Source organism: Silene latifolia, chromosome 3 (assembly GCF_048544455.1).
Source record: "Silene latifolia isolate original U9 population chromosome 3, ASM4854445v1, whole genome shotgun sequence".
Lineage (NCBI taxonomy): Eukaryota > Viridiplantae > Streptophyta > Magnoliopsida > Caryophyllales > Caryophyllaceae > Silene > Silene latifolia.
Genome location: NC_133528.1, coordinates 29,682,925 through 29,755,013, shown reverse-complemented (window position 1 = coordinate 29,755,013; position 72,089 = coordinate 29,682,925). Strand labels below are relative to the sequence as shown.

General features: G+C 36.3%; 4 protein-coding genes across 10 annotated transcripts; 1 reads left to right on the top strand and 3 right to left on the bottom strand.

The window, feature by feature from the left end:
- Positions 1–13,737: 13,737 nt before the first annotated feature.
- LOC141647478 (uncharacterized) lies at positions 13,738–17,219 on the top strand. 2 transcript variants are annotated; one of them, XM_074455688.1, is made up of 5 exons: positions 13,738–14,133; positions 14,979–15,320; positions 15,706–15,810; positions 15,908–15,955; positions 16,767–17,219. In XM_074455688.1, exons 2-5 carry the CDS (start codon positions 15,048–15,050, stop codon positions 17,004–17,006), a joined length of 666 nt encoding a protein of 221 aa, XP_074311789.1. In that variant the 5' UTR covers positions 13,738–14,133; positions 14,979–15,047; the 3' UTR covers positions 17,007–17,219. The 2 variants fall into 2 exon arrangements, with proteins under 2 accessions (XP_074311789.1, XP_074311788.1); XM_074455687.1 differs by lacking the exon at positions 13,738–14,133 and adding an exon at positions 14,660–14,867.
- Positions 17,220–18,744: 1,525 nt separating this feature from the next.
- Positions 18,745–21,736, bottom strand: LOC141647477 (polygalacturonase At1g48100-like). Of its 2 annotated transcripts, none has more exons than XM_074455686.1 (6): positions 21,026–21,736; positions 20,586–20,768; positions 20,430–20,477; positions 20,066–20,273; positions 19,886–19,967; positions 18,745–19,440 (listed from the first exon to the last, which is right to left on the bottom strand). In XM_074455686.1, the coding sequence occupies exons 1-6, from the start codon at positions 21,539–21,541 to the stop codon at positions 18,906–18,908; spliced, it is 1,572 nt and encodes a 523-aa protein (XP_074311787.1). In that variant the 5' UTR covers positions 21,542–21,736; the 3' UTR covers positions 18,745–18,905. The 2 variants fall into 2 exon arrangements, with proteins under 2 accessions (XP_074311787.1, XP_074311786.1); XM_074455685.1 differs by having other exon boundaries at positions 20,601–20,768; positions 21,026–21,652.
- Positions 21,737–26,715: 4,979 nt separating this feature from the next.
- LOC141647476 (zinc finger CCCH domain-containing protein 3) lies at positions 26,716–35,852 on the bottom strand. Of its 5 annotated transcripts, XR_012545744.1 has the most exons (7): positions 35,664–35,848; positions 35,473–35,543; positions 32,106–32,187; positions 31,485–31,529; positions 31,252–31,373; positions 29,393–29,519; positions 26,716–27,075 (listed from the first exon to the last, which is right to left on the bottom strand). XR_012545744.1 is itself a non-coding variant. In XM_074455680.1 (6 exons), the coding sequence occupies exons 1-5, from the start codon at positions 35,800–35,802 to the stop codon at positions 31,264–31,266; spliced, it is 465 nt and encodes a 154-aa protein (XP_074311781.1). In that variant the 5' UTR covers positions 35,803–35,850; the 3' UTR covers positions 29,097–29,519; positions 31,252–31,263. The 5 variants fall into 5 exon arrangements, 4 of the variants coding, with proteins under 4 accessions (XP_074311781.1, XP_074311784.1, XP_074311783.1 ...); XM_074455680.1 differs by lacking the exon at positions 26,716–27,075 and having other exon boundaries at positions 29,097–29,519; positions 31,252–31,391; positions 35,664–35,850; XM_074455683.1 differs by lacking the exon at positions 26,716–27,075 and having other exon boundaries at positions 29,097–29,519; positions 31,256–31,373; positions 35,664–35,850.
- A 1,467-nt stretch (positions 35,853–37,319) lies between these two features.
- On the bottom strand, positions 37,320–43,154 carry LOC141647474 (shaggy-related protein kinase alpha-like). The gene is made up of 13 exons (XM_074455679.1): positions 42,933–43,154; positions 41,945–42,095; positions 41,743–41,862; positions 41,589–41,648; positions 41,226–41,498; positions 41,021–41,095; positions 40,312–40,368; positions 40,071–40,211; positions 39,913–39,963; positions 39,228–39,323; positions 39,063–39,146; positions 37,769–37,871; positions 37,320–37,682 (listed from the first exon to the last, which is right to left on the bottom strand). Exons 2-13 carry the CDS (start codon positions 42,050–42,052, stop codon positions 37,600–37,602), a joined length of 1,251 nt encoding a protein of 416 aa, XP_074311780.1. The 5' UTR covers positions 42,053–42,095; positions 42,933–43,154; the 3' UTR covers positions 37,320–37,599.
- Between the last annotated feature and the right edge of the window lie 28,935 nt (positions 43,155–72,089).

Genomic DNA, 72,089 nt, shown 5'->3' with positions numbered 1-72,089 from the left:
CCACCACTGCTCGTATATCAAACCTCTTACACTCATATCAAAATAACACGGTTTTTCTCCTATCTTTGGTTATCATTCGAATAACGAACATCAGACCCATCCACAAAATTACCTCAACATTATTCCCAATACTATCTTATTTGTGTTGTCCTCCAACTCTCCACCAAATACCTCGTATCGTGCCAATACTCCACCAACTTCTTGCTCCCTTAATTCCTCGAAACTCCTTATCAATCATGTTGTCCTGAAACTCCTATATAACCTTTAGCTAACATCCTCGTGACGCTATCACACATTTCAATGATTCCTTACCTTTATATCACATAACTCCGGTGAATATTTTCCTCAGCTTACTTTTATCCTTCTTTTCTCTTTACACTCAATAATACCAATTAATAGTTCAACTCCTTGTTCCTTCTAGCTAACTCTTTAGAAATCCAGTTACCCCTTCGTTGCTCCAAAACTCAAATTCCCTTATTTTCTACCGACATCATCTCACTCTTTCTTACCATGGATCTTCTCTTATTATGCTATCACTCACAATTGCCACTAATCTATCCATAGAATCAACGTTTAATGTTCAAACAATTGCATCTCCCTTTTTACATCTCTAGAAATCAGAATTCATTTAATACCGTTAATTACCCAAGGAAATCACACAGTAGTTTCGTCTCTCGATAACACAAATTTCCAAACTCGGTCACTACACCGCAAATCCACGTCGCGACATGTCCCATTAAGTTCGCTATATACCACTATTTCCAAACGACCTTTCATTACATATGTTCTTACTCAACACTATTTCTAGCCATCTCCCTCCATAATTTATTATACATCTCAGGTTGCTACTATCCACATCCTTTCTTTCAATCTTTTCATTCTCACGTTCCTTAAACTTACATCATGCCTTGCCCACATTCACTTACATTTTCATTACTCAACATACAATCATGTCACTCATCTCGTCTCACACAACATGCTCTATGCCTCAATTAAGCCTTACCAATCCCAACACATATAAATCATGTCCTCCCCACCGAACTCATACTCATCATAGGCGCCACTCTTTACACCACAAAATTGGGTAACTTACGCGTCAAGACCAACATACATGTAAAACAATGCATAAAGAAGCAAAATAACGCCTTTGAATTAAACATAATATGCAACGAAGTCAAAAGATAAGCATATGACCCAAAATAGGGGTCACTAGATCGAGTACAGGCCACTCGATCAAGTAAGGGACTTACTCGATCGAGTAGGTGAAGATCAGAAGCACGTAAAACAAATTACCAGGGACACTCGATCGAGTAACTGACGTACTCGATCGAGTACCCCCCTACTCGATCGAGTACCAAGGCTACTCGATCGAGTACCTACGCATTTCTCAAAGACTGTCCGTTTTTAGTAAAAAGCCATAACTCACTCATTTCTTGGTCGCTTTGGGCGTGTGACCTATCGTTAGAATCGTAAAAGAACAAGCTATCACCTCCAATTGGAATCACATTAAAATCATTTACGCATCTCAAGTTATAACAGTTTAAAGACAACTTTGCTGTAATCAGACGACATAACTATTCGATTTTCTCTTTCAAACAACTTAAACATCAACAAAGCGAATAAAAGCGACTCAATACTTGTAAAACCACTATCCCTAACCACATGTTACGACCTACAAAAGCCAAACAATAACATTTATCATGCACATAATTCATTTAACTTGCCAATCATGGCTTCCCACGTGCTTTTATTCTATCACGTTTCGTAAACAAAATCACCAATACATGACATCAAGTCCCCTATTCACATGTTACTAGCATAATAACATTATAAAATAACTTTCATTATATAACATGCTTAATCATAAATCATATTATCATACAACGATTATTCATCTTTTTCCACTAATTCATCCATCATGCCACATATTTATCCACCACATTCGTTCAACATATTCACCCAACACATGTTCAATTCACACTCCCAACTTTCTGTACTCTTACTCAAAACGACAACAACAACATGTATACTTACGCATCGCTTTATATATATATATATATAAATGTAACACTTTTCCTTACATAATTATAACATGTCAAATTACATGTATCAATCATTATACTTTCATGCTTTACAATCAACCAACATACAATTCACGCCATCATCATCAATTCATGCAACATACTACTACATAAATACACACAACACACAATATGCACATAACGATCCCGACACATATCCCATGGTGACCGGTTCAAAATTGTAGGGCGAGTTCGCGACTTTAGGACGTCTCCCAAGTCTTTGCATTAGCTCCTACAACTTTTACCCCGGGTTCATTTTAATTGACTCCCTATATTCATTGGATTTATTGGTTACAGGTTTCAGGATCGTCGCTCTGATACCATTTGTAACACCCCCATACTCCAAGTGCCTTACCAGGACCACTTAAGGCATGGAAATGCTACCATCTCGGTTACCCGAGGCAATGATTATCATAAGACAATAAAGAAACATATTTAAATAATAATTAACGTTTAAAGTGATTACATGCCAAAAACCAAAACCGATAAAGAGATACAAGTTCTCCAAAACTATCTACTATCAAAAGACTATAAAACTATCAAACACAAATGGAAGACTTCTAAATCGCATCGTCTCCTCCCGCTTATCCCATACGCATCGCTCATACATACCTTTCAATAATCTCTCACCACCCCCGAATGGATCACCACAGTTTTTAAAACATTTAAACGGGGTCGGTACTAATCACACAATTCAATATATCAACAATAAGATAAACAGACGAAATTAACCGTCAACACACACACAACCACCAATTCCAATCATCTCAATCACGACGTCCACTTTGGACCCGCCACGCCAGATGGGGGACCGCAGCCGTTCCCACCTAAGCCCCGCTCATCATACCGAGCGATAACCCCGTCCATTAATGTGCACATCCCCTTCCGTGGCGGGTTCCACGAAGGGCGAAACTAGGGCGTGAAGCCACTCCCGCAAGTGACTCCACTCGGTAGAGAACGCATCTCGAGAACCAGAGACAACAATCACAATCACAACCGTCACAACACAATTACGATATTAATCAATAATCACAATCAACCACCGTCACAACACAATTACGATATTAAACAATCAATCTCAACACATCAACAATCATCCCATTATGGGACTAATACTGAGTAGGAAATCCTACCTGGAAAGCACAACACGCAGACGGTATCTACAGCTGTATCAAAACGGCTCCTCTACGAATTCTCATCCTACCATACATAACACATAAAGACTACCAATTACTTACTACTCATAAAACCCCCAAACCCTAAATTAGGGTTTGACCAAAACTAGCAAAACATTATAAAAATTATGCTAGAAGCTTACCCTCGACGCAAGGAATCCAACGACACGAAAAACAACAAGAACCGACCGTCTGAACTCCGGGAATTGTTAAGGATGCGATTAGGAAGAAGAACTGACTGCTTTCTCTCTTAAACAGTTTTAGGTTTTGGTAAAAGTGTTTTAAAACAATGACGATTATGTTTAAATACCTTAATCGCATAATTAACAAAACCCGCGAAAAACACCCCGTAAACCGGACACTCGATCGAGTACCCAAGGTACTCGATCGAGTACCCCCTTACTCGATCGAGTACCCCAGCTACTCGATCGAGTACCCAACAGGTCAGAAACTATTTTATTTCGCAACTTACCCTTACTCGACAGAGTAAGGGCTACTCGATAGAGTACCCCAAGACTCATAAATACGGAGTATTACATTTATGACTAAATTGACAAGATCTCTCACATAACTAAAATTGAGATTAGCCTTACCAATTAGTAACACCTATGAATCTCTTGTTCATTAGAGTCACGCTCGCCCAAGCGGGGTGTTCTCTTTTTATCTTGGGTAAGTAGGGTGGTAAACGGTTATCACACGCTAAAATTGGTTGGACTCAACGGGATATAAGACGGTCTTGTGTTCCGGGGCTAGTAGATGAATTTGAGGAAATTCGTCGACCAAGAGTTCTAGAGGTAGAATTAGTCAACGTGACTTACCGAATTTACGCAATTATGGGATGTTTCGCCCAAGCGATGCTCATTTTTGTTTAATATTTGGGTCTTGGAATCATTTATATAATTTAGTGGGAGGTCATTATATAAATGCTAAAACTTGCTAAACATGTTTTTACAAGTGTTTTTACAAGTAATTTTATAAAACAATGAATGTTAATTTTTCCTTTTTGTTGTAGCATTTTAATTCGCAATGGCAACTTCATCAACTCCATCGACTACTTCACTAGGCAAAGATTCATGGCTAAGGTCTGTAATGGACAAATGTATTTTAAAAGATGACGGTAGTAACTTTCTTGAGTGGGAATTCAACATCAAAAGTGTCGCGTTGTCCGACAATGTGCTCACTTACTTGACCGATGCTCCTCCAATCGAGCCTGGTGCAAGGGCTTCATCGGCGGTGCGGACCGCCTATGATGACCATGTAAGGATGTCGAATGATATCAAGAATGTGTTGATATGGTCGATGTCGCCAAAGCTCAAGCTATCATGCATTTCTTTAAATGCGTACGAGATATTCACTCGTATCACTATGTTTTCACAAACACCTAAAGTCCGTCAATACGATGCGGCGACACGCTTCTTTGAAGCTAAGCTTGAGAGGGGCCAAACAGTCATTTAGGTAGCATCAAAACAGACACGGACACGACATAGACACGTGACACGGTATCTCATGAAATTTAGGACACGGAACACATTATTTAAATTTAGCAAAATATATATTTTATAGTTATAAATAATGTATGATTTCATTTTTGTAAATATATTTGATATTAAATTTAAATAATTGAAGGTAAATTTTGAATTTGACTTTACACTCATAACCCATGTTCTAATCATTCTCTTTCACTTTTTCGACACGTTTAGGTGTGTGTCCGACAAGTGTCGCTGTCGGGCACGGGCCGACTGATTAGGAGGAGTGTCTGTGCTACCTATCCGGTCATATCATATCAGAGGCGGATCCAAGGGTAGGCTACTCGGGCTATAGCCCGAGTAGTTTCTGAAGAAAACAAAAATATATAGATTATGAAGTACTATAGAATCACATGGTTGCTTGTAGACTGTTGGTTTGTTGTTTGGTTTCCATTAAAGGTACCCGGGTTCGACTCTCACTAATGAATTGTTTTCCCTCCATGTATTATGCGCTGAACTGTTATACTATAGGCTTAAGATTCACTTTATTTTACAATTTTACATTGTTCGGCTTACACCATTAGCCTATATTTATATAGATACAATATTTGGTGATTATTTCTTCTCATTATATATGAACTACTAGTTATTTTCTCTCTTTATTTATTTACAAACTTATACCCTTTTTCCTATTTGTTGTAGACTTATAGCTATTTCTTTTTATCTTTCTTTATAATCATTCAATCAATTATCAATCATTTTACTATTAACGACTAAAATATGATACTCCGGGAGAAAAAAATTATATAATATTACTACCATTATAATTATAATAAATTGTATACTCTCTATGTCTTAAACATTTGTCCACTGGTTAAAACACCGCCTTACAAATATTAAAAATTGAGAAAATATTGGAAAGGAGAGAGTATCATTTTTTAAAATTACCTTGTATACCTTGTAATTTAAAAGAAAAATCTACATTCTTATCGAATGCACTATGAGTACAAGTCAATTGAAATAAATTTTGCTAAGCTTCGTTGAAAAAAAAAGTTGAAATAATTATAAATTAGCTTCATTCGTTATCCAACCAGAAAAGTATCTTACCGATAAAAAGTAATAAATAATACTTAGTAATTTTTATATTTGGTTCAAATACTACATAAATAAATGACAAATAAATCTAATGTCCTTACAAATTTTTAAAAGATATCGACTTACAAGGCTTATATTGAGAAAAAAATCACTTTGTATAGTTTTAAAATTTAGCCCCAGATAGACGGAATTCTTGGATCCGCCCCTGTATCATATCTAACCGTTGTTCTTGTTTAGGCCCTGTTCTTTTGGACTTAAAGTCACTTAATTTAAGTTCACTTCAGATCATATAAGTTCAGTTCAGTTCAGATCAGATCCTATAAGTTCAGTTCAGATCTTATAAGTTTAGTTCAGTTCAGATGCTATAAGTTCAGTGCAGATCCTCTAAGTTCAGTTCAGTTCAGATTCTATAAGTTCAGTTCAGTTCAGATCCTATAAATTCAGTTTAGAAAAGTTATACACAGAGTATTATTTTTAAAAACCGACGCAAAAATATTTGACATTATTAATTATTCGATACATATATACATTATTATTTTTAAAATAAAATTATCACTCTTCTCATTATTTTTTATCATAATGTAACCGTAGTATAATGTATGAACAAACCAATGTATATAAAGCGTATTATTTTACCTTGTGTTTTAGACTATATTTTCTTATCAGTGTTCTCTCTTGACTGCCCACTAATTTCATGTAAAAATTTTGTTTAGTCTCAATAAAAGTTTGCGTTTTTATAATAATAATAATAATAATAATAATAATAATAATAATAATAATAATAATAATAATAATAATAATAATAATAATAATAATAATAATAATAATAATAATAATAATAATAATAAAAAGTTGCGGTTTTATAAAAAAAGTTAATAATAATAATAATAATAATAATAATAATAATAATAATAATAATAATAAAATAATAATAATAATAATAACAATAATAATAATAATAATAATAATAATAATAATAATAATAATAATAATAACAATAATACCTCAGAGTCTGTTTTCTCTTTGACACCACGCCAGCTTGCTTTGTGGCAGTCTCAGCAGGGTTCCCACTCCTCTGATTGGTTGCGTGCGGTTCCTATCTCGGGGTTGGATCAGACTATGAACGGGAGGACTTACCGTAGTGTGCTTGGGTATCGTCTGGGTGTTCCGTTATTCACGGTATCTAGGCCTTGTCCTGCTTGCTCTCGGGTTTTTGCTGATGATGTTTTTGGGGACCGCGCTATTTCTTGTACTAGTACTGTGGGCATTAAACATCGGCATAACCTCGTCTGTGACACTCTTTTCGACATCTGCTATAGATCTGGTATTTCCGCGGGAAAGGTGGTTGATATCGGTTTGTTTGACGGGCATGGTGGCTCTCTTCGTCCTGCGGATTTGCTGCTTTATTCTTGGGACAGAGGGCGTGACGTGTGCGTTGACTTGACAGGGTCTTCTTTGACTCAGACCGGGATGCCGGATTTTGTGCCTGGCCATGTTGTTGCTGATGCTGCTCAGCGTAAGTGTGCTAAGTACGGGGATTTGTGCGCGACAGCGGGTTATGGTTTCCTTCCCTTCTCTTTCTCATCACTTGGGGAGCTGGGTTCGGATGTTGTTGCCTTGCTCAAACGGATCCAGAAATTCTCGGTATCTCAGGATGCGGGGGCTCGGGTGTCCGCTTACATTTTTACTAGACTTAGCTTTACTGTTGCTAAGGGTGTGGGAGCCCAGATTGTCTCTCGGCTCCCCACCAACTTCATGTAAACTTTTATTTTTCTTTTAATGAAAGCTGCGCGCATCATTTCATGTAAACTTTTATTTTTATTTTAATGAAAGCATAGCAATAATAATAATAATAATAATAATAATAATAATAATAATAATAATAATAATAATAATAATAATAATAATAATAATAATAATAATAATAATAATAATAATAATAATAATAACAATAACAATAATAATAATAAGTTAGATTAATTTAAGTTAATTTAAATTCGGATCGTGTAAGTTCATTTCAGATTCTATAAGTTCAGTTTAGTTCAGATCCTATAAGTTCAGTTCAGATCCAATAAGTTCAGTTCAGTTCAGATCCTAAAATTTCAGTTCAGTTCAAATCCTATAAGTTCAGTTCAGATCCAATAAGTTCAGTTCAGATCCAATAAGTTCAGTTCAGATCCTATAAGTTCAGTTCAGTTCAGATCAGATCCGTCTTAATTTAAAACTTCTCAGCTCTCAGAATCTCCTTTTATTTAGGGTCATGCTCATTCATGGACTAAACTTCTACTATAATCGGATATGAGATAACTTAAATTATGACGGTCTTAAATAAGAATCTCATATTAACATGGTCACAAAATTTCATTTGTGACGGATACCGTTTTCCCTCAGAAATGACCCAAATAGAGGAGAGAGGGAAGCATATGGGGGTGCCCCCACCTTGTCCCCCTATCCGTTTTGTGAGTGACATTACTCGTCACTTACTCCGACCCGTCTTCAGCAAGACTAACTGTAACATGGTAGTACACGAGTAACCAGAGAAGACATACTCCGTAAGTAGGAAGACAACCGAATAAAATTGGGGATGACCGATTGAAGACGTGATCCAGATAACAAAGATAATGTTGAACAACTCCACCGAATATAAGATACTTCCAAATCATGCAAAATTTCATTATTCGTCTATAATTAAAGACGGGTCAAATACAATACTACATTCCTAATAGGACAAATAACAAGTGGGATGATGAGGGCTAAAAATATCACTACTTTCAAGCTATTTGACCCGTCTTTAACTATAGAGGGATATATCCGCTGATTAATAATACTCCGTACTATATAAAGTATAAACAACTCGTCTGTCGTTGTTTCTTTTATCGGTCATGTTTGATTATTCTCCTTATTAATTTTCACAACTGTTGTCATGAAAATTGAATAGTGGCCGATTCATTGATTGACTGATTGTGATGCGTGTCATCATCCATCAATGTAATGTGTATACATCATTAAATTTGGAATATTTACAGACATTGCTTAAATATGTGTAACTTGTAAACGGTCTAACTAGAGGTGGACAATATAACGTGCCAATCCGGCCCCGTTCAGTTGGCTCGGGCCCGACCCGCTATTATGTGGGCTATGCTCGGGCTGGACAAAACCAACCCAGCACTGGCCCGGCCCAGCCCGATCCCTCACCCGTGCCGTGCTAGTGCTCCAATCCCTTAGCCTGGCCCGCACCCAGTCCAGCCCAGTGAGCACCTCTAGGTCTAAGTCGTCTAACGTTATATGGTTTTATAATGTATGTAAAATTGTTTTATAGAAGACTTGCTTTTTAGCCTATTCGATCTGTATGATAACAAACTCGTCATTTGAGTTATCAATATGGGTTATAAAAGGCCGTGCTACTCGTTTTATACAGAGTATAACACTTGATTAGATTTCATAGACTCGATCAAATCAAAACGGACAATTTACATGTTCATCATTGAAATGACAGAGCAGCTAATATATTTCAATGCCATCACTAATTTGTCTCAAAATTCAAATAATAATCAATTGTTTATAGTTGGAAGTTTATAGATGACCATTTTCTCATTTGTCTTATTTTAAACCCTAAAAAATTCACACTACACTTTATGTAGGAAAGCTCAATATTTTTTATTTTTAGTTTTTGATAAGGTAAAGAAATTAGGATGATTATAAATCACCCTATAACATCCTTACGGATGAGAAAGATAAACGAAAATTAAAGAATTTTCATTTACCACGAAGTAACCAAAAGATAAAAGAGTACAAAGAACGACTCTCCTCGAAAAAGAACATCACTTTAATATCCCCATAGAGGACATTACCAACAAACTTAGTTAAAACCAATTCTACAAATAAAAAATATCAAATATTAGCTCAAACCTGTAACAGAGAAACATAAACTCATTCGAACATGCTCATAATCAGATGAGTTGAGTTTAACTCTAACCTCATGGGATGAGCTTACTTCAATTTTCAACAACTCAATGCAAATAGACAATTAAAATGATAGAAGATAATGAAGACTACCAAATTAAACTGTCAAATTTGCAGCAAAAGCATAAAGGAAAGATGTACATCACCATGGGATGCAATACTCCATTTCCCAAGTCCCAGAACTATAGAAACACAATTCCAAAGGAAACAAAGAGAGATCTAGACCCAAAATTAATTTCAGATTTCAATGTATCCAAAAGGATTAGAAGGTCCAAACACAAACTCAAATACTTTAAGACCCCGTTTGGATACTTGAATTTCATTTTAAATGACCAATTTGAAATTAGGAATGTGAAATCATGATTCTCAAATTCAAATTCTTTGTTTGGGAAACAAAGAATTTGAAATTTAGAATTTGAAATCCAATTTCTATGTTTGGCAATACAAAGAATTTGAAAATCCAAATTTGATACAAACTCAATTTCCAAGTAGTTAACTCATATTGCAAGGTTTTAGGCTAAAATTTTTCGCAACACAAAATAATCATTCGACATAGATTTTAATTACAACCGTGTTATTGCAACAAATTGTCCAACTATAATCAAAATCGATCTATGGTTCCAACTAGAATGCTCTACTACGCTCATCAAGACAAAGCAAAACCCAATCTAATTTTTGATCACTCGGAAGGTCTTTGAGAACTTGAAATGAGAACTTGAAATTTCATCGGTGCCTCCACGAACATATTTACAGCTTGTAGAACTTGAGGACGGAGGATGCCAACAACTTTGGAAACCTCATCAAATATCTCTTTTCCTCCCAAAGTTGGAATTGCTTTAAGTCTAGCTTCAACATAACATTTGAGTGTGTCAGCAACCTGAGTAACCGCATCCGCTAGACTGTCACTTTTTCGCTTCTTTTTGGAGCTTGTTGAAGTAGTATCAATGCTAGAAGTTGAACCATCACATGCTTCCTCATCCATCGATCATAGTAGCACCTTCTTCATAGTGCTCCCCTCCTTCACCAACAGCTCTATCGGGTCCAAGTAATATCAATATATTATCCCAATGCTCGATATATTTATTGGCATAAGATGAAGCAGCTGGGTTGGCCTACAAAAAATACAAGTTTACACGGGATAAAAATACAAGAAATATGCAAAGTAACAAGAACTCTCATGATCTCAGAAATTGCTGCAAGGCCATTTACCACTACTTCAACAAAATCACCCGTCTTTATTATTTTACCGGGTTTCACAAGAGAATTTGTCTTTTTGAACTCTCATGATCTCAGAAATTACTGCAAACTGTGTATTAGTATTGCATTCACCAGTCACATTAATCCGCCACAGGAGACAGTCACTCAGTCAGTACTCTCAGTACTCCTGAGTCCTGTCACAACTCTCGGGTACTCGCTCATCTCTACTCTTTACTTCTTATTCATCAACCCTTTTAATCTTCAACACATTTGTTAATTTTCTCATTTTCATTCATTTGTTCATTGGAGTCGTCTACAGGTTAGCATCATATGCTGTTTTTCAAATTGTGAGCAAGGGTGTGGAGAAAAAATGCGACAACTTCTTCATTAGTCACGTTTCTAGAGGTAATTAACCCACCCTTTGATCTCAGAATCCTACATAATTTCTCAAAACAACGCCTATCGAAACGCAATTTCTCTTGACATTTTCTATTGTTTCTTAATGTATCTAACCACATTGCTCTTTTTTGTGAACGTTCGTGTTCGTTCCAAGCCAAATTCCTAATCTTATACCTTTTGTAACTCAACGCTCCTACTATAACAACAACACAACCCACAACTAGCGTGAAAAGCTCCATATCATCATCTTCTTCTTCTTCTATTCTGACACGTTTCAGTTATTCCCTTTCATTATTACCCGCCATATTACTCAATACTCGCAAATCTGAAAAATTATAATGAGTTTATATCATGTAAATAGTTCATTTTTTTTGTTTAGTTTTTTTTTACTCATTCCATCAGCATTCAATTATCAATTCACTGGCAAATAAGGCGCACATTTACGACAAATTGAAGCAAATCAGAAGCATAGAACAGTTCAAAAACAACTAATAATACGATACATTTCAACACAAAATCAAGCTGCAGCTATTCAATGAACAAAATAACAAATGAAACGATAAATTTGCAGAAAGATCCAGAGAGTTTATCCAACATATTTGCAGAAAAATAACCTGTCACTCTTGGCCTACTAATTATTATTCACCTCAATTATGTTTTACGACAAATTAATTCAGAAACACAAGTATAGAACAATTCAGAAAATTACAGAAGCATAGAACAATTCAGAAAATTACTACATCGAAAAATTAATTGAACTCACAAAAATTGAAAATCAACTAATCATACGATACATTTCAACCCACAAAAATCGAATATCAACAATTCAATCAACTAATCAAACTATAAACTTCAATACACAAAAAAAAATCGAATATCAGCTATTCAATGAACAATGAAACGATAAATTTCAACACACAAATTATAATTTAGCAAAGAGTAATTAGAAATTTAAACCTAGAAAAATTGAAAGAGGCGTAAACATACTTGGATTGCTCTGATGGATGTTGATGAGAAGAAAAACGATGATTATAAACCCAAGAAAAATCGCACGAACCCTAGAAATTGGAGATGAACTTTGTCGATGAAATTGATGTTGATGAATCGAGATGAGGGAGATGTGGACTGTGGAGTGGAGTTGTAATTTGGAATACGGGGGGTAAGGGTGTGGATTTGGAATGGGCCGTTTTATTAGTCTTTGAATTTGATAGGATTTCAACCAAATCCAAATCCAAATCCAAATTATGCAATCAGCCCAAACACCATATTTGGGCCAAATCCGGAATTGCAAATGAAATACCTGTTTCCAAACAGGCCATAATTGTAATATCAACAATGATTTGATATAATCAATTTGAAGATGAATTCTTAAAATTTTGCTCTTTAATCCTTGATTTAAACCATCTTTAACTAAGACATGTGACTAAAAAAACTCTCCTATGCTAGAATTGAGAGTAAAATATAGTCTAGTCTTCAAGATGGTGAAAATCAAAAAAGAAAACTGGTTTATTTTTCAATTAAAGGACTAAAAAAAGACCAAAAATCTACATAACCATATCCATAATGAAGAAAGAATATGATTATGAAGAAAGGGACTTAAAGAAGTCGGCAAAAAAACTTCCAGATCTCCCCAAATTTCTAAGAAAACACAAAATCTCATTGAAGACGGCACGTATCCGTCACTTTGGAGTGACGGATACCATTTCCTCTCACAAATGATCCAAATAGAGGAGAGAGGGAAGTACATGGGGGTGCTCCCACCTTGTCCTCCCTATCCGTTTTGTGAGTGACATTACCCGTCGCTTACTCCAACTCGTTTTCAGCAAGACTAACTGCTAAGAAAAAGAGAGTTGTATAGGATAAATCACCTTATAAAATCATCATTCATATAGGAAAGCTCAATATGAACACAACAATCTTAACATGATGCGTGCATGACATGATCACAATTTGCTAGAGTGATCAACAAAATATCAACTTACCATCCTCCCTTTAACAAGTGCTAAGTCCACTTGTAATATTAATGTGGTTAGTTGGCCATCTAATAGTTTAAGGGTCTCTAATTTTCCTACATTTGTATTGTAATTGATTTGTTTTCTTCATCATTTTGTTAAAAAAAAAAAAAAAACAAAATATCAACAATCATCAATCATCTACTTTCATTTTGCAAAACTATCATCAATAAACATTATTAATAGATAAATATATTTTTGCGAAAATTAAAGTTACAAATTTAATTTTAAATACAAACACGTCATATATTAAAGCACGAAGGCAATAATAAAACGATAATTAACATTTCAAAATTTTACTACGCGTAGAATTAGAAAAACCTACTCCGTCACTAAACTCAAGAATTAGTAAACAAATGACATTTCATATTGAAAATGACATACCATTACTACTTCTCCATCATCAGATTCATCCAATTTTACTCACGTTTTCCAATCACTTTATTAAATTATACTATTTCCTTGGTTGTATTTGGAATCTTGGATCATTTTAAATTTTTAATCAATCAAACAACTTGTTAACAGATAAAATTATTGGTTGTTTTTATTTAAAACTAATCCCATTTCACTAATTAATTATTACTATTATAATTTAATAATTTGTGATATTATATTGATAAATCAAGTCAACAAAAAAAATTAAATTGATCAATCATTATCTTCATCATTTATGCTATAAACAGCTAATCAAAGTTCATATCTTTTGTAATCTATTTTTTCTTCCAAAGTTGAGGTCTTTTTGCAGGTATCATTCCTGGGTTTTTCATTATTATTACTTGAATTATTTCATGTGTTTGTTATTACACTTGGTCTCCCTTAAGACGGTCATGACCATCTTAAGAGTAAATTAATCTCTTGCCGGATTTAACTTAATTGGGTTAGTTTAATTTTAAGTAATAAGTTTTGGGTTTGGAAACTTCCTTACTGTGATGATTACTATTACTATTACTGTATGTATTGAATCCTGATCAAAATTCTAATGATTTGTTTCTTAACTTAAAGAAGGGATTTGACAATTACGAATATTTGTGTAAGACTGTCTTTATATATTGTAAAATGGACCCTTTGAACATTTTTGTGTTATGTTTCATGTTGAGAGGATCCATTTTACATAATAGTAGTAATGTAAAACCGTCTTACAGAATACTGTACTAGTTATTTATTGTGGATATCAGTGTTTAGAGAAGTTAATTTTGTCGGTTTGTAGGAATTAGTTTCTAATAAATCATGATTATTTTGCTTAAGAAACATGATTATGGGTTTGTTTAACTACCCTTGTAAAATGTCACATTTCTTACACTTTGTATTGAGTTTTTCCTGCTCACGCAAAAGCTCAGGAACTTCTGAACCTTTCATACATAATACATTTGTACTCCATCTAGCTATAGTATTGTGATCATATGTATTTGAATTTTGAACATTGCGACCGCTTTACGCTGTCTGTCGAATAATTTGTTTGTTTCTCCCAAGCCTGCATTTGTAAGCTCTATGTAGACCTGCATCTTGTGTGCTGTTTAGTAGATGGTCACTTGTTTTGGGTTATGTTGCGAATTAATCGTGCTTAAGATTGAGTTTTGTGTTCTGATGCAGGCTATTGATAATCAGATTCGATTCTGGTTATTGATAAAGTTTAGCAAGTAATATCTCAATTGCGGAATTATGGGGTCAGAAGGGCCTGCAACATCACCAGTAACAGTTCATGTAACCGGCTTTAAGAAATTTCATGGAGTTTCGGAGAATCCAACAGAGACAATTGTTGGGGATCTTTTTGAGTACATGGAGGAAAAGGGCTTACCCCAAGGTATAATTCTTGGGAGCTGCAATATTCTTGAGACGGCGGGACATGGAGCAGTTGTTCCCCTTCACCAAACACTGCAATCTGCCATTACCAATAAGTTTTCTGGATTCCCAAATACGGGGAGAGTTATTTGGGTAAGTTGCTTTATGTTAGTCGTATTTTTCGTGTAGTTTGTCACGCTTTCTTTAATGCAGATTAGTTGCTTGGATCTGTCTTAGTTTCTCTTTTAGTTCTATATATGTGAAATGGTTACGAGTTGTCAACAACGTTACTCAAATGCGTCTAAAGCTTTCGTAAGAAGAAGCATTTTTACTTAATTCAGTCACATTCCGAAGTCTTGTATAATGCATCATCAAACCACCAAATTGCTTCTTAAAGGAATGGATGCTAGTGTTGTTTACTACGGAGTATATGATATGATCTGTAGAGGAAGCAACTTTGCTAAAGGAAACTTGTGTGAAAAAAGTTACTAGTATGAAATCCTATACGGTAATTAAAATATTTTGATGATTTCTACAGTTGCATTTAGGAGTAAATAGTGGTGCCACACAATTTGCCGTTGAGAATCAAGCTGTCAATGAGGCCACTTTCCGTTGCCCTGATGAAATGGGTTGGAAACCTCAGGTTGTCTTTCCTGTGAATCTTCTGTTATCTATATCTGTCCCTTTAGCTTACTTTCTATTTTCCCTAAGTGCCTAAAATCTCCTGTTAACACACGCAGAGAGTCCCGATTATTCCCACGGATGGAGAGATCTCGAAAATACGACAGGTAGTTTGATTTTCTTGGCTTGTATTATTATGTGCACACACACTTTTCATGTCAATTGCATGGTAAGGATTCAAGACTAATGTGGGTTATTTTCATCGTGAAACAGCTTTGTTTGTTGGTGAGATAATGTGTATCATCTTATCAACTTGAACTAGAAACTCATTACTATAGCTATATGTACTTACTTTTTACTCCCTCCTTGGATTCACTACTTTTTTTCAAAATCCTCTTCACGTATCTTAGAAAGTGTAGTGAATCCGATTGAATGGATGGAGTATCATTTGCTTTAGTATGGATAAAGAAAACGAGGAAAAAAGACGGAAGGGGGTGGAGGGAGCAAAATGGAGCAATGTCGTTTTCCTCTAAATCTTTCCACTGTTGGAAAGATCTTAAATTACGTTGTTGGAGGGAATTGGAGGAATTAGGGAAATGGAGGGGAAATGAAGAGATCCGTTGTCGCTCTAACCCAACTTTGCTAACCAAAGAGTGAAAGTTGTTCCATTTCTTTTCCCTAGAAATCAATCCAAGCAACTTTGTCTATTCAAAACATAGAGAGCCTGTTTCAATGACTGCGTTATCAAGATCTTGATAGATTGTATATACAGGGTAAGTTGTATTTAATTGTACTTACCCTGTATATAGTATATACAATCTATCAAGATGATGCAGACCGCTTTGTAGTAAATAATGCACAGTTTGGCCACTTTGTCGATTTTTTTCATAGAATGGAGTAGATCTGACATGCTAGAGAATACTATACAAAACATAATATACATCAAGTTACATAAATTAATTTTGGTTCTCTGGGCAGACGTCCCTCCCGGTTGATGAGATTACAGCAGCTCTGAAAGCAAAGGGTTATGATGTGATGAGATCAGATGATGCAGGTCGCTTTGTGTGTAACTTCGTATATTATCATTCGCTCTGGTTTGCCGAGCAAAATGGGATAATTTCCCTATTTGTACATGTACCTCTCTTCTCAACTATAGACCGAAAAACTCAAATGCAGTTCGTAGCATCGTTACTAGAGGTACTTGCATCTTTACCCTAGTATTCTTCGGACATACTAAAAAGTTAATGGGAGCTTATTTACTGAAACATCGGAGTATCATATTCATATATGAGTATCTCGCTCGAGTTCTTGTGTCTGAAGCTTGTTTGTTTGTACTTGGCAAATGTAGTAGGAAGAGGGGGATGAATGTATGTCTTTTATTGCTGTAATAGACAATCTAATATTTCAAAATGTTTTGTTCTCATCAACAAAGATGTCAGTGAACCTTTTTTTTTTCAAAATGTTTAAAATCGCGGTATCGGTCATGGAACTGTCCACGACTTGGCCGTCGCGCTCTGAGTGGTGGTTATCGAGTTGATATTTACTTTTACAAGTTTTTGTAGATATTTTATCATCTGTTGACTATTTCATACTCCCTTCCATCCAAAATGATCTTCTCACTTCTCTAATATATAAGAGGAGTATTTTATTAAAGTGGTAAGATCATTGTGGATGGGAGGGAGTAAAGTACACCGCAATTTTAAACCATGTATCACGGGATGACTAGACACTCTTCATTCGAAACAACATTGAACTAATTTGACCAATGATATAAAATTTTTAAGTTTATCTTAGGCCGATACACGTTATAAATCGCTCGTCTCGGATTCGGATATTTTCTATTTTTAATTTACCCGATACATCCGGGATATCTCGTTATCTCAGGCGGTACGATATGCCTCGGCCGAGATTTTAAACCATTCTAGTATACTATTCACCGGATTTTTTCATGGATTTTAGCTGAATTTGATTTCCAAAGTTCAGCTAGGTACACTTGGGTTGCAACTAGTAGTACCCAATACCTATTTTGGTTCATCTTGTGGTAAAAGGGATGGTGTACCATAAGTCCATGAGCAAGTTATCTAATCCAGTAATCCTAAAATGTGAATGCAATGTGCAATGTGAAAACTGAAAACGCCACACTCTACTCGTACGTAGAGCTGGGTTTGGAATAATAGGTGATAAAGACATAAAACTGAGAATGGTATGTAGCTACAAAGTCCTTGTTGGTTCCATAATGTTAGGAGTTAGACCTTAGGATTTAGGATTGTCTATATAAACTCCAAATAAAATGTCACTTTTGTACGCATGCATATATTCTACATAAGTATATACCACTTTTGGATCAACATTTCAACCTATTTTCTCTATATTCTCATCTTTTGTGTATGTCCTCATTCAATTGTCAAAATTGACTGTTTTCTCTACTTTTTTTTTTCATGTGAATGGCTAGAAGTGTTGATTAAACTAATTAGTTCGATGTTCTGTCAAATGTCGACTGTCTGGGTCGCTCTCAGATTGGGTTAGGTCGAGTTAGTATACTGTTCCCTCTAGTCGGGCACAGTAAGGTTGATTTGTTACCGAGTCTAACCGGTTTTTTTAAGTTATAAGGGCGATTTTGATGCTGACGAGATTTGAACTCATGTCATGAGCACCGCCTCTCATCACTTTAACAACAAAGTTAGTTGACATTTGCAAGTCTTACCGGCTTTGAACGGCTCCTTTCATGTTTTGACTTGGGTTTGGGTTAAGGCGGATCATCTTATATTAAATTTCAAACTTTCTGTTATTCAGTTGGATTATACTCCCTTTGTCTCAATCATTTGTTTGTTTTTTTTTTTTTTTTTAATTCTTTGTGAGGAGTATTTTAATTAAAGACAAACATTTGACTGGGACGGACGGAGGGAGTAGTTATTATGGAAGAGTGAGAGTAAAAGAAGCCAAGAACTTGGAAAAGTTGGTAGAGCAAGGTCAATCCAATACTTTTCACCTTACTAGAATACTACATAAGCATCAACTTACATTTGTGTGATAATTGTGGAGTGAATTTTTCTTACCACAATTTGATTTACCTATACACACTATAGTAAAAGTAAATATTATACTATCTATTTTACATTAGCATTGTCCAACGACATCTCCTCCCGGTACATCTAAAGGCGGCAACCCCTCCAACAAGCAATAAACCGGGGGAACTGTCGATGCACCCAAACTTCCATAAGCATTCCAACAAAAGGGTTGCGCTAATGATCCATACTTGGAAGTTGATACCGAACCTGTTGCTAAGGCAGGTAAAAGATCCAGATCCGTGATAGTGATTTTGGTACAGGGGACTGAATCGCTGCAAGCCAGGTGGACGGGTGGGCTTCGTGTATCGTAAGTGCCCTTGATATTAGAGTAAGAGATACTAGCTATAGAAACAGCTGATGTTGAGTTTGAGCAGTTCTTGGAGAGGCAATAGTATTGGTCTATCATCACAGGGTTTCGAACTGTGTCCATTTTGATATTATTGAATGTTATGTCAGATACGGATCCAGACCCGCCTTGCCACGTCTTGATGCGGACCCCGTTGTCAGAATGTTTGATAAAGCAGTTGGTGACTGTAATGTTGGATACACAAGCTCGAGAGTTGCGCACTCCTAGGCTACCGATGCTGCAGGATCAACCATATTTAAGTCCAAGTCAAATTACTAGTTCTTTGAGAAACAACATGAAATAATAACATCAAGTCTTGCTTGTGACGTCTCACAACCCTTTCCCTTTTAACATTATTTAAATCAAGTATTAGTCGTCAAAGCTTGTAACGGTCACAACTCACAAGCTTTTTGTAACTTGATTCCGACATAGTGTTGTTCATTAAGGGAGACTAACTGATTTTCATTAATGATTTCGTCGTATGTGGGTCCATCCCTAACAAGACATATAAAATGTGAAAATGTGCGTAACTTGACTCTGAGATGGTGTTGATTAACAGTCGTTTTCGCGACATATCTTGCAATCAATTCAAGTATGCCATCAATGTCAATAAGTAGTACATAACTCTAGTCTAGTATACAAACATATAAAAAGTGTGTGGAGTTTGTGTCATTGTGTGGTACCTTATTCCATGACTAGGACCGCATGTAACGTTCTTGATATCCAAATTATGGCTACCAGCTCCAATTGATATACAATCATCACCTGAAATGCCCAAAAATCCGTCATTTTAATTACTCCTCGAGTGCTTTCCAATTGTGTTAAGAATTATATCGGCTATATAAAAAGAGTAGGCGGTTTACCATTGGAGATGACTGAATTGTGTATGGTGACATCAACTGTATTCTCGACATGAATTCCGTCAGTGTTTGGACTGTTACCAGGTGATTTTATAAAGAGAGAATCGACATGAACACTCTGACACGCGTCGAAACGAATATGGAATTCAGGACTGTTTATGAATTTCACCCCTCTCACTGTCAAGTTTGTGGTTCCAAAGAATCTTATAGCCTGTACACCAATCATGAACAATGCCCTTATTAGCTAGCGTTCACAACCAGAAAGTGAGGCACTAGGGTAATGTTGTTTTTGTATTAACGAGAAATTGAGAATTGTTTTGTCGTATTCGTATAATAAATTTATCGAAAATGGAAGAGTGACACTTACTACTGGACTGTCACAAGGGCCAGCATTGTTTGTACTTCCACTAACACCCTGTTTCATTGAGAAAATATGCACCAAGATTAAGAATGTCTTTTTTTTTTTTTCGATTTAAATAATTCTTTACGTTTGTTCAAAATTCATCTAAACGAGAAAAAATACCTTAGAACGTCGTACCTTGTGAGGTTTACAAGGGAGATTCCACCATTTCTCTCCTCTACCATCAATGAGGCCACTACCTTGGAATGCTAATCCATGGGCTCTATAGAAAATGATCCATTGTTTTTTGCTCATCTTCTTCGGCCACGAGTTCGGTCCATCTGGTGGTACTATTGTTCCTTCAACCTTCAAAAATAATAAACAATGCAATTGTTATTAAAATGAATTTGTTCAAAGTTTCTATTATGTTAAATGAGTCGTAAAGCCAGTACAAATTTGTAAAAACGCTTTATTCTAAGACACTACATATGGTGGTCCATGTCTCTATTATGTTAATTTCTCGTTGTAAAGTCGGTTAATCATTGATCAATAAGGCTCAAATAAAACGGTTTATTTGAAGTCGTATTTTACTATACGGAGTGTAAAATAGGTTAATTAATTACCTGAAACACAAGGCCACTCTTGCAAGGACCAGTGAAAATCAAAGGCTGAAGTAAGAAAGTGAATCCCTTTGGTGCAAGAACCTTAGCATTTTCTATTTGGCATGCAGTATCCCAAGCCGACTTAAACGCGGCCGTATCATCTGTTACACCATCTCCAATCGCACCCAAAGACATAACATCATAGACCGCGACCTCTTGAGCAATGGTGGTATCATTCTTAACAACAATACTAGGAGTTGGGGCAGGACTAGACTCGACGGTAACATTATAGGTATGACTACTAGGACTTGGGGCAGGACTAGACTCGATGGTAACATTATAGGTATGACTACTAGGACTTGGAGCATGACTATAATGATCAACAACATTTCCACCGCTACCATTGTAGGCATTTGGCGCGGGAGAGGGAGGAAGAGATATATGATCATCCATAGGAAGTAATGTTAATATTCTTCCTTGGATAGGGCCAAGTAAAAAACAATACAACACCGCGAAAACAATATATAAATTGGCCATATCGACAATGTGAGTCTTTTCTCTTGGATTAAAAGGAATGTGGGGGTGAATTATGCAATGGATGGAGCTCTTTAAATATATATAACAAGATAACAAGTTCAAATTGTACTAAATCAAAGTAGTAACAAGTTAAAATCAAGCAAGATTAGATAAGGATTTAGGCATGGAGAAGTTAGTATTAAAGGTTGAGCTAGTGAAGTATAGAGTAGGGCAAAATAGGGTGAATATATAGACCATGCATGGGCTAAGAAACTACAAGTTGTTGTAGTAGAAGTAGTACTATTAGTAGAGCACTCCCTCAACAACTCGAGTATGTATGTCTCCCTTAGGCGAATATTATCGGGTTTAAGATTAAAACAGGTCTAATAACATTCTACTTGCGTATAAGGGACAAACTTTTCCTAATTTTTAGGTATTTTGTTTTTATCTTATCTATTTTATGACCTGTTTTTTTGTTTAAGACGGATATTTTCTTGTTAAATAGAAAAAAATAAAAAAGAGGAAACTTTTGTTTGTAAGGAAATGTTAATGTGTGTGAATTATTTGAGCAAGTTGAAGCACGAGTAATACAATTGTGTGTATACAAGTTGATAAGAGTAATTGGGTAGAATACAAGACAATTTATAGAGTCAAAAAGTTGGAATAATGAAATAGTAGAGAAGTTTGAAGTGGATAGTGAGGAAAAGAGTCATGCATGGAGAAGAAGGGAGATAGTGGAGTTCATTTTAGGGCGGTTTAATGACTGCATGCCCACAAATAATGTCACAATGTGGTGTATAAAATTATTGAGGATGAGATTTGAGCTTCAAGCGTGGTATTTTGGATTGGCCGAAAGAGGTAATTTCATTGGGGAGGTGGAGTTTTTTATTTATTCTTTATGTAGGACTTTTTGTCACCTACATTAGGTTGAATTATCCATAGTTAAAATGAGGGTTGGTGCTTAAATAAAGGTATCGTTTGATCGATTAAAGAATTGTAATAGCATGAATTCGGCAAATCGTTTCCTTGTTAATGTACACATTGAATTCTATAGTAGTTGTCAATTACCTAGGGAAAATTAGGTAACATCGATAACAAGAACACGGACAAGAAACAAACATACCACGATCGATTCCCACTCAAATCCATCATGTAATTAATCTCCTTCAACCTCTCAATCCCCTTCCGAGCATCATTAACCCTTAATTAAATCCACTTTCTCACCAAATTCCACCATAAAACACCATACACCATTCGTAATCTCAATTCAACACACTTCCTCATCAACTCGCATCGCCACTGGACCAGACTCACCTCAGACAAGCCTCTCTTATTCGACAACCGGCAGCCACCTCGCGCCCCCTATGATCTCATAAAAAATCGAGCTACAAAAGTCCAAGTTGAGACCATTCCATAGAAGAAACCTAGAAACGACGATCTTCCTATCGATCATGAAAAACTAGAATAATCAACAATACAATGTTTGAAGGTGTGTCCAAATAACATGGACCGTGTAAATTTTTTTTTTTTAAAAAAAAGACGGTTTTATAGGTGTCCAATGTCATGTGTCCAACTTTTGTCGGTGTTGGACACACGAATAATGCTGAATTGAGTTGGCCACACAAATAATGCTGATTAGGAGGCGTGTTCGTGTTTCCCAGGGAATAGGTAAATCCAATTCCATTATTATTTAGACATTGAAAATTCTTAGAAATATTGAATGCAAACATTTTGTCAAAGATCATTTGTAACCAAACACTCTTTATCTTGCAATTAACGGAATTTTTAATTTTTCATGTTTTACAAAGGGTAATCAAATAACACCTAAGAAAACATAACTACATTAATCTAACTGAATTTCAAAATATTTAAATTAATAGTTCAGTTTAGACAAATAATATACTCCCTCCATTTTAGTTAATTATTTACCTTTCATTATTAAATAAAATAAAAAATAAAAAGTTAGTAATTGATAGTGATGAAGAGAGAATATACGCTCCTAGAAACCTAGAGCCCTAGATCATGACATGGTAACCAACTAAAGTGGACCCAAAACAAACTGAATTTGAATGAAAGTTGGCATATTCAATACTTCTTGGCCTCCTATTCCCGATAATTGTTCCATTGTTCATTTCCGTCTATTCACATAACTGTCTCATTGTCCCCTTTTTTGTAATGTTTTTTCTTACATAACGACTATACTACCCTTGTTACTTTTCATTATTTACAACCCAACCCATCCTTAGCCCATCTTATTAGTACTTTTCATTGTCCATTTCCGTCTATTCACTCACTTTCTTAATTTTTATGACATTTCAACAATGGGATAGTTATCGAGAATATGAGGGAGTATACAACACAATTAAAAAGTTTCGATTCTTTAAAAATGTTTCATTTACTTTTTACACAAATATTAATATTGTGAATGAATTGATGAGTCTCAACAATAAAGTAGATTGCTTTTAGGAACATAAACATACTTAATATGGAAATGAGGCAACACATAGGGAATTAACAATAGAGATTTATCAAAAGGTTTGTAGGATGACATGTTCATTATTTTGGAGGTTTGTCAACAAACCTTCTACTGTTGGTGATGAGTGTTAAGGTTCATGGATGAGAGGGGTTACAAATTAGTAACCAGGTTTGTGGAAAGAGAGTGTAAGAGGAGAAAAAGTAGAGTGGGTCATGATATGAACCTTGAAGAGGTTTATTTGTTGTTGGTAAAAGGTTTGTAGGTAAATGAGTTTGTAAATTAGTTTATGTGGCATGACAACAAACTTCTTAGAAGTTCATCTATTGCTAATGCCCTAATGAATCACAAATAGGATTATACATCCAGTTGTACAATAAGCATTGTACAACCAAGGTATAAGAATCCGAACTTAGATGTATTTTTTCAGAGCTAATTCAAAGTTCATGTTTTAATGTGTAAATGGATGAGTTCAATATTTTCTAATAAAGCTCATATTATTTAATATAAAGCTCGTATACTTTATCATAAAGCTCAGATTTTACTCCGAATAATATATACAACTGGTTGTATAATTCATAAATTGCTAATGAAATAAGCCAAAAATAAAATATGGGACAATTCTAAAGAATTTGAGGGAATACTCCTTATAAAACTTATGAAAAGTAAAAGAAGAGAAATGCGTGTGTATGAAAGCAACTTTGGGAGGATAAAAATGGGACATGATGATTCAATTTGATAAATTTATTCGCATCTCTTGAAGTAGCTAAACTCGATAAATATCGAAATTCCATTAAACTTGGATAAAATAGAGCTTCTATAAAAATAGAGTGATCCCATACCCTCTCCAGAATTACCCAAACTAAAATAATTTCGATAGACCAGTTTGCCAATTTGATTGGTGGCTACAGAATAGGGGCCTCGGTCCCCAATTAGTGCAAATTTCAGTTCAATAAAGTCTTTCAAAAACCATAGTTTTTGTATTCAGCACAATAATTTCCCTCATTACGGGCCGTAATTGTATCTCACCAAGAGAAGAAGAAGAAAGTTACTTGTCTCGAATACAAAAATGTTTTTAACATTCACACAATTGTATCAACCGAACATTATCAAAGTTTAATTTCCTTGGATATAAACTATAAGACCTGGCAAAAGGGTTATTCGATTCGATTTTCGATTGAGTTAAATGGGTTCAATTTAATCGGATTGACCTTAGTTTCGGTTTCATTTCGATTCCGATTGAATTCATTTCAGTTAGCGACTTTAATCGATTTGTATTATTTCGAGTCAGCAACGGTTCGGATTAGGTCAGTTTCAGTTCAGTTTTGTATCAGGTCATAATTTCCTTGAGTTAACGGTAAAAAAATAGCTTAAATGTATCTTATATTTGTCAATTTGAATGTAAAATAATACCATTAACAAATAAAGAATCAATGGAAAAACACCTAAAATATGAGTTTTTTTATGAGAAAATAAATACTTTTAGTTCAGGTCAATCGTTTTAGTTCTTATCGATTCAAATATATTTAGGTTCGGGTATCCTTCGGTTATTATTGAATTCGATTTAGTTTCCCTTAGATTCGGATTGAGTCAGATTTCGGCACTATTCAAGTGACTCATATAGAGTGTTCGCCCGGTATTGAGATATTTTCGATCGATTTTTCGGGTTTGGATTTATTTTGTCAGGTATACAAAATATCTACAAACTACAATACTAAAGGAAAAGAGTGTTAGAAATTTTGGCAAGAAAGTCTACCAACAAGAGGTAGCAACAGAGTGAATCAGGGCTGGTCCGGATTAGGTCAATTTGGATCGGATTTTTTCAAGTGTCACACTGTTTCGAGTCAAGCCGAGTCTTTTCAAGTTTCAGGTCAGTTATGGATGTTAAGTTGTTAGCACACTTTGGATGAAGTTGGACCATTTTCGAATATGAGTCATTTTGGGCTGGGCCATTTTTTGGTTAGTGGTTAATAAACTTTAATTCGGAGTACTAATTTGAATAAAAAAGAGTATTTTGGTTTTATAATAAAATACTTTGAAATCTCTTGAATAACTTCGGCACAACAAATGTTGCAATTGTCCGGCTCATTTGCGGTGTGAATGAAATATATCGATGTTTTTTAGTAGTAAAGGAAGAACTGAATCAATGTTTAGTTTTACAATAAAATATTGTGAAATCTCTGGGTGATGCTTCTTTACCTTTTATTTTGCCCAATTTGAGCCTTCTTTGCAGTCGGAAAATACACCTAACAAGTGAGCGAGAGTTTGAAGAAACGCATATGATTTGTACGTGAGTATATCCCACATGGATACAAAAGGAGCGGGTTTATTCCTTTACTCCCTCCGTCTCTTGGACAATATTGGATGATAGGAAGATCAAATCAACAATTAGAGACATTATTAATCTAGAAAAGTAAATAAATAAACGAGACACCCAAAAATTAAATAGGTAAACAAATGATCAAGGCAGAAGGAATATACGTTAACAAGCTATTTCCTCTATTACCGGTGAGTTTTAGGGTAGAATTTCCTTCGACTTATGAAATAGTCAATTTCCCCTATATTTGGATGTGACCAGACCCCATTTGCATAATTTAACATGTTGCAATGGCTAAGGGTGTTATTAGCCACGAATTAGTGTGACAAAAGAAACAAAGTGGGGTTGGGAAAGGGAAAAGGCAGAACCGCACAAATACAAGAAATGAACTCCCACGAGCAGTCATTTTGGCGCCGACTTCCAATGCTGATTTGCACTATACTGCTAAGTGCCCGTTATTGGTCGGTAACATTCTCTTTTATATTATTACAATTACAATACTTAAAAAGAGAGATTTATAAAAGAAATATTTTGGAAACAATAAAGGATCTAAATGCCTGATTCCATTTACTTCTCCCACATGGACCACTTCAGTGGGTTTAGCACCTTTGTATGGTTTAACATGTTTCTATTCATGAATCAAAGCTTCTCTAGTGGGTTATCCACCTACAAAAATAGAGCTGGTAAAAACTAACCCGATTCAGGAATCTGATTGAAGTCAACCTCGATGGAACTCGTGTAATTGGTGAATCTTAACCGACCTGGCTGAAGTTAAACAGTAATCAAAAACAACTTTTTTGCCAAAACGATCCAAACAGAAACCAACTCCAGATGAGTGGTTTTGGAAATGACTCAACTAAAAGGATAACTTGATAAGATATTAGCTCAACACCCAACCACTAAAAATATCAAGTTGTCATTTCTCTTTTACGGAGTACTATTTTAGATGAAAGCTAAAGTAGATGCACAAAATATACTACTCCCTCCTATTCAAAATAACTGTCTCATTTTATTAAAATACCCCACTCATATATTCAACAAATGGGACATTTATTGTGAATAGGAGGGAGTAGTAAATAGTCCGAACATGAAAATATAAGATATCAAGTAAAACCCAACTCACAGGGCCAAACGAAACACAACCCGACTTGTCACCCGATAACGACCCTATTCAACCATGACCTTACATAACTCAACCCGCTTAACCCAATCCAACCAACTAGAGTGACCTAATTGCGACTTGTACTTATTAATGTATATGCGTTGCTGAGTCTGTCATGTTTAGGAGGTGATAGTGAGACAAGACAGCTCGAAAGCTTAACGAACCAAGCCCTCACGTTGGGACTTGGTAAATATTTGGGACGATTTTTCTTATTTTTTCTCCACTAAACCACCCAAATTCCCTTACTCTTGCTTCATTCCCCTTCCCTCAAAATATCCACACACACTCAATCTTACATCATGTTGCGCTCTCTTTTTCCTCCACACATATTCAATACTTTACACCTTCAATGATGCTTCTAATGTTTGCCTCTCCTTCATGGGTTAGTTGTGAACTAGTGCGGTAGTGCCTATTGGTATGAGGTTTGTGGGAAACTTTATTGGACAAATTGGGACTTGGAAGTCCCAGGACCTAGTATTGTCAGTGAACTGACAGTAGGGCTGCTCGTTGGGTGAACAACATGAGAGAGATGCATTGTGTTGTTTAAACAGTGTGAATAGTGGCGAAAGGATGTAGTCATGTCGGATGGATTGTACGGGGCAAGTACTCTAGTTACAACTCGTGCGAGCGAGGGTGGGGCCGGTTGCTCCAATGAAGTGGTATACTGGTAATGGAATGGCGGGAAAGAGAGATGTCAGACATAGACATAAGGCCTAACTGACAATTCAATAAACCATAGCAATATAGCATCATTCTTAAATATAAAACTTGCCTAACACGATAAGACGACAACGAGTGTGAAGGAAAGATTTAATCCTGCGCTTCCAACATTAACAAAGAGCTAAGATTTAATCCTGCGCTTCCTCCAACATTAACAAAGAGCTACTCCCGAGTTTTTTTTTTCTCAAAATAATGCTTCATAATAAATAAATTATCAAAATGGGGCTTGGCTCAAAGAATTTATCTTTTCTACGTAGGCTCAGTTTTTTCTTTCAACTTCAGTTCAAACCCGCTCAGCGGCTATAAGCTATGAATCTAGTAGTTTCTTTGTTATTGAGAATTCTTTGAAAAAAAGAACATGTCCGAAATTGAACCTCATTTTGATAGTTTATTTGTTATTGAGTATTACAACAACAACATCAGAGCCTTAATCCCAAAATGATTTGGGGTCGGCTGACATGAATTATCCTTTAGAACCGTCCATGGGTGAACGCACACCTCAAAATGCGAATAGAAAAGGGAAAATGGAAAACAAAAGGGAATATCTTTGAAAAAAAAATCGCTATTTGCAGTAAAATATCTTTGTCATTCATACGAATGCACAGTTTTTGACACTAGAAAAACTGCGCATGATTCCCCAGCAACACTTCCACCTAGAATAGGAGATGGTACGACTCTAAAACAAGTGCTTTTCCCCCCCATTATAACCGCAAAATACCATATAGTTGGATATTTGACGACCACACTGAAAAAATTCGCTATTCACAGTGCAATATCTTGTCATTCATAAGAATGCACAGTTTTTGGCACTAGAAAAACTGCGCATGATTCCCCAGCAACACACTTCCATCTAGAATAGGATATGGGATAATAACTCTAAAATAGGTGCTTTATTTATCCCGCATTGTAACCTCAAAACACCATATATTTGGATATTTGACGACCACTCTGAAAATAGAATCTATACCTGGTTTTCTTGCCGGTATTTTAAGATATTGATACAGGAATAGGAAACATATAACATACCAATTGCTACAGAAAACAGAAAAGATGCCAAATAGAGATTATCTGATATAGTCTCATATATGAGACCACCCCATTGACCATATAACTAAAGGAAGTCTTGATAAATATTTGGTAATTTGGGTAAATCTCATATCTGAGACCGTCTCACACAAGACTCATGAAGTAGTAATGTACCCTTGGATGCTACTCTTGCCTCTTATACTGTAAACACTTGCCCTGCTACAATAGTTCTTGGTCCTTTGAAAGATCTTTAGCATCAATTGATGGTGTTCTTATTTCACCCCTTCTGCTGCATGTCAAACTGTCAAACTTGTGAGATCAGACGTTTCAAGACTATGAAATCTGGAATCTACTAGTAAACGAAGAGGGAATTAAAAGCATTATTCAACTACAAGCCATGAATAGAATCAAACCTTACTACATGGTATTTTTCCAATTGTTATTCCAGTGATCAAAACAATACTCAACCACAGATTCAATGGACATCAATTGACCCTGCTAATTTGACTTTTACTGTCCTAATTGCATGGATTGTTCGGCAGACTCAAGCAATTACTATAACACCCATTCGGTATTGAAGTTGTGTTTCTTAAAATAGCAACTATCAAGTTTGTTAAAACTCTTAATATTACTAGCAAGTTTCTTAAGCTAATCACCGTATCTGTAATCACCAGTGAACAATTGTTGAATACAACAGTGGTGATACGAATCTTAATCGAGTTATGAATTTGCAGGGGAAAATAACACATAGAACAGTTGGTGGTATGACTGTTCTGTCAATGATCTTGCACGGAATTGATGAATGGAACAGTCTCTGGACTGTTTATTTAGTTTTGAACAGAAATACTTCACAAACAAGATAAAACGAAATAAAAAGGATATTTGGGTTGAAGATCCACCTAGATCTCGAACCAATGTTTGTCTAAGTCAAAGACCCATTTAACTTGAGACACTGATTTGACGTACGTAATTCAAATCTCGTTTAAAACTAAATAGGTCTTTAGTTTTGAGCACACATTGGTCCGAAGCCTAGACGGGTTTCCAATCAAATATCAACACATATCGATCAGTAGTCTATCACAGCTGGTGCGTGACTGTCAACCCGTGCCAAAACTCGTTAAAATACATTCAATTGGCTTCTGTGTTCGTATTACAAGAGGTATCTGAGCTGCTCTTGATTTCCTTAAATCCATACGGTCGGTCCTGTGTGGGCAAAAAGATGGAACGCTACAATGATGAAGTAAAGGTGGAGTCTTTTAAATTTTTTCTGGATGAATTATTTTTTAGTGAAGAAATTCAAGATGAGATTAATTATCTGTTAGATTTAAAGCGTCCACCAATATTTGATAAATATGGCGACGAGGAGTCTTTGGACTCTAACGAGACTACAAATCCACTAAATGTTTACGAGGTTGATTATCAAGAATTGCAGTTGAAGTCCTAGTCATGACTCATGAAAGAATAATGTCGAGTTGTCCAGCTCGACTAGAATTAGTTATTATTTAGCAGTATTTAGTAGGAATATAGTATACGGCAATTGTTGTGTCATTCAAAGTTTACTAGTCGGTTGAATAAGGAGTCGGATAAAATTGGTTTTCCTACTCCCAGTTCTTTAGAAGCTATAAATAGGATGTTTTGTATTCAATATCATTCATTCAATTTGCATAATAAAAATTCAGAAACTCCTATCAAGTTTGATCAAAATTCCAATTTGAGAACGAAATTCAAATCTCGTTTAAAACTAAATAGGTCTTGAGTTTTGAGCACTCATTGGTCCGAAACCTAGGCGGTTTTTGAAACAATACATATCGATCAGTATTTTATCACGGCCTGTGCGTGACTGTCAACCCGTGCCAACACTCGTTAAATACATTCAATCCGCTTCCGCATTCGTATCAAGTAGTCTACCAAACAAAATATAAATCCAGCACAAAGTATTCATAGATTTCATATTGTAAGACAGTGAATAAAAGATGACATTGGAATATTGGATAAAGAAAGAAACTCGTAGCTCGAGCCTGGAAGGAGATTACCTACACTGCGGCTCATCCCCAATCAACAAACGGAAGAGATTGATATCCACCTTCAGGAGGAGGCATAAGAGATGGAGGTAAATTACCCAACGACATCCCAAAACTTTGTGGAACTACGTGACCTGCGATGTTATGACACACTATAAGAAACAAAAATACTGAATTAAACAGAGAACATCATTCATGAAATGCTTGTGAAGTATAAAGTATAAACCAACAAAAAACGTGTATACCTTGCAAAGAATCCCCTTGTGAATGTTGCAAACTGCCAGCAATGCCTACAGTTATTTGTACATTATAATAAGATCGGCAAAATTATGACAAGTACCATCTACAAATAAAACAGGAAATCATTCTGTAATTGACACTGGATCTTATAAAATTTATATTATGCAGTGAAAAATGGTCCAGTAATGAGCACGCATTTTAACATTGACAAATATGACTTCAAGGCCAAGCAACCTAGATGTTGTGAGTAACGATTACATTAATATATGAGAGTATCTTAACTCAACTAAGTCAGCACAACATACGGAAGCTTTTCTGAATAATATTCACGAAAGAATTTGTCTTACCTACCATCATTGGAGATGGTTTTAAAGTGTAAACCAAAGAAACCATGAAAAATGATTATACCTAAAAGAGTGAAGCAGTGATGCCCCATGTGTTTCACAACAAATGGTACCTATTAATGCTGTTAAAAATAAACGTTTCTGCAACAGAATTTTGCGCGCTAATTGAAACATCAAATCATCAATCATGCCAACTCAGAAACACTTTAGGGTGACGGTAATTGCAAGAGAACAAACATTAACTCGTCTGCTAAAAAAGAGGGAGGGGACTAAAGGCCTTACCAGATGCGCCTTGAATGATCGAACCTTGCAGATTATGCATGGGATGATGGTATTTGCAAGAGTCTCCATATGGACAAAAACCCTTCAAAATGAAATTAACTATACTCAAATTGCAGTAAATCAGGAAATGAGATCCACCAAGAAAAAAAAAACACCACTGCCAAAGTGCTAATCTAATCAACATATCAAAGACAATAATAACAAATAATCAAATATTAGCCATGAACTAGACCTCTGCAAGTCTGCATTACGCTAACAAACCTTTCCTAATGTAAAAAGAGACTCTTTTGAAGAACTAAATGAACAATGACTCGCTAAATAACAGGATAACCACATATCTTGAGAACTTAACAGTTACCATCACCAGCCGAACAACAGAAATTCTCTGACTATTTGCAAAAGAAAAAAAAAGAGCTACGAAGGGCCGACAGACCATTGTTCTGACAAGTAAATTAGTCATACTTGCATGTATAAACAAAGTCCATTCTAAAATGACACGAGGGTATCTACTCCCTTGGAAAATCTTCAACACCAACTTAGTTTGAGAAGTGTTGGAGTAATGGCTTTACAATATCCGATCCAATAAACTTTGTGAATAGCAATTTCTTAGTATCTGTTATAGTCAGTTTTGGGACTTGGAGATGCATTTATTTCCTGCTCTGGAAAGGCCAGATTCATTCCCCTCCTTCTCTATAAATTACAGCTTTCTTCTTCTGTTTAGAATACACAGATCATACACACTATCTCTCTCTTTCTCTTCGGTTTCTTTGATATTGCTGGGTTTAAGTCGTGTGCATTGTTTCAATACTTGTAACCACGAGTGGACGTGCTTGCAAGTCGCTGTGTTAATCTTGGGGAGCTGCCGGCATTAGCGATTGCCACCGTTGTCGTGCCGGAATAAGCTTTCAAGTCAGTGGCTTTGAATACCACGACACAGCTTTGTTTCCCTCTAGATAAGTTTCTGTTTTCTGTCATTCTTCTGCCATTGTTAAACTATTCCTACTTACAATTTGCAAGCTTATTCTCCATAACAATGGCTGTTGTTCCTACAAAGTCTCTTGCTGATTTATCCAAGTTGGAATCGCTCGATGGTTCTAACTACAAACGATGGTCACAGAAACTCTGGATGTTTTTCGAGCAACTTGAGATCGACTATGTTTTGTTTAATGACTATCCCAAACCTATCGTTGGTGCTACTGATGCTACTTTTACTCCTCCTCCTTCCTCTCTTAAGAAAAATGAGGACGATATAAAGAAGTATGAGAAGGACAACAAAACTGTCCGTTTTCATATTCTCAATCATGTGGTGGACTCTCTTTTTGATTTGCTTATGGTCCACAAATCTGCCAAAGCAATTTGGGAATTGCTAGAAAAGAAGTCTGGTGCTGATGATGCAGAAAAAAGGAAATATGTTGTCGGAAAATGGCTTGAATTTAAGATGGTTGATGATAAGCCTATTATGGAGCAAGTTCATGTCTACGAGAACTTGTGTGCGGATGTCTTGAATGAAGATATGAAGTTGTGTGAAATTTTTCAGGCTAATGTGTTGCTTGAGAAATTTCCGCCCTCTTGGAGTGATTACAGGAATCATCTCAAGCACAAGAAAAGGGATTTATCACTTCAAGAACTTATCAGCCATATGAGAACCGAGGAGGCAAATCGCCTCAAGGATAAGTCAGACTCTCTCTCTTCTATTGATAACAATGCTAACCTTGTTGAATCTGGTGGTTCTTTTAAAGACAGGTTCAAAGGAAAAGGCAAGCGGGTTCATAGGCCGAGCCAATTCAAAAAGCCAAGCCAGAACAAGTTCATTAAACCCGTTTCCAAAGTTCAGTAGCCTGACTTGGTTTGCTATGTTTGTGGCAAACCTGGACAGGACTGCAAAACAAGTCTGGTCAGAATGCTGCTCAGGTCAATCTTGCAGAAAAAGATGACATCGAAGCTAATTTGGTGGCAAATGTTACGGAATGGATTTTGGACACGGGAGCCTCTAGACACCTTTGTGCAAACAAGGAGCAGTTCTATGAGTTTGAAGATGTGGCCGATGGAGAGTCGGTGTACATGGGAAATTATGCAACCGCAGGCGTGATCGGAAAAGGGAAGATTCTACTCAAACTCTCTTCTGGCAAGACCCTCTCCCTTAGTAATGTTTTGTATGTCCCGACCCTGCGTCGCAACCTCGTGTCTGGTGCCTTGCTTTACAAAGCGGGTTTGAAGCTTGTTTTTGAGGCTGACAAGGTTGTAATTTCAAGTGAGGGGGAATTTGTTGGGAAAGGATATCTTAGTAATGGTCTTTTTGTTATGAATGTTGACTCCGTTATTATGAATGATAAAGCTTCTTCTTCTGCTTACATCGTTGAGTCTTTGGATGTTTGGCATGGTAGACTAGGACGTGAATATTGCTTCAATTACGAGACTTAGAAGCCTGTCAATTATCCCTGCTTATAATGACACCGATTTTGCTAAATGTCCCATTTGTGTAGAAGCAAAGTTCACTAAGAAACCATGCAAACCCGTCACCGCTAGACAATCTGATCTTCTCGACTTTATCAATACTGATCTAGCTTTAAGAACACTAGGAGTAAAGGAGGTAAATTTTATTACGTGACTTTTAGTGTATCTGCTTAAGACCAAAGACAAGGCTGAACACATGTTTATTAAGTATAAGACGGAAGTCGAAAATCAGCTTGGTAAAACCATTAAGCGTGTTCGGTCTGACCGTGGTGGGGAGTATGGCTCAAATTTCTTGGTTGATTTCTGTGAAAAATTGGTATTATTCATGAGTCTAGTTTGAGAAGGCGTGATGCGCATTGAGGCGATGTGGTCCTGCGGTGACAAGCCGACAAGAGGAGTGGCGCGCTGTTTTTGAAAACAATTTTGTATTTTATAGCACATACTCCCTCCATCCCGGTCAATTGTTGTCCTTTGGTTTTGGCGCAAAGACCAAGGAAAGAGGAAGGAACAAATTACTAAATGCCAAGTGGAACAAATTGAGTGTGAATGATCAAATTGTTCATCATATTCATGCTTAAAATAGAAAGGACAACAACTCACTAAGACACCCAAATTTGGAAAAGGGCAACAAATGACCGGGACAAAGGGAGTATTTCAAAATTCTCTAGCACAACTAACGTTTACAGAAATGAAATTCCAAACATTGTTCAATTAGCTAGGCTTGCTTAAGACCGTCTTAAGATGAAGGCGCGATAAACTCAAACAGATTGTTGAATATAAATTGTAACCGGACCTAACTTACCAAAATTTTCTACCAAAACACAATTCATACGAATAATATACTCCGTAATTTGTAGTAACTGATAAATTACTAGTACAAATAGAATCAACAAAAGATAAATGAGAGTTATACCGTTTTAACGAAGCGATTACAAACACCATTTCCTGAGGACGTAGCGGCTACATTGAGCTGATTAGGGGGTTCTGCATTGGGAAGAACAAAATAACGAAAATGAAAAATCGCGAGAAAGAGGAAATAAATGGAAGAAAATTAGGGTTTTAGAGAGAGAGAGAGAGAGAGAGAGAGAGGGTAAAAAAGAGTACCTGAGGGAAGAGAAAGAGAATCGTACCAAAGTTTGTGATTACGAAGATGAACACTGCCTTGAAGATGACGCTTCCTTGCTGCTGCTGTGTCTTGGAATTCCTTGTCGCAGTAGTCGCAGTAATACTTTCCTACCGTCATTTTTCCGATTTTGGTTCTGTTTAAGAGGACCCTTATTATTGCATACTCACCCACATCCACTATTTTCTTCCCTATTTCCTAAAACGGATTATTCAGATTTTCTTTCCCTTTTCTTTTTGGAAAAGTTTTTATTAATACGAAGTATTATATTCCTACCTCTCTCCACTCATTAAACCCCACCATATCATTTATTAATATTTAATTCTAATTATTCATACATCTCTCCAGTAACCAAATTTCACTCATCTCCTTTATTAATATTTAATCCAAATTATTCATACCTCTCTCCAATTACCAAACCCCACTCATATCTTTATCAATATTATACTCCCCACCCTTAATCCCCGTGCCCACTCCAAAGGGGAAGAAAAAAGTGGATGGGAGGGAGTAGATTATTAACCAGCGTTGATTGAATGGGCTGCTCTTTGGACTCATGACTCGTGACTTGTGACTCATGGCTCTTGTGATTATGATGTGCGGTTGTTGGATTGTATCGCAATAGTAACTAAACTATTGACGGAAAATGAAAAGAATCCAAATTGTTTTAAAATACCATTAGGTTCTATTGCCAAAGACCATACTTGTTGTAATGTTATTTACGCGAAGAGAGTAGAGTATATCGGTCGAATTAGTGTTTTTTTTTTTCAACAAATGTTATTGACGCTAGCCATTGGTCGAAGGCACTGAGACAAATTTTAAGTCTCAATTGTCATCAATGACATTAAATAAAGTTACTAATTTTTCAAAAATTATATTAAAATTAATCAATAAAATAGTCGATTTTATAAATAATTTTATAATATAAGACCTTCATGTCTTACTCATTCGAAGTGACTCGTGCAAGTAATGACTTTCACTTGCTTCTCTCTGAAAAGATGAGATAAATTGATATCAGATCAACCTAAATTCCTTTTCTTGTTAGAAAAACCGAGGTATTGAATTTAAAACAGGGGTATGAACCAGGTGGCTTGGATTCATAAAGTTACTAAATGAGGAAGGCCGCGATTTCACGGTGGTCTTGCTAACTTAGTAACACACCTAACTAACCTTACTATTTCTGCTTCAACCATATTTTCTGGCTCACCACTGATGTGTTCCTTCAATTGATTAAAGAGAGAATTATTGCAAGAAGACTGCATCTTGCGCCATTGTATTAGGCTACTGATTGACCAATGGCTCAAACTCATCTTCAACCCAAAATAGTAAAAAAAAGGTAGAAAACAGGAAGGTTAGGGAAAAGCAAATGTCATTACCAATGAAATCCAAACTGAAATTACGAAAGACTACTAAAAAAACGCAACTGTTGGAATGGAATTAGCAAGATCGTAATACACAATATCGTCCTACCACTGTAATTCGAGAGAGGGTACACAACGGCAAGTAGCAATGTAATGACTGACAAAAGATACATAACAGATCTTGATGACTGAAGATGAATGCACAACGCCAATTAGCGATGTTAATAAATGAAAAAGGATGCACAGCGGCAACCAGCGCGAAAATAATACAGGGTACCATTTTGGCCACAAGCAACCGACATTACATTGATTTCACAGCACAACGGTTCACTAAACATTAAACTTGTTCGACTTTTTGTGAGTTACGGCCAGTTAGATGTTTAAAAAACGAAAAAGGGGACATCGACATTCAAGTCCAGGGAGACTTGGCATTGTTCATTTCTCTAAAAGCTGCTTTTACAACATCAACACGATAAAATAGACAGATATTCATAAGCTTAATAAACATCTCCCACAGCAGGATCATCCTTTTTCCTTCATAACTTGATTATGCAAGATTTCACAATCCTAGGAATGGGCATTGCTTTCTCGCATGCTCGGGAATCAATCGGACAATAGTTTCAGCTGAAACTCCCTTCAACTCTACATAAGAGGTCATTCTTCTGTTAGTTTTAAGGTTCTAAGCAGGAGTACTAGCAGAATAATGTGTAGCTTTCAAAATCACTTACCATGTGGCTTGAAGTTGAATAGTGGTGGAAGGAACCGTCCATTTGGCAAGCGGGTGTTCAGGTCCCTTAGCTCGTCAAAAAATGGGTGAGTTAAGGCATCCAACTGAAATTTTAATTACAAGTTTAGAATTTACATCAATGGGAAAATATAATCTTTGGATTATCAGCCACCCAACACAAACACTGCAGGTTAAATCTACAAGCAAAATAATTAATAAAAGAAAAAAGAGCATTTTGAAACACTAAGGTCGCCACTGTTATAAAGTTTCCTCAGACCACACTACCACAGTTAACATGAACTGTGGAACTACTTACTAACACATTCTTATGTTACTGAGACTCAAATACATATCTAAGTGTCGGACTTGCAATGACTCCAAACTTTTAGAAACGATTTTATTCTAAAATGCAGACTCAGGTGTGAAGACATGTCTCGAGACAAAATTATAGGTTTATAAAGATGTGGAAGATATAAGGCTTAAAAAAACGCAATTTTACACATTCCCCGTCTCTACTACTGCCATTCATCCTCCTTTTTTTGCTATTAAGTATCGAGTGGGAAGCTCAGATATGGACTCCACACACATGTCCTTAAATGTCCCATCGAATACGAGAATGACTCCAAAAATGAAGTGTCAAAGTAACATAGAAAATACTATTCAAACTATGAGTAAGAAACAAATAAGGTGCCTTGTTTTTGCTAAGTAAATATCCTTAAATGTCCACACACATGTCCTTAAATGTCCCATCGAATACGAGAATGACTCCAAAAATGAAGTGTCAAAGTAACATAGAAAATACTATTCAAACTATGAGTAAGAAACAAATAAGGTGCCTTGTTTTTGCTAAGTAAATATCCTAGCCAAGACTTAGATGTAAGGTTTTTTTTGGGTTCAAATGAGCGTACTATGTTGCGGGTAAGAATCCGACCCCCATAAGAGAGTTCTTACCACTCGAACCAGCTTTTGTTCTTAGCAGCCTATGTAATTGGTAGTGAGGTGATTTTTTCTGCTTTAGTGTTATTCCTTCTTTAGCTACTAAGACTGTCATCGCCTTTTGTTTCTGTTATAATTGCATTTAGACGCTCCATGGCTATCCTAGGTAATGAAGTACCATTAAACTGAGAAAAGAAATCATCTTCACAATAACTATGAACAAAGAATATACTTGACTAGCACAAAAAGGGGATTTATTAAGCCAAAGAGTGATGAATGTGAAAGTAGAGTTCGGCAGTATAAAGTTACAAAGCAAAAAACAAAACAAAAAAAAAAAAAAACAGCACTTTGCAACTTACAGCTGCGCATCGCAGGTTGGGAGAATATTGTAATAGCCTGGAGACCAAATCAACAGCCTCAGGAGGCATGCGTTTGTGAAATATCTGGCAACAGCAAAAGAAGGAATCAAGACACGTGTCACAAAAAAACATCAGAATGAACATGTTTCTTGCTCCCAAATTTACCTTGTGCCATGGATGAGCTTTGATTTGGGGAAACTTGAACTCAGTGTAGTTAGGGTTCATGCATTTGATTTCCTCTCTTGTTGGTGTGCCTAGTACCTACAAAAAATGGCAGGCATCACCAAAACAATTAAACAGGAGGCTAGGTGGGAAGACAACTAGAGACCGACAACTATTAGAACAAGAAACTATTAACAGTTACCCATCACCCCATAGAGTAGGGGTGATGAATTGCTTCATATTGGAGTAATAGTACACCCATCACACTCTTTCTCCCCCTTCAAACCCCTTTATCTCCTCTTCATCGACATCATTTTCCTCTTTTTCTCCTTTGTTTAGATCCCCGTCGCCCACAACAGTTATCCTAAGTCTAAGTGAACCCTTAGTTGTAGCTAGGTAATGCAAACAAACACTAGAGAGCCACGATTACATGTTTGTTCATATAAACTTATAATTAGAATATCTTATTCGCAACAATCACCACTAGGTCACTTGGCCAAAATGCTCGAAGGTCAGACCAATTACATTTTGCAAGCATCATAAATAAATCGATACCGAGATCTTTACTCTGGGCTGTCAACAATACCACTAAAAATAACAAGCATGAATATCTAACAAGCAACGAGTACAACTTTGCAGCTCAAACTTAGCAAAATACTCAAAGTAGGATCGTTTAACATGTATGTACCTTTATTATCTCAACAAGCTGATCAACTCCACTCTCACCAGGAAACAGAGGCTGCAAGAAAGAAATGAGGGATTAATGTAGAGTTATAGACAAACTCATAAAGGGATCACCAAGAATGAAGCAAATGGAGCAGTCTTTACTCTTCAGAGGAAATTTACCTGTCCTAGTAGTAGTTCTGCTAGAACACAGCCAGCGGACCAGATGTCAATAGCTGTGGTGTACTCTGTGGCGCCAAATATCAGCTCCGGTGCTCTGTAGTATCTAGAGCAGATGTAAGATATATTGGGTTCGCCTTTCACCTGAAGAGTGGAAATAACAAGTGGCCATAGGTCAAAGCTGAACACTTCTGATCTCAAGATTTCAAAGGAAACGAGATTCAAATGCAATAAAACCACGTACCAGCACTTTGGCACTTCCAAAGTCGCAAAGTTTTAGCTGGTGGGTATGAGGATTTACCTGCATAGAATTACCACTGAAGTCAGTCCCAGCTTCAAAGTTAAAAAATACAACAAGAACAGAATATCTCATAGTAGAGCACTTTAAGTTACATTGTTTTGGCAATACTATCAGCGGTCAGCTGACATCACCTAATTATAAACTACTACAACAACATTACCCCAATACCTCAAAGATGCCAGCACTTGAGAGTTAAAGGGGTAGGTGGTATGCTGCCTTGTGAACATAGGTTGTTTCAAGATAACCCGTGATGTAAACTACTTCAAGAATTAAATCGACTCACTGCTAGTTCATTATAGGTGAAGTGGATGGAACTTGATGAGTCATGTTGCTTTGTGCTATCATACCACAAAGTGACAAACCCAAACAATAGTGTCCCCATCAGCAATGGAAAAACATGATTGCTGACACTATTAATAATGTGTAAACAATGACAAGCTGACCCTACAGACAAGTACAGCAACTACCACTGAATTTGACCAATGCAGGCATATTCTAAGAAATGCCCAACCTAAGCTACACATCAAAGATATACACAAAATGGGACGTAATCCTCATGCCTAAGTTCCAAGCAGTAAAACGTCAAAAAATTCAAGCATCATCTCTAAGTAAACTTGAACAAAATATAAATTGTTGTAGGTTGGGAACTGACCAGTAGATTTTGAGGCTTTATATCCCGGTGACAAACACCAATGCTCCGATGAATGTATGACAAAGCTCTAAAGATCTGTATGTATTACAAAAAAAATATACAACAGTTAGAGATAAAAACTAACCAAGGAGAAAAGAAAAATAACTTGTAGGCATGGTTATATGAAATTCGCTAAGAGTGTATATATAATCCTGAAGACTGGTACCTGGTAAGTGTACAATTTTACATAAATTAGAGGCATCCTCTGGCTCATCTTATTGTAGTGCTTAATCACTCGATGGACAGTTTCAGGGACATATTCAAGCACCAGATTGAGGTAGAGTTCATCCTTTTCCGTTGTCGAAAAGAAACAATGTTTCAAAGAGACAACATTTGGGTGATCAAGAAGGCGCATTGTCTGCAGCTCACGATTTTTGTACCTCTTGTCCTGTAAGACCTTCTTTATGGCCACAGTTTCCCCGGTTTCTAAGCACTTGGCCTAAACATAACAGACTATTAGTTAACAGCAAGGTAAACAATGGAACAAAGTTTATTTACAGCCATCAGTAACTAGGAGCAAAAGCACCACCTGAAACACAACTCCGAAAGATCCATGTCCAACAACACGCTCTGCCATGTAGCTAATAGTCTGAAATTAGGTCCACGAAAGCTGTTAGTGCTTTTTTTTAATCAGTGAAACGTGTCAACAGTATATCTTTTGGTATTCAAACTTTGCACACTACCTGCTTCGGCTGGCCATTCTTGCCACCAATTGTGGTCACTATTATATGTCCTGTCTCGGTACCATTACCATTAACGACTGCTGTTTCCATCTCCTGGGAATCATGATACGTTGTCAAAGGCTGACAACAAACAACACATCATCAGACACAGATACAAGTTAAAAAAGAAACAACCAAATACTAAAAATCGAGCTTCATTCACCTTATCATCCCTAATTTTCATTCCATTCATTTCGTCAGGAAGCCTATCCACACCATGGCCAGTAGACTCCCTCAAACCCGATGAGGGCGCTACCCCTACAGAAGCCATTTGCTGAAGATTCTTTTCTACCTCAAACCAATCACTCAATCATCTAACAAAACCCATTAAAAATACACGATCAGCATAACATCACTTAAGACGTCTTTATGCAAGAGAAACACATCAAAAATTACACTCCCCGCAACATGAGTGTTCATTTACTATTATTCCAAAACAACCAATGTGATTTAATTCCGATGCATAAACTTAGTACATCACAACATTCCCTATTGAGTTTAAACTCAATCGCCATAAAGCTAAGTACTTTAATCATAATAAAACCATTAAAGCACTAAAACCACTGCTTTTTACACACTTATGAGATCTGTACTTATGTCCCACTAATAAATACCCTAAATAAACAACTGCAGCAGCTCAAAAAAGCAGACTGATCTAATTAATACGTAATTAAAGCCAAAGAGTCGTTACTCTTCGGCTTTTTAGGACAATACTGGTCGAATAAAGCAAAATGACTCACTAAAGTGTACGCGATACGCGATTCTTATATCGTAAACTAGCAAGCAACAAGGGATACATTTTTCAACGCAATTTTTCGTAACCGGTCATCTAAAAGTAGTTTATGATAGTCTCTATTAACAAGGTTGCGTATACCCGACCCCCTTGCCATTTTTTCATAACGGGGTCATCTAAAAGTAGCTTATCAGCTTATGATAGTCTCTATTAACAAAGGTTGCGTACATCCGACCCCCTCGCCATCATAAGTTACAAAAATGTTAAAAACCCAGATACCAAAAATCATACAAATTTAATAACCATCTTAAGCAACAACAAAATAAGCAATCAAAACCCTAGAAATTAAAAATAAATTACATAAAATAAAATTAACAAAAATGTAACAAAAAACAAGTCAAAAATGAGGAGAAATTACCGATTAAAGGGTAAATTGGGGATGAAGATGATGAGAAATGCGTGATTAATGAAGGAAAAACTGAGATTTGAAGAGATCAAAGAGGGGAAAGAAAGAAAGAGAGAGATTTAGATCTCTGTTTGAGAGAAGTAAAGGGGGAAAAAAGAAGAGGGAGAAAAAATTTGTGTGAGTGCTTTATTTCTAATTTAGTTAAGACAGTTAAATAATTGTTTGAAAGAAAATGTATTGTTTTACTTTTTGTTGCGTTTTCTGTGCTGGTGACATTAATCACATTGTTGACTGGTCAATTGGTCAAAGGTAGATGACTATGCCTATGGGGGGTAGAAATGACATATTCAACTCCAACTATGATAAGTATCGAGTAAGGTTATCTTTAAGGTGGTGTAAATTTTTTGTTGATGGTAGTAATAATGTAGCATAGGTAGCACTAAAACGGAGATAAACAAGGATACGGATATGACACGGACATGTGACACGACATCTTATGAAATTTAGAAAATGAGACACGCTATTTAAATTTAACAAAATATATATTATATAGTTATAATTAATATACCATTTTATTTTATTAATGTATTTGATACTCCGTATTAAATTTAAATAATTGAAGGTAGAATTTGATTTTGATTATTTCTTATTCCCATTTTCCACTCAAATCCGTCTTCTAATCAATTTCATTCAGTCTTTCGACATCTCATTCCTCGTTTATAGGTATACGATACATTTAGGTGTGTCCGCTTGTGTGCGACGAGTGTCGGTGTCGCACATGGGATGACTGGTTAAGAGGAGTGTACGTGCTACGTAGAACATCATTTCTCATTTAAGACAGTATTATCCATTTTATAATAAAAATATACTGTTTTCTCTATACATTATTATAAACAAGTGTAATATATTTGACCCGTTAAAAAAGGATAATGTAATTTTAAAAGAGACTTACTCATAATGTGATAAATATTTTTTTGTCTATAAAACAATCTAAAATTTTATAATGTTGTGGGCCTTGTATGACTTACGCCCTATCCTTTTGGACTTAAAGTCACTCTCTTTAAATTAAATTCAGCAAAATTAAGTTAAGTTCAGAAAAGTTCAGCTCCTATAAGTTAAGTTAAGTTAAATTCAGCAAAATTAAGTTGATGTGACTCATGTTTGAGCACATTTAGTCCCCGAATTAACCTCGTTCTCATGCTTATAGCACATAATTGGGTCATTTAATATCTTTAGTTTCCCATTTTGCATATTCTTTGAGGTTTTGTCTCCTTGGTAGGAAAGGAGTGATAACATTGCATTTATGAGGCGAAATGGAGCTAAATTGATCGCATCCAATGATCAAGCATCAAAGAGAAGACAATACTAGAAGGCCTAAGTAGATAATAAAGTGAAATGGGCAATGATGAAAGGATCCTTGCATTCCCGACAAGATCCCTGCGGATTGTTGAGGAGCAAAAGAAGAAAAGCACACTGTCCTGAAATCCGAGCGGATCAAGCACGATTCGGGCGTCTTGTGTCCAAGACGAGCGGATTGCTACGCAATGATCCGAGCGTCTCACCCAGGATCCGAGCGGATCCTAAGGCAGAACAACTCGTGCCTCAGAACGGGACGGGTAGATCAACACGGGACTAGCAAGGGAATCCGCTCATTTCTTTCGGGAGGAGCATTTCCTCGACTTTTCTTAGGGTCAGAATAGTCATTTAAGCCCCTAGTAACCCTAATCCTTGTACCTAATCTTTAGTATAAATACCCCTTTGTACTACCTAGATTAGCATGCACCCTTAATCATTGTAATCAATTAGTAATACTCTCTTAATCATTTCATAATCAAGCTTTAATTTAGTTGTAATACAAATTTCAATATTAATCACATCTTAATCTTTCCTTAATTTCTCTATTGTTCTTCATTTATTTGAGTAACTAGAAGATTATTTGGGTTTATTTGGAGGATTGACAACCTTCCATCAATCATCAAGTATTTCTATTATTCTTTGCTTTATTATTTGGAATCATTTTCATATGTATAATTCTCTTAACCCTTGTTTAATTATTGTTAATCACTTTCATTTATTCATCATGTTTTGCTTTGTTAGTATGATTGACAACCTTGTTAGCATGCTAAACTTGAAAATGAGTGAGTAGTTTCCTTAGTTAGGATTAATGGGGAATTCGGGGAAATCAACATGGGGAATGATTCATGCTTAATCTAATATGTTTTCATAATTAAATTGCTTGCTTGTCGTGATTTCAACTTATGCACATGTTATATTTGATGAAATGCGAGCCTATGAATCCTTACATTTTTTACCCATCACCCATCTTTTCAATGAGGCTTGTAAGTTTATACACCAACTCGAGACTCATTAGACCATGCATATAGTTGAATAGGAAAGATTAAGTCGACTTGTAGGTGTTGTACAATCTAATCGATTCGGCTCCAAACCTTCCTATGGATTGTAAAATTATACACCAACTCGATCCCATCACAACAATAAGTGCTTGCTATATAATTGAGAATATGTTTGTATGATCAACTCCCATGAATCCTCTATGAACCCATGACACCCTAGTGCTTTTAATCAATTGTTTACAACTCCCATGAATCCGCTATGAACCCATGACACCCTATTACTTTTAATCAATTGCTTACAACTCCTTTATTTGCTTTACTTTGCTTTTATTCATCTTGTTGATTAATTTAGCTGATCTTCTATCTCAACCCAAATTGTGACACCCTAAGACATAGCTTTTTTCAACTGAAAATCCTACATCAATACACGTCCCTTGGGATCCGACCTTTACTTGCCTCTTTGCTAAGAGTAGTTTGTGAAGTTATAAATATTGTTTTGGTTGGTAACTTTTGACGACGAGTTTAAACCACACCATAAGTTCAGAAAAGTTCAGCAAAATTAAGTTCAGGAAAATTAAGTTCATAAACGTTCAGCAAAATTAAGTTCACCAGAATTATGTTCAGTAAAGTTCAGCAAAATTAAGTTCAAAAAATTTAAGCAAAATTATAAGTTTCATAATATTGACGAGTTTTAAAAAAATACGATTTTTGTTTCAATCGGCTGTATAAACAGTCCGAGATTAATATTATTCTATATATTTTTTTTTTTAAAAAAAAAAAAGGTATTTATTTCAACTCCAAATTCTTACCTATCCTCTAACCCACCCATTAAAACCACACAAAGGCATCAAAACTCTATAATTTTAATCACCTAAGTATAAACAATGGCATTTGGTCAGTTGAAAAAAAGGTGGAAGGTGTTAAAAATTATGCCTCAAATGTCACCTAATTATCAAATGTCCATTATTGTTTTTACTTTTACACTTCATAATTTTATACGGATGCACGCTCTTGGGATACATGTTATACAACATGAGAACATTCAAGGGACAACAGATTCAGGCATGTTTGATAAGAAGCGGAAAAAAGTTATGTACAAGGTGCGAAATAACATAGTCAAAAACATTTGGCGAGGCAATGGATTTGATGGGGTGAGCTCAAATGAAGATGAAGAAAGTGACGAAGAAGATGATAATATGGAACTAGATGATTAAAAAAAAAAGTAATATGTAATTTACTTTTTATTTTTTATTTTATGTATTATGTAATGTGTACAAACATATTAATTTATATAAAGAAAGTATTTTATTATCTTTACTTGTGTTTTAAGTTATATTTCTTTATTTAATTATTATTATTAGTAGTAGTAGTAATAGTATTAAGTGAAATTAAATTAAGTTAATTTAAGTAAGATTCTTTTAATTCAGAAAAGTTAAGCTATTATAAGTTAAGTTCAGCAAAATTAAGTTCAGTAAAATTAAGTTCAGAAAAGTTCAGCAAAATTAAGTTCAGCAAAATTACGTTCAGAAAAGCTCAGCAAAAATAAGTTAAGTTCAGCAAAAATAAGTTAAGTTCAGAAAAATTAAGTTAAGTTCAGCAACTTTAAGTCCAAAAGAACATAACCATTTTGTTAATAGCATGATAATTTTGTTGTAAGTTTAATCTTCGTTTTTATTTTATGTTTCATCTTGTATATAATTGTATTTCCTTATGACGCATAATCAATCACTTTGATAAAATAATTAATATTTTTATTATTTTGAGTGTAATGTATCACAAGATTAAGCTAGTTAGATCGAGGATCTCAACAAGGGTAAAAGTGTAATGTTTAGTTACTAGTTAGTGGATTATAAGTTTACAACTACAAGGGAGTAGATCATAATGGAGGTGTACGATCAAATTATCTAACAAAAACCATTCTAATATATAAAGATAAATAAATAAATGAAACAATCTAAAATAGAGTTGATAAACAAATAACCCAGACGGAGAAAGTATGTAACATTGTTATAGTTTGGCTTTGAGTTTTACCTTAGACAATTTTTATTAGGTAGACCTTACTTTAAGCTTTATAGACAAAAATAAGTTTTGGATTGAAATAAGTTTTAGATAGTATTTAGAAGCACGTATTATTTAACTTCATTTTTATGATTTTTATCGGAAAAAAAAAAATATTCAAACGCATAGTTAATTCATATTTCAAGACATTCACTTTGGAATTTGTAATATCTCAAAAGTCGAATCATGGATACTAATAATTTGGCAAATGCTTTCACTAGAACGTTAGAAACATTAGTTTTCTTATTTTATTTAAGAGTGTTTTGTCAAAACCTACCTAATATTTACCTCATTTTCATAAATACTACCTAAAGTTTTTCATTTTGCGAGAAATTACCTAAATTTTCTTGACTTTTATCGGATACTACCAAATTGAAAAATCCGATCAAATTAGACAAAATTCAAACTCGAAAACATTATTTTTGGCATAGACATGTATTATTTACTATACTTAACCACCGCCAACTGTTTTGATTAGCTACTAACACATTTATTTCAATTTTTTTTACTACAATTTTGACTAGTTTCGTCGAGATTGTGGCTAATTTGGAAAAAAATTATGATTTAATTCGATTGGCATTTTGACTTATTTGTCGGAATTTTAGTTAATTTTGAAAAAAATTTGTCGAATTTGCTCATTAATTTCAATTTGGTAGTTTTCGATAAAAGTAAAAAAAATATTAGGTAGTTTCTCGCAAAATTAAAAACTTTAGGTAGTATTTATGAAATTAAGGTAAATATTAGGTAGTTTTGACAAAAAACTCTTTACTTAATTACATATTTTTATATTATGATCATTTGATTATCATTTTTTGGCATTTTTTTAACCGTACTATGAAATAAATTACGTAAATAGACAAAACAATACGGATTATATGAAAAAGTGGACTAACATGCTTTAGACGGACCATTTTAATTTGGAATAAAAAGACGAGATTTTAAAACTATTTTAAAGTCAAATATGATCTCTTTTGGAAAGCAAGTTACCATAAGTGGTAACACTATCTGGATCATTGGAGTTATATTTAACCATAAACTGTTAACAAAATCTCATCTTTTTTATGAGAAAGAAATGATGCGTTGAAACAATAATTTGTGAACATTAGTTGAATCGTTATTATGATGGTTAATTAGTTAATTAATTGAAGAAGAGGTTTAATTGGTTAGATAGTCAAAACGCAAAACCAATGTGTCGTGTAATAGTGAGTGAGTATTCAAGAAGGGAATACTCATCTTTGTGTTTCTTGACCGTTCAAACTACAAAGTATTTGAAATGGTTATTAATGAATAATGAATGATGGTAATAATTAATTTGGAAAGTGAGTAACGAGTTTTGTGTGGATGGGAAAACTCTGGTGCCATGATTCATGACAATTCATTTGGGAACCCACTTTCTCATCTTCATCATTTAACAATTAAACAAATCTCCATGTTTTTATCCTAATCTTTAAACTCCTTGCTTCTCAATTTAACAATATTTGTCTTGTTGGATCTTTAGTCCTAATTAGTTGTTTTGATAATGACAGTAATGATTTGTATGTGAACTTAATATTATAAACATATGCGTGTAATTGTGTGCTCAAGTCTTAATATAGAAAGGAACAATTCTGATTACACGACGCAAGTTTGACCCAAGGAGGTATAACTTCAAAAAGAAGCAAGCTTGAAGTTTGGACCAAGGAGGTACAACTTCAAAGACATTTGATCGTAATATTCAACATCAAGATCAATATCAAATAACAACCACAAGACTCAAGATGAGAGACTTGTGAAGAGACGATTCGTTTACTGAAGATCTTCTGAAGATTAGATAGTATAGGTCGTCATCCGATAATAGTTTTACTTTGTTTGATTTAAAGGTTAGTAAAGTTATGACCTCATAGTCATAACTTTACTGCTAGACAAAAATGATGCGTTAATTTTTGGAAAATATATTTTTAATGTTTTATAAGAATAAGAGAGTATTTATATAATTGGAATTATTTAATTAGAATTTAAGTTGGATGTACTATTGGTTTGTAACACGATATTTATGTCGTCATGCAACCTAAGGTTTCAACTAAATTCTATCTCGATTTGTTGTGAACAAGTGGAGGCCAAATTGGACTCATGAGAGCCCAATGATGGGCCGGCCGATACCCTAGAGGCCGAACCACCACAACCCTAGCCTCCAACTTGTTCGTCAAGTTATTTAAGGTTTCACACCTTCTAGAATATTCTAAACCCTAATCTAAAAACTATAAATACTTCTCTTCATTCAACAATTATTGGTGACACACATCTACAACTTTCAAGAGAAAAATATTTAAGCAAAAATTCTTTGAGCTTTAATTCTTATTTTACAAATTGCTTATACAAAAGTTGCGCATCATATTTGTCAATCACTCAAAGGAAATCGTTATAGGATACTAAGTACACAAAGATATTATACTCACTCGCATAACGTGAGATTAGTATTTATCGTTGTGCTTTTCTTATTAACGTAAGAGCAATCTAGAATATTTAGCGATACTCAATCTGAGTTATAATCATAGTGTTGATTATACGAATGGATTGATAATTTTTGTAATCCGTAGAAAGGTACTAAAAATTATTAATCGAGAATAGTGGACGTAGGTTTCGACGTGTGAAACTGAACCACTTCAAAAATCCTGTGTGTCTCTCTTTCTCTCTTTCTTTATTTTTGTTATTTCAATTTTGCGTTTATTATTAGTAAATTAATTAGTTGATTTTAATCAATAAAATCAAATAATTAATTTTACATCATATATTTCGAAAAGGTGGGCATCGTTTTTAATACTCAATTCACCCCCCTCTTCCGTATTCGATCAATAGACTTCTCAATTGGTATCAGAGCCTCGTGCTCTTGATAGCCTAACAGCTAGAGTCTGATCTTTTTTTTTGAGTCTATTTATCGTTTTTTCGCTGTATTTATTTTTTATCAAATGGATTCCAAACGCCTTAAGTGTCCTATATTCAATGGGAAGAACTATGGTTTATGGAAGAATATGATAACCCATTTCATTAAGGGTATCGACTGAGAGTGCTGGTTGATTATCAAGAATGGTCCGAATAAGATCTTACTTGCAACCACTAATGGCACTACCGTCGAAAAGAAGGAAGAGGACTATATTGAGGCGGATTATAAAAAGGCTGAGAAGAATTCAAAAGCAATAAGCTTATTGCAAAACGGTATGATTTCAACTGAATTCGATCGTTTCTCAACCAGTTCATCAGCCAAGGAAATATGGGATGGTCTAGAATTAGCCTATGAGGGAACCGCTATTGTCAAAAAGCAACGTATGACATTACTGATGCGAAAATACGAGCTGTTTGCCATGGAGCAAAACGAGTCAGTTGACAGCATGTCCTCTCGCTTTTCTAGTATCATTAACGAGCTAAAGAATTTAGGAAGAACATTTGACTCCGAGGAAATTGCTAGGAAAATTCTTAGAAGTATGTCTCGCAGATGGAGACATAAAGTGTCTGTTATAGAGGGATGTAAGGACCTAACTTCGTTATCCTATCAGGAGCTACTCGGAACCTTAATGGCTCACGAGATTACTGTGACACCCCCATACTCTAAGTGCCTTACCAGGATCACTCAGGTATAAGAATGTCACCATCTCGGTTTTCCGAGACAATGATCATCAAAAGACAATAAAGAAACAATACTTAAATAGTATAAAGTTTAGGTGATTACAATCCAAAACTAAAGTAATAAAATACGTATACATGTTCTCAAAACCAAATGTTTATCAACTACTCAAAACTAAAGCGGAAGACTCTATTATCTCGTGGTGACACATCCTAGCTAGCCCATACGTCTCGACTCATAACTGCTTAACAACTGCTCACCATCTCCGAATGGATCACCACACTTTTTCAAAACAAAGACGGGGTCAGTACTAATCACACAAATATATAATTACAATAAGACAGAAACCAACACAGTTCAATCGTCACATAACCCAAACTCCAAAATCAACTCCACATCACTGACTACACACGAAAGTGTGTAGCTCTGCCAGAGTACCCATCGCAACAGGTTACTCCACACCGCCAGTGGGGGACCGCAGCCGTTCCCACCTAAGCCCCGCTCATCTCCATTGAGCGATAAACCCAAATCCATTAATGTGCACATCCCTTCTGTGGCGGGTTCCACAGAAGGCGAATAATGGGCGTGAAGCCACTCCCTCAAGTGACTCCACTCAGCCAGGAACGCACCCCGAAAAACACAGACAAATACAATTAATCACAACCATCAACAGTAACCAATTCCAACAACCGTCACAATACGAGTATGATATTATACAACAATCACAACCAACAATCAACACATTATGTGACTAATACTGAGTAGGGAAACCCTACCTGGAATGCAACACACGCAGGCGATCTCAACAGCTGTATCAAAATCTCTCTTCTACGAATCCTCCTCCTAACATACAATCATATAATTACTAACAACACAATAACCAACAAAAACCCCCAATCCCCCAAATTAAGGTTTAAACAAACTTAACTAATTACTATAAAATTGGTACGTAGATCTTACCCTCGACGCAAGGATCACAAGGACGCAAAGAACGATGGAATCCGACCTCTCAAGCTCCGGGATTCGTCAATAACACGGATGATGTAAAGAACGTAGGTTGAATCTCCTTTTTAGTGTGATTAGGTTTGTAAAAGTGTATTATGAAGGTGACGGAAAGATTTATGTATTAATCCGTGTTATTAACAAACCCGTCGAATTATCACCCGTTAACCGTGCTACTCGATCGAGTAACTGACGTACTCGATCGAGTGCCACTTACTCGATCAAGTGCCCAGGCTACTCGATCGAGTACCCTACAGACAGAATACTGTTTCTAAAATCAAAACACCCTTACTCGACAGAGTAAGGCCCACTCGATAGAGTACCCAAAGACTCATAAAACCGTAGTATTACAGTCTTCCTTCCTTAAAAAGAACTTCGTCCCCGAAGTTCAAACCACAACAAAATAAAAACATGCTACCACACTCCCGACAAAACAACCAAAATAAAATGCAACATAAAACTCCGACACATATTACCAACCAAACTCAACCCGACTCAAACCACTACTAACTATACCAAAAACAACTTAAGAAAGATGCAAAAACTCTTCGCGATCATCTCCTACCCCCCTAATAGAAACAAGGTTACGTCCCCGTAACCGTACATACCTGATAAAAAAGGAAAGGATAACGCTCTCTCATGGCCTCCTCTGCCTCCCATGTAGCTTCCTCAACCTCATGATTGGACCAAAGGATCTTAAGCAAGACTGTCTCACCATGTCTAGTCTTCCTAATCTTCCGGTCAAGAATCTGCTTAGGCACCTCAAGATAAGACAAGGACTCATCTAGCTCTATACTCTCTGCCTCTAACACATGTGACAGATTACTCACATACTTGCGCAGCTGAGATACATGAAACACGTTATGTACCTTATCCAAAGAAGACGGTAAAGCCAAACGATAAGCAACCTCTCCAACTCGGTCTAGGATCTCATATGGTCCGATGAACTTCTGACTCAGCTTGCCTTTCTTCCCAAATCTCATAACCCCACGCATAGGGGACACTTTCAGAAGAACCTTGTCCCCAACCTGAAACTCTATATCCCGGTGATGTAGATCTGCATAACTCTTTTGCCTATCCTGAGCTGCTCTCATCCTTACTCTGATCATCTTAATCTGCTCAACCATCTCATGTACCATCTCTGGTCCTAAGACCACTGCCTCAGCACTGTCGTCCCAACAAATCGGACTCCTACATCTCCTCCCATATAAATCCTCAAATGGTGCCATGCCAATACTAGTGTGATAACTATTGTTGTAGGAAAACTCAATCAAATCTAACCTCTGTTCCCAGCTACCACCAAATCCATCACACAAGCTCGTAACATATCCTCAAGAGTCTTGATTGTTCTCTCTTTTTGACCATCTGTTGCAGGATGAAATGCTGTACTCATCTTCAATGTTGTTCCCAAGACTCCTGCAACTCTTTCCAAAACCTTGAGATAAACCTCGCATCTCTGTCAGATACTATGTCTTTAGGCACCCCATATAACCTTAGCACATTCTTCCGATATGCCATAGCTAATTGTGCTTTAGTCCATGTATTTTTCATTGGCACAAAATGAGCTGACTTGGTCAGTCGATCCACTATAACCCATATCATATTGTTACCCTGCTGACTCTTTGGCAAACCCACGATAAAATCTATAGAAATGGATTCCCACTTCCACTCAGGTATCTCAAGAGACTGAATCTTACCTTATGGTCGTCGCTGTTCCCCTTTAACTCTCTGGCATGTCAAACAACGGGCCACGAATTCGGCTGTTTCTTCCTTCATCCTAGGCCACCAGAACGTCTTCTTTAAATCCTTGTATAGCTTGTCACCACCTGGATATACCGAATATGGTGTATAATGTGCCTCTGTCATGATTGTCTTTTTCAGCTCCTCATCATTAGGGATTCACCACCTCCCATCAAACCTCAAACTACCCTCTGTATGAATAGAGAATCTAGACACTGTCCCTTTCTCTACTCCAGCTCTCCACTCCACCATCTTAGGATCCAACACCTGTTTACCTCGAATGTCATCATAAAGATCAGGCTGCACTATCAAATCTCCCATAACATCCCCTTTCTGGATCATATGTATCCTAAACTTCTCAACCTCATCTCTCAACCTCATCAAAGATATAGCTGTGCACAAAGCATGTACACTCTTCCTGCTCAGAGTATCTGCAACTACATTGGATTTCCCTTCATGGTAGATAATATCCATGTCATAATCGCCAATCAACTCTATCCACCTCCTCTGTCTCATGTTCAACTCCTTTTGAGTGAAGATGTACTTGAGACTCTTGTGATCTGAAAATACCTTAAATGTCGCCCCATAAAGATAATGTCTCCAAATCTTGAGAGCAAACACCAATGCACCCAACTCTAGATCGTGTGTAGGATAATTCTTCTCATAAGGCTTCAATTGCCTAGAAGCATAGGCAATCACTTTACCGTTCTGCATCAACACACATCCCAACCCATTCTTTGAGGCATCTGTATAAAGCTCAAAGTTCTCACTCCCTTCAGGCAATGCTAAGATTGAAGCTGTGGTCAAACGCTCCTTTAATGTTTGGAACGCCGTCTCACAACTCTCATCCCAACGAAACCTGTTCTCTTTCCTCATCAAAGCCGTCATAGGTCTAGCAATCTTGGAGAAATCTTTCACGAACCGTCTGTAATATCCAACTAAACCCAAGAAACTTTTGATCTCAGTTACATTCTTTGGTGCTTTCCACTTGGTAACTGCCTCAATCTTTGCCGGATCCACAGCTACCCCATCCTTAGAAATTACATGTCCCAGAAAAGCAACTTTCTCCAACCAGAACTCACACTTGGACAACTTAGCATACAACTCATGCTCCCTCACGGTCTGCAACACAAACCTCAGATGCTCCTCATGTTCCTCCTTAGTCTTGGAGTAGACTAAGATGTCATCTATGAAAACCACTACAAACTTGTCCAAGAACTGACTGAATACTCTGTTCATCAAATCCATAAATACAGCCGGCGCATTAGATAACCCAAACGGCATTACCACATACTCATAATGGCCATACCTCGACGTAAAAGCGGTCTTTGGTATGTCCTTCTCGCTAATCTTCACCTGATGGTATCCCGATCGCAAATAAATCTTGGAAAAGACTGATGCACCACTCAACTGATCAAACAGGTCATCTATCCTTGGCAAATGATACTTGTTCTTCACCGTCACTCGGTTCAGCTCCCTGTAATCTATGCACAACTTCAAACTCCCATTTTTCTTTTTCACGAAAAGAACTGGTGCTCCCCACGGTGATACACTAGATCTAATGTATCCCTTCTCTATCAGATCATTGAACTGCTTCCGCTGCTTCCGGAGCTCCTCCAACTCCTTAAGACCCATCCGGTATGGTGCTTTAGAGATTGGCCCCGTCCCCGGTTTCAGCTCAACACTGGAATCTAACTCCCTCTTCGGTGGCAACCCCGGAATCTCCTCTGGAAAGACATCTGAAAACTCCCCCACCACTGGTATCTGATCAACCGTCGGACTCGCTATCCGGTCATCTCTCACATGGCACAAGATCATCGGGCACCCCTTCCTCAGATAGGACTTCAAGGTCACAGCTGCAATCAACTTAACTTTGGGTTTGACAACAAACCCACGATAAGACACACTAATGCTCTTAGGGCCTCTAAGAGACACTTTCTTTTGATGACAGTCTATCTTAGCATTGTACTTCCCTAACCAATCCATCCCGACTATCATCTCAAAACCGTCTAAAAGAAACTCTAGCAAGTTTACAGGTAGATCAACTTGCCCAACTATCATAGATACATCCCTAAATAATCTCCCACATGTTACAGACTCTCCCGAAGGTATAAAAACTTTCTCACTTACAGACTCATACTCTCTCAAACCCAACTGTTTAACATGACTCGAAGATACAAACGACTGAGACACCTCCGAATCAAACAAAACAAAGGTGTAAACACCATTAACAAGAAAAGTACCAGTGGTAACATGTGCGTTGTCCTCAGCTGCTTGTTTCTCCATCATAAACAGTTTTCCACTGGTATTCTGCCCACCTCCTTGGACACTACTGGCTGAGGTAGTCGACTTAGCACCCGACCCCTGGTTGTTGTTGGTGTTCGTAGCTGGCTTTTGATAAGAATTACCGCCATTGCGGTTACCTCCCCCGTTGTTGCTCTGACCTCCCCGGTTGTTCCATGACCCATCTGGTCTGTTACTCGCAAAACTCTGTGCCGACCCCTGAGAAAAGATCCCCTGTCCCGGCCTCTGGTAACCCCCACTCACCGCACTGGTGCACTTATGTCTCTTGTGCCCTACACCGCCATAGTTAAAACAGGTCATCCCTCAGCCGCTGCTACTTTTCCCATGACCACGCCCATATGAAGCCCCTGTACTAAACCCCGAGCCATATGAATATGCTCTAGCCTGAGTGTGGTTGCCCTTCTTGTAGCTAGATTGGTCACCACCCTCGCTCTCAGCCTTTCTTTTCTCAGCACCTCTCTCTCGGGTCATCTCTACCAGCCTCTCAGCTCTCCTAGCCCTCTCATAAGCTTCCTTAACATCTGTAAGGATCCCCATGGGTAACTTCTCCATTATATTGGGGGTCAACCCCTTTTCAAACCTCAGACCTAGGTTCTCATCACTCAATCCCATATCCTCAGCATACCTAGCCTTCTCATTAAACTGTTTGTAGTACTCAGCCACCGACATCTCAGAGGTCATCTTGAACCCATCAAATTCCTCCCTCAGCTTAGTCCTCACATGCTCCGGCACGAACTCCCTCTTCATAGCTTTCCTAAACTCTTCCCAAGGAATAGCAGACATCCCCTTCTTCGCATACAAATCTCTAGCATTCACCTTTACCTTATCCCACCACTCTCCTGCTGCCTCCCTCAAGTAGAACGCAGCTTGTTCTACCCTCATCTCATCCGGACAATGTACCAAATCCAGAATATTCTGCATCTCACGATGCCAATTGTCAAGAAGAATTGGCTCCCCGGTTCTCTTATACTCTTTCGGGTTAAACCTAGCTATGTAGAGACTGATCTTAGAATGATCAACCTCTTTATCCTTCCCCACTCTCTTTAGCGCTTCCATAAGAGCAAGTTGGTGCTCCAACATCTTAACTATTTCATCAACGTTCATGCTCTCAGCTCTAGCATACAAGGCGGTTTTCTTTGGCGGCATCTTGAAACTATATAAGAAAAGGTAGATATAAACATACATACTATAACCCAAAACACGAATACAGCCTGCACAGACCCCACTCGATCGAGTACCAAAACCTACTCGACCGAGTTGAGGCTACTCGATCGAGTGCCCAACATACTCGATCGAGTGCCCCGACTCCAGACCCCAAACAGACCTTCTGATCTCAAACATACTCGACCGAGATGACAAGCCACTCGATCGAATGCCCCTTACTCGATTGAGTGCCCCTATGTACTCGATCGAGTACCCAAAAACACGGTTCTGACCATAAAAACATCAAACTATCCACTCGATCGAGTTAGACCCACTCGATCGAGCACCTCACCTACTCGATCGAGTGCCCCTCACTGGATTGAGTCATGCTGACTCGTATACACTACCCGCATGTTATCTCACTTACCCCAACGTAATATGCAATCTTTATAATCTCAGCATCATAACTATAGCTAAGCATGCAAATCTACGCAATTTCTCATATAATCATTAAAACAATCTACTTCATGTCATCAAAATGCCACATTATAACATTCAACATGCTTCTTCATTCAATTCAACATATAAACACATCTCTTCAACTTTTAACCGTACTTTCAATTCTCCACTCTCAACATCCAACAATTCATAACACATACCGTTATATACACATACGAACCAAAAGACAACACATACGACCTTGACACGTACCCCCCATGTGACCGGTTCAAAATTACAGGGCGAGTTCGCGACTTTAGGACGTCTCCCAAGTCTTTGCATTAGCTCCTACAACTTTTACCCCGGGTTCATTTTAATTGACTCCCTATGTTCATTAGATTCATTAGTTACAGGTTTCAGGATCGTCGCTCTAATACAAATTTGTGACACCCTCATACTCCAAGTGCCTTACCAGGACCACTCGGGTATAAGAATGTCACCATCTCGGTTTCCCGAGGCAATGATCATCAAAAGACAAAAAAGAAACAATACTTAAATAGTATAAAGTTTAGGTGATTACAATCCAAAACCAAAGTAATAAAATACGTATACATGTTCTTAAAACCAAATGTCTATCAACTACTCAAAACTACAGCGGAAGACTCTATCATCTCGTGGTGACACATCCCAGCTAGCCCATACGTCTCGACTCATACCTATTCAACAACTGCTCACCATCCCCGAATGGATGACCACAATTTTTCAAAACAAAGACGGGGTCAGTACTAATCACACAAATATATAATTACAATAAGACAGAAACCAACACAGCTCAATCGTCACATAACCCAAACTCCAAAATCAACTCCACATCACTGACTACACAATAAAGTGTGTAGCCTTGCCAGAGTACCCATCGCAACAGGTTACTCCACACGGCTAGTGGGGGACCGCAGCTATTCCCACCTATGCCCCGCTCATCTCCATTGAGCGATAAACCCAAATCCATTAATGTGCACATCCCTTCTATGGCGGATTCCACAGAAGGCGAATAATGGGCGTGAAGCCACTCCCACAATTGACTCCAGTCAGCCAGGGACGCACCCCGAAGAAAACAGACAGATACAATTAATCACAATCATCAACAGTAACCAATTCCAACAACCGTCACAATACGAGTATGATATTATACAACAATCACAACCAACAATAAACACATTATGTGACTAATACTGAGTAGGGAAACCCTACCTGGAATGCAACACACGTAGACGATCTCAACAGCTGTATCAAAATCTCTCTTCTCCGAATCCTCCTCCTAACATACAATTATATAATTACTAACAACACAATAACCAACAAAAACCCCCAATCCCCCAAATTAGGGTTTAAACAAACTTAACTAATTACTATAAAATTGGTACGTAGATCTTACCATCGGCGCAAGGATCACAAGGACGCAAAGAACGATGCAATCCGACCTCTCATGCTCCGGGATTTGTCAATAACACGGATGATGCGAAGAACGTAGGTTGAATCTCCTTTTTAGTGTGATTAGGTTTGTAAAAGTGTATTATGAAGGTGACAGAAAGATTTATATATTAATCCGTGTTATTAATAAAACCCGTCGAATTATCACCCGTTAACCGAGCTACTCGATCGAGTAACTGACGTACTCGATCGAGTGCCACTTACTCGATCGAGTACCCAGGCTACTCGATCGAGTATCCTACAGATAGAATACTGTTTCTAAAATCAAAGCACCCTTACTCGACAGAGTAAGGCCCACTCGATAGAGTACCCAGAGACTCATAAAACCGTAGTATTACAATTACTCTGAATCAGGATGAGGAGGAAGCTGGTACAAGCAAAAAGATGGCCTTACAAGCTGAGTCTAGCAAGATTAATGATTCTTCAGATATTGAAGATGAAACTGTGTTGTTTTTTAAACGACTTAGGAAAAATTCCTTCAATCGAAATCAAAATAAAACAAATAACAAAACAAAGCAAACTACCAAGAAAACTTCTGAGTTAAAAGGGTCCTTCTCTAACCGTGGATGCTTCAAGTGTGGTGATAATGATCATATGATCAAAGATTGCCCCACATGGAAGAAAATAAAAGACAAAGATCAGCGTAACCAAACAAAGAAGGAATTCAAGCAAGTTATGATGGCATATTGTTGGGGACACTTGGACTCTGAAGATGGCGAATCCGAAGATGAACAAGAAACTGCCAATCTTTGCTTAAGCAACGTCAGTCTTGACCTATTCTCCGACAGCGACAATGAAAGTAATATTTCTAATGCTGAGATGTGTCTTGTTGGAAATTCAGATTCAGATTCAGAGGATGAAGAGGTAAGTTTTCTTGAACTTAAAAAGCAAGTTAAGAAACTTCCTAAGAGTACCTTAATTAAGCATTTTGAAGAAATCCTTGATCATTGTCATGAAAAGAAATTAGAGTTAAGAGACCTTAAGGAACAAATTCTAGACATTGCTGAGGAAAACCAACTTCTAAAAGCTAAAGCCAAAAAGATATGGCTACCCCAGCTATAACTTCAGAGATGACAAATGCTGAGAAAAACGCTCTTGAATCTAAAGTTAAGGCTAGTGATGCCATAACTTCAGAGCTCAAACTCAACATTAAGCATCTTCAAGCTAAAGTTACAGCTAGTGATGCTATAACTTCTGAGTTGAAGAAAGTCAATGAGATTTTAAAAGATGAAATTAATGACAAAGATAGTGTGGTTTCCGAACATAAGAGAGAAATTACATTTCTCTCTAAGCAATTGAAAGAAGCTAGTGATAGTATGTCTGAACTTAAGAAACAACATGATAATTAGAAACGTGTCTTGAATGAACGTTTTGATAAATTCCGTGAAGATTTTGAGAAAGGTAACTCTTCCAAGGATTCAAGTGGAGATCATTCGAAATGTGAAAAATAAATTGAGTCCTTGAAAGAATTACTCTTACATGCACGAAAAGTTCATGATAAGTGGGAAGGAAGCACAGAGGTTTTAAACTTCCTTACTGTACAATCTGATAATAACATGAAGATGGGACTTGGTCATGAATGCTATAGCCGTAGAGACCATGATAAATGCAAATCTAATCCTTCTGATCACGATTTCAGAAAAAAAAAATATGTTAATCTTTCAGAATACTTGATTTGCAATTACTGTGGCTCTACTGGACATATTCAAGTCAATTGTGTCAAACTTGCTTTGGATAAGCAAAAGAATGTCGAATCTGTTAAGACTTGTGAATTCATAGTGGAAGATGATGTCTCAACTATAGATGAATCTAACAACAATGAAGAACGTAATAATGAGTTTAGATGGACTTATGATATGGCTTTCGATTACTCATCTGTTCCTCCAAAATCAAACAAAATAAATGAGAATCAAAAGCATACATTCAAGTCTAAAGTTCATAACACTAAACCTAGAGTGTCTCATGAAGGTATTAGATCCAGAGCTACTTTTGTTAGAACAAAACCTAGAGTATCTTACGTTCCAATTGTTAGACAAAGACCAAGACAACCCAATGTTAAAGCCAAAAGAATAATAAGACAAGTATGGGTTAGAAAGGATCAAATCTACAGAGTCACTAACCATAAAGTACCCAAATTAGCTTGGATACCTAAAAGCTGTATTTGACTCATTTGCAGGAAGTAGTGAAAGAAAATAATCTATGGTATCTCGACAGTGGATGCTCGAGACACATGACAGGAGACAAAAATCTTTTTCTTTCACTAGCGCCCTTCTTTGGTGGCAAGGTTACTTTTGGAGATAACAAGAAGGGTATGATTATTGGAGTAGGAAAAATTGGAATTTCAACCTCTCATTCAATCGATAACGTATATCTGGTAAGTGGTCTTAAACATAACTTACTTAGTATTTCTCAATTATGTGACAAAGGTAACAAAGTTGTTTTTCATGCCGATGTTTGTCGTATCATAATTGAAGGTACTAGTAACGTTTTACTTGAGGGTCACCGTAGGAGGAATGTGTATATGATTGACTTAAATGTTGTCAATACAAATTCCTTCTCGTGTATGAAAGCAACCTCAGTTGATTCTAGCTTGTGGCACAAGAGGTTTGCACACATTAGTCCAACTATTTTAAAGAAACTTAAGTCTATGGATTTAGTTGAAAGCTTGCCCTCAATTAAATTCGAGCAAGAGAAAATGTGTGACTCATGTGCCCGCTGAAAACATGTTAGATCCTCATTTAAACCTAAAAGAGTAGTTAGCACTAAATGACCACTTGAGTTGGTACACATGGATTTATGTGGACTTATGAAAGTTAGAAGCCGTGGTGGATCAAAGTATGTATTTGTTCTAGTCGACGAATACTCGAGGTATGTCTGGCCAATCTTTCTTTCCTCTAAAGATGAAACTTTCAATGAATTTGTGGCATTAATGAAGCTTGCCCAAAATAAATATGATAAAAAGCTTATTTCGATTCGGACGGATCACGACACGAAATTTGATAATCATTTGTTTATAGAATTTTGTAGGGAAAATGGTGTAGGACATAACTTCTCCGCACCACGAACCCCACAACAAAATGGTGTCATGGAACGTATGAATCGAACCCTAGAGGATATGGCCCGTACTATGTTGTTATGTAGTGGCCTCCCTAGAAGTTTTTGGGCAGAAGCTGTTAGTACCGCATGCTATGTACATAATAGAGCTATGATCCGACCTATTTTGAAAAAGACTCCCTATGAACTTTTAAGAGGGAGAAAACCCAATATATTACATCTCCGTTGCTTCGGGAGCAAATGCTTTGTTCACAGTAATGGAAAAGACAATTTAGGAAAATTTGACCTCCGAAGTGACGAAGCTGTTTTTTTGGGATATTCGGATCATAGTAAAGCTTACAAAGTGTTCAATAAAAGAACCTTGCGCATAGAAGAAAGTGTTCATGTTCGCTTTGACGAAGATAATGTGTTCGATAAAGTTGAACAGGAAGAAGAGGATCCAGATGAGCCCGATTTCTTTTTAGCAAGAAATGATCCTTTAAATGAAGATGAAAATATTCAAGGTATCAATGATGAACTAGATAACTCTGCAAACGATCCTAAGAGAAGTGATGAGTCCGTAGTTAATAATACTATTGACCCTTCCTTAAATAAGGAAAAAGATCTTGAAGTTATACCTAATGATGTTGTAACTTCCGATCCAAATCATGATAATTCTAATGAAGTTAGTGATACTTCTGAAGAAAATCCCGAGTCTAACTCAGGGGGAACAAGTCATGATTCCTCGTCTGCATATGGTGCGAGTTCATCAAATGATAATGAGCTTAGAGTTCTCAAAAAGTGGAAACATCAAAGCTCCCACCCTTTGGACAAAATCCTAGGGGATCTAGAACAAGGCATTAAAACTAGAAGGTCCTTGAATAATTTCTGCTCGTTCTTCTCTTTTCTGTCAACCATTGAACCTACCAATATCAAAGAAGCTCTTGCTGAATCTGATTGGATAACTTCTATGCAAGATGAGCTTCAACAATTCGAACGCAATAAGGTATGGCACTTAGTGCCACGACCTAGTGATCGAACTGTTATTGGTACAAGATGGGTGTTCAGAAATAAACTGGACGATGCATGACTTATTACAAGAAACAAGGCACGACTAGTTGTCCAAGGCTACAATCAACAAGAAGGGATCGATTATGACGAGACCTTTGCACCCGTAGCAAGACTTGAGGTTATTCGTCTCATTATTGCCTTTGCTGCTCATAAAGGAATGAAATTATTCCAAATGGACGTTAAGACTGCATTTCTTAATGGCTATTTGGAAGAAGAAGTTTATGTAGAACAACCTCCCGGATTTTTAGATAGCAAGTTTCAAAACCACGTTTATAAATTAGACAAAGCTTTATATGGTTTGAAACAAGCTCCAAGGGCATGGTATGACAGATTATCCAAGTTTTTATCACAAAATAATTTTAAAAGAGGATCTGTCGATAAAACCTTGTTCCTAAAATCCGAGGGTTCTAATTTACTTGTTGTGCAAATTTATGTAGACGATATAATATTCGGTTCTACTAATGAAAAATTGTGCAAGTATTTTTCAGATCTAATGACTTCTGAGTTTGAAATGAGCATGATGGGAGAATTAAAGTACTTTCTAGGTTTACAAATTCAACAAACAAAAGATGGTATAAAGATTCACCAACAGAAATATATCAAGGAACTAATTCGAAAATTCGGTATGGAAAATGCAAAATCTTACGATACACCTATGGTACCTGATAAGAAGATAACTATAGATGAACACGGTAAGTGTGTCGATGAGATTACATATCTAGATATGATTGGTTCACTTTTATATTTAACTGCAAGTCGTCTAGATATAATGTTTAGTGTATGTGTCTGTGCGCGATTTCAATCGTGTCCTAAAGAGTCACATATGATTGCAGTTAAACGTATCTTGAGATATTTAATTGGTACATCGAATTTATACATATGGTATCCACTGGAGTGTAATTTCGATCTAGTAGGATATTCAGATACAGATTATGGAGGATGCTCATTAGATAGAAAAAGTACTTCTGGATTTGCTACGTTTGTTGGACCATGCATTATTACTTGGGGTTCAAAGAAGAAAAATTCTGTTGCAATGTCTACCGCTGAAGCTGAATATGTATCTGCTGGACTGGTATGTTCTCAATTACTTTGGTTAAAACAACAACTACGTGATTATGGTGTAAATGTTGGCCGTATGCCTATTATGTGTGATAATACGAGTGCTATAGTAATTTCTCAGAACCCTGCTCAGCATTCGAGGACCAAACACATAGATATTCGACACCATTTTCTACGAGATCATGTAGAGAAAGGCAACATTTCACTTGAATTTTGTAGTATAGAAAGGCAATGGGCTAACATCTTGACTAAGCCGTTAGCTAGAAAACGCTTTGAGTTATTGAGATTAGAGATTGGTTTAATTAGCAATAATTAAATCCGTCATAATTATGTCTGGGAACCTGAATGACTGGCTAGGAAGATGAGATTGTACGATTGTGTCCGTATATTTTGTTGCAAGTTTAATTATGTTAAATAATGTTTATTTTACGTGTTATATCTTGCTTATGTGTATGGTAATATTTAATATTCTGTATAATCACATATTCTTACAAAAAATTCGACAAAATCTACAATAAAATGCCTAAATATAATAAAGATATTTCTATCTTATTATATTCCTACACAAATCTCTATCTTTGCCATATTCTTGTAACCACCTCTTCACAATCCTACTTAAACACAAACTAGAGGATTCTTTTCTTATTCTTATCATATAAGAAAAAGGAGAAAATACCAAAAAAAAAAAAAAGGAAAGTGCGAAAAAAAAGGAAAAGCACGAAAAAATAAATAAATAAGGGCACCGAAAAAAAAATTATAGAAATTGGTATTATTTTCCTTCCTTACAATTCTATGGTTACCAAAACACAAACTCCTTAATACTATTTAAACCCTCTTAACCTCTCCATAATTCTCATCAATTTAATCATCTCCTTCACCTAATACACCTTCAAAACCTTCAAAATTAATAATGGCAAATCATCCTACAACCCGTTTTCAATCCAAGAAACCCGTTGTTGTTGGAAAGAAAACACCTCGATCACCACCAAACAACTGTCACTCCGTCACGCCACCTAGGCCGACGCCGCGGTCACCACCGAGGGACACCCAAACCGACACCGCCAATTTACCTATAGTTAGCAAGAAGAGAAGGTTGATTAAAGGTAAAGGAAAATTGGTTTCGGAAACTGAGGTAAGCTCGAAAATTGAGAGCTATACACTTCAAGATGGTTCTTCGCGTGTTCTTTACGCACAACATATGGATGATTACACTAACAATGGACCGAATAATCTTCGATTAACTCAAGTAGAACGAAGGAATACCAATCAAGTTGCTCAATACCGCATTCACGCAGGACGAGTATATTCGGTTGATTGGTTAAAGCAATATAAAGCACTTGGGTTCTTTAGGAATTTTCTCAAAGATCAAGGTTGGGAGAATATTGTTGCTGTAAGTGGTCCAGTCTTTCCTATTGAGGTATATCAATTTTATGCTACTGTTCAATTTAAGGAAGGAAATTTACTTGCTGTGGTTAATGAGACGTCTATATGTGTCTCAATTGGTGATTTTTGCGGCTTGGGTCGAGTTCCTAGAGAGGGAAACAAAATTAACCCAAGCGTAGAATGAGGAAGTATGTCGCCTGATGAGAGATTAGTAGTGAAACGGTATTTCAAACAAGATGCGACTTCGTCTGAAACTATTTTAACAAATAAATTGTCGCCTTCTTTGAAATTCTTTTTGACCTTTATTTGGACTACTATTGTTCCACGAAAAGAAGGTCGAGATAAATTTGGGGTTCATGAGATGATTATTATGAAGGCTTGGCTTGAAGGAGAAAAGGTTAGTCTATCTATGCTTGTGTTTCATAAAATTATACAAGCTAGTGTAACGGCTAAGATGGACGATCTAGCTTCTACTTTGAGTTTGCCTTATGGAAATTGAATTTCTCGTATTTTAGAGAAGAAAGAAGTTATTGGGAAGCATAGTTATGGAGTTATTGCAAGTGATGAGATGAATGATCTTTATTTAAAATATATGAAGCTTGCTATTCATGGCTCGGAATTGTGTTTTGACTCTAAAGAAGGAGAAAAAGGAGGTAAAAGTAATTTGAATTTGGAGATGTTGGATTCTAAGATGGAATCAAATTTTACTAGTGTTCTTGGAAGAGTTCATGAGCAAGATAAGAAATTATGTGAGTTGTTTGATCTTGTTGCAAAGGAAAGGAGAGTTGATACTAGTGGACCGAGTAATGTTAGCCCGGCGCGATTATACACCATGTTGTCGCGGTTGGACACGCAAGTCGACCACGCTCTAAAGGCGGCCATGCGAACACACTCCGAATCTTCTCGTATGAGGGAAGGTATGGATAGTTTGGTTAAGTTTGGTGATGAGCTATTACAATCTGGAAAGGATATGAGGTTTGAGATGCATATGATATATGAAGCAGTTAAAGCTATGACTTTGAGGATTGTTAATTTCGACGCTCGATTAGCTGCTCAAGCTGCGCTCCTAGACCATTGTCACGCACGACTCGAGGATTTGGAGTATCGGACCCGTCCGAGGTCACGTCCACCGAGCCCATATAACCCGTGACCGCCTCGCCCTAACCCATCCAAATTTCCAACCTAGCCTTATCTTTTTTCCTTTTGCTCACAATAAAAGTCCATTCTTATGGATATTAGCTTTTTCAATTTCGCATTTTATTCCTTGTGTGATTGCAGGTTTATAATATTATTATGCTAATTAAGAACTAGATTGCGTTTAATATAATATGTTTTTCATGATTAATTCTTGTCTCATGATATATTATTCTAGTTGTTTTATGTTTGTTCTCATCTTTTCAATGATGCCAATTGGGGGAATTGTTTTTATGATTTGCGACCGTCTCAAGTTAATTCTCTCAAGGCGTTCTATAGTTATAACTTTGAAAAGATTATTAGTTTCTGCGCTCAACTGTTCTATAATTTGGGAAGTATTATGTTGAGGGGGAACTAGACTTAACTTAGACACAAATCATAGGAGACTTGTTATCATCAAAAAGGGGGAATTTGTTGGACCTTTAGTCCTAATTAGTTGTTTTGATAATGACAGTAATGATTTGTATGTGGATTTAATATTATAAACATATGCGTGTAATTGTGTGCTCAAGTCTTAATATAGAAAGGAACAATTACAATGACGCAAGCTTGAATTTTGGCCCAAGGAGGTATAACTTCAAAAAGAAGCAAGCTTGAAGTTTGGACCAAGGAGGTACAACTCCAAAGACATTTGATCGTAATATTAAAGATCAAGATCAAATAACAAACACAAGACTCCAGATGAGAGACTTGTGAAGAGACGATTCGTTTACTGAAGATCTTCTGAAGATTAGATAGTATAGGTCGTCATCCGGTAATGGTTTTATTTTGTTTGATTTAAAGGTTAGTAAAGTTATGACCTCATAGCCATAACTTTACCGCTAGACAAAAATGACGCGTTAATTTTTAGAAAATATATTTTTAATGTTTTATAAGAATAAGAGAGTATTTATATAATTTGAATTATTTAATTAGAATCTAAGTTGGATGTATTATTGGTTTGTAACACGATATTTATGTCGTCATGCAACCTAGGGTTTCAACTAAATTCTATCTCGATTTGTTGTGAACAAGTGGAGGCCAAATTGGACTCATGAGAGCCCAATGATGGGCCGGCCGAAACCCTAGAGGCCGAACCACCGCAACCCTAGCCTCCTACTTGTTCGTCAAGTTATTTAGGGTTTCACACCTTCTACAATATTCTAAACCCTAATCTAAAAACTATAAATACTTTTCTTCATTCAACAATTATTGGTGACACACATCTACAACTTTCAAGAGAAAAATATTTAAGCAAAAATTCTTTGAGCTTTAATTCTTATTTTACAAATTGCTTATACAAAAGTTGTGCTTAGTACACAAAGATATTATACTCACCCGCATAACGTGAGATTAGTATTTATCATTGTGTTTTTTTTATTAACGTAAGAGCAATCTAGAGTATTTAGCGATACTCAATCTGAGTTATAATCATAGTGTTGATTATACGAGTGGATTGATAATTTTTGTAATCCGTAGAAAGGTACTAAAAATTATTAATCGAGAATAGTGGACGTAGGTTTCGACGTGTGAAACTGAACCACTTCAAAAATCTTGTGTGTCTCTCTTTCTTTATTTTTGTTATTTCGATTTTGCGTTTATTATTAGTGAATTAATTAATTGATTTTAATCAATAAAATCAAATAATTAATTTTACATCATATATTTCGAAAAGGTGGGCATCGTTTTTAATACTCAAATTCACCCCCCTCTTTTGTATTCGATCAATAGACTCCTCATACCTCACGTGGGTCCGTCCGGCAAGGGTGGCTAAGCCCAACTCGTGGTCAACCCGACCCTATTTCAGCTCTACATAAAAATAACAAAATTGGTCGTAAAACCGCAAGTTCAAAATATTTACATTTGTGGTGAAACTACTAGCATAAGAAGCATATTGTGGCAAAGTCGCATTAGCAAGATAGCACGCCTCGTGGTTAAAATTAGGGATGGGGGACAAGGTAAGTGTTGAAGCAATGATGCTGCATGAGCTTTCTAGTGATTAAAGTAATCAAGATGACTCTAAGATTGTAAACTTGTGATATGTATCATTATTACTCTCATGACTTCTTAAACTCCTAGTGCTTATTATGAGTGCTTCCCTGATTTCCTCTTCACATATCTTTTTATACAAATTGTGGTTACCCCCTTCTCAAATCTTAAAATTAAGATGGGTTATTCAAATCTAAACATCTTAGCAATAAAAAAGTATACCCCTATAAAGTGAATATAAGATGGAAATAATTTATAAATTTGAAGTCATTCTTTCACTTATATTAATCCCTCTATTCCAATCATTTGTTTACGATAAACATTTAATTGGGACGAAGAGAATAACATTTTATCTCCTCGTAAAAAAAAAGGAATGATAGGCAATTAACATTTCTAAGAAAATACAACCATGAATGAAAGTTACTCTTTCTATTCCGGTCATTTGTTTACCTTTGTTTTTGTCATACAGAATTACAAGTGGACTAAATTGAGTGTAGAAGATCAAATTGCTCATCAAAATTAATCTCAAAATAGTAAAAAGGTAAACAATTAATGGAGATACCCAAGATGAAGGTAGTTAAATGTAATCAAAGTTGAGATATTGTTTTATTTTCTTTTATACGAGTATGTAACATTTAGTCAAAGTGAAATCTTTGTATTGTTTTTTTTTTTTTTTGGTGCGAAAATCTTTGTATTGTTAGGGGTTGAATTTTGTCAAACAAAAACAAATAATGTCAAAAGAAGACATCTCTACGAAATTTCTAGACACCTAATTAAGACAATTTTTTTCACAATTAAAAGGCGACCAGAAAAACTAAGACTGTTTACTAACCATATACTTGTATCACATTTTTTCTCTCCGCAGACAAGATCCCACAAGATTGAATCAAAATAGCATCCACAGATTATAGCACCACCAAACATTGCCGAGTATTAGTCTACTAGTCACCTTTTTTTTGACAATTTGAGGTGAACAAATAATTAATTTGAACCTAAAAGATAAGATAAGACCAACAAAATAAGGATAAGACGATTGAATGCACGGAGTTTGGATTTTCTTCATTTCCTTCCAATTCATTTTATGATGGTTGAGGTCCAACTATTATAAATATTCCTATTACGCTCCCTCAAATGCCCATTTGACTTAAAAAGTGGTTAGTTGTGCACCGGCTCCTCCGTACCGTGTGCTGGGTTTCCACTTCGAGTTTTTGAGGGGTTTTGAGGTTGCCAGGATTCGAACCCGTGACCTTCGGTGATGGTTGAGGCGGAACTATTATAAATATTCCTATTAAATCCAAAATAACAATTACTCAGACTTGTGAACAATTTATAAGAAAATTAGACCGAGAAAATCTTGAAATCGAGAAAATATATTAAGTTAATGATTACAATAACAACAATATGTTGTAATGACTCCCGCATATTATAGGGTAGGGTAAGAAAGAGTCGGATGTACGTAATCTTACCCGTTTCTTACCTTACCCTGATGTCAAATTAAAAGTAATAGGAATATTTATAATAGTTGGGCTTTAACCATCACCTTAAGGTTTTGGTTGAGTTGGTTAATCTATCATGGTATCAGAGCCAGAGTGACCGAACGTCACGGGTTCGAATCCTGGCAACCTGTGGAAACCCAGCACACGGTACGGGGGAGCCGGTGCACAACCAACCACTCTTCAAGTCCAATGGGCACTTGAGTGAGGGAGCGTAATAAGAATATTTATAATAGTTGAGCCGCCTCAACTAAAACCTTATTAAAAAGATTAGGATGGAAAACAGATGGTGTGACTGTGAGGAGTCAGAGAAAAAGGATTACGCATCTGAGGTATCTTGTAGTTTTTGAGCATATGTACATTTTTTTTGAGCATATTATCATTTATAAATATAGATTTTGAGCAATATTATATTTTTTTAGTGTAATGTTTTAGTAAATATGCTCAAAAATTTTATACTAAAGCAGAACTCAAAAACTTTAAAATAAAACTCAGAAAATAAACAATAAGAGGTACTACCTCAGATGTATAGTCTATGAACTGTGAGGAGTCATGCCTATTTGCACTTGGAACTTGGAAGCGTGTTATCTTCACAGTGAACTGACATTTTAGTCTTCATAATTGGAAGTTACTATTGTTTTACACTCTGAATTCTGATGCTACTCCAGTAAACTGTAGAAATTCCGGATCATTATTGGTCATTTTACTTACACCTCGTATGTGAGTCCAAATATATGAACTTACTTCCTTCGTGCTCATCATTTATTTAACTTTCTATTCGAGGAAAAATTTAATCAAAGATAAACAAATGAACGAGATTGAGGTAGTAGTCTAAACTAAAGTATGGTTTTATATGAAAACACAAATCAATGAACCGAATAGATGTCAAAGTAACCAACGGACCCAAATACATTATAATCTGGATTGGTCTCTCTAGTGAGAATGATGTGGTATGTGAGACAATATATAAAACTCACAAAACTAAAAAATACTAGTATATTTAAAGGCAAAACGGCAAAGACTTGAGTGATCACACATGTAAGACCGCCTCATTTTCACATCACCTAAAAGACAATAACATCGCAGAAAATTGTCAAGGACTGCCACAAATTATCGAGGAAGGAGGTTCGATCAGGTCGAATGTAAGCACCAGGCCTTGTGGAATTGTATTAACAACATAAAGCGATTGTTTCCAAAAAAAAAGCACATGATAAAAATAAAAAATTGCGTCTATAGTACCGTCATTCAGCCACGAATTTCATCTCCAGAAGACTACTAACAAAAAACCTAAGCTTATCGACAACTTGTTATGTTTACGTAGAATATACTGTAATTGTCAACACAAGTTATCAACAACCTAAGGCAGTACACCTTCTAGCTCCTTTGCCTCTGTTATAGATGGGTATCCCCATGGGCCATGGTTAATACACAAATTATACTTCAATTAGTCTCCCTTGTACGTGATGGGTATATCCGTCACAAGCTTGTGACGGGTCAAATATCATTTATGATAGAATTTGCTTTATGGGGCTTTTTGGTTATGCAGTTTTGTCAATTGTGCAATGTGGACTTTTATTCTGTTACTTATTTCTGATGTGCTGTGCTTGTTATTGAGTCAATATTTGTTGCTACCTCAGTGTAGTGTACTGAGACTACCCAGCAATAATGTAGGAGGTGCTACCGGTATCCAATCTAGACAAAGATTGGAAGATAGAGCTTCAGGTGAGCATTTAAATTAATATTTGCAACTTTTTTCAATAGAGCTTGCTAGCTTAGCCAGTAGCTACATGACCTGAGTACCACCGGCCTTAAGCAAGTTGATCGGTAGTGTAGTTTTTCT

What these genes read in the sequence shown, in the direction of transcription:
- LOC141647476 (XM_074455681.1), bottom strand. Translation starts at nt 35,802, where the DNA reads ATGACGGTAGGAAAGTATTACTGCGACTACTGCGACAAGGAATTCCAA. An exon ending in TTCTCTTTCTCTTCCCTCAG is followed by an intron (nt 35,544 to 35,663) that starts GTACTCTTTTTT and finishes TTCCCAATGCAG; the next exon opens with AACCCCCTAATCAGCTCAAT. An exon ending in GATCATTCAAGGCGCATCTG is followed by an intron (nt 31,530 to 32,105) that starts GTAAGGCCTTTA and finishes AAATAACTGTAG; the next exon opens with GCATTGCTGGCAGTTTGCAA.
- LOC141647474 (XM_074455679.1), bottom strand. Translation starts at nt 42,052, where the DNA reads ATGGCTTCTGTAGGGGTAGCGCCCTCATCGGGTTTGAGGGAGTCTACT. An exon ending in CTTTCGGAGTTGTGTTTCAG is followed by an intron (nt 41,499 to 41,588) that starts GTGGTGCTTTTG and finishes TGTTATGTTTAG; the next exon opens with GCCAAGTGCTTAGAAACCGG. An exon ending in CAGAACTACTACTAGGACAG is followed by an intron (nt 39,964 to 40,070) that starts GTAAATTTCCTC and finishes TCTTTCTTGCAG; the next exon opens with CCTCTGTTTCCTGGTGAGAG.
- LOC141647478 (XM_074455688.1), top strand. Translation starts at nt 15,048, where the DNA reads ATGGGGTCAGAAGGGCCTGCAACATCACCAGTAACAGTTCATGTAACC. An exon ending in ATACGGGGAGAGTTATTTGG is followed by an intron (nt 15,321 to 15,705) that starts GTAAGTTGCTTT and finishes TGATTTCTACAG; the next exon opens with TTGCATTTAGGAGTAAATAG. An exon ending in AGATCTCGAAAATACGACAG is followed by an intron (nt 15,956 to 16,766) that starts GTAGTTTGATTT and finishes TTCTCTGGGCAG; the next exon opens with ACGTCCCTCCCGGTTGATGA.
- LOC141647477 (XM_074455686.1), bottom strand. Translation starts at nt 21,541, where the DNA reads ATGGCCAATTTATATATTGTTTTCGCGGTGTTGTATTGTTTTTTACTT. An exon ending in ACAAGGTACGACGTTCTAAG is followed by an intron (nt 20,478 to 20,585) that starts GTATTTTTTCTC and finishes TCAATGAAACAG; the next exon opens with GGTGTTAGTGGAAGTACAAA. An exon ending in GCCCTTGTGACAGTCCAGTA is followed by an intron (nt 20,274 to 20,429) that starts GTAAGTGTCACT and finishes ATTGGTGTACAG; the next exon opens with GCTATAAGATTCTTTGGAAC.